This window comes from Micromys minutus (assembly GCF_963924665.1).
Source record: "Micromys minutus genome assembly, chromosome: 4".
Lineage (NCBI taxonomy): Eukaryota > Metazoa > Chordata > Mammalia > Rodentia > Muridae > Micromys > Micromys minutus.
In genome coordinates, this window is record NC_137973.1 from 61,372,917 (window position 1) to 61,445,005 (window position 72,089).

Consider the following 72,089-nt stretch of genomic DNA (forward strand, 5'->3'; position numbering starts at 1 on the left):
ATAGATTTTCATCCAGGGTGGGACACTGTGAGACAGCCATGCTGGGTATTGACCTAGTTGGGTTTCTTCCATTCCCCTCCCCTCCCCTCCCTTCCTCTCCCCTCCTGTTCCCTCCTTTTCTCTCCCCTTCCTTCCTTCCTTCCTTCCCTCCTTCCTTCCTTTTATTCTTTCTTTTTTATTTCCTTTCTGTCAACCTGACACAAGCTAGGGTTATGTCAAAAGGGAACCTCAATTGAGAAAATACTGCCTTCCATAATATTGGCCTCTAGGCAAACCTGTGAGATATTTTCTTGATGGATGATTGGTGTGGAAGTGTCAATCCCTCTGTGGGTGATGCCATGCCTAGTCAGGTGACCCTGAGATGTATAAGAATCTAAACTGAATGAACTATGAGAAGCAAGCCAAGCAACAATTTTCTGTGGTTTGCTTCAGGTCCTGCCTTTAGATTCCTGCCTTGGGTTTCTTCCATGACTTCCTTCAGTGATGGAGTATTACCCAAGGGTTCTAACATGAGGTAAACTCATTCTTTTCTGAATAACATTTTGTTACTGTGCTTAATCACATCAATGGAAACCCTAAGACGGGTATCATTGTGCAGTTCTTGTTTAGGTAGCCTTGTTCTCTTCCATAATGTTTCCACACATTAGGTATAAAGATCCTGCTATAGGTGTATCAGTTAGGAATTCACATGCTACAGTCAGCTGCTCTCTGCATGTTGCTGAGTTCATGAATTCTATTTTGTGTTCCATTTGCTGAAATAAAATCATCTGTGATAAGGAAGGAGTGCTATCCTTATCTGTAGGTATAAGACTAGGTAGTTAGAATGCAGTTAGGAATTATACTGGTTTAAAAATACGATAATGGTAGGTTCTCCTCTGGGTCTATAACTTACTCAGCTATGGATAGTTGACTAGGTTTACAGTACTAGATATGAACTCTCTCGTATTACACAGGCCTTAAATCCAATTCTAGTTGTTTAAGACAAACTTTGTTTTTCTATTGCTGCTAAATTTTAAAAGATGCTCATGGGGAATAGATTCCAAAATGAATAGTGTCATAAAGACATTTTGGGGAGACACAAACATTTTCCCCATTCTTTCTGTACATGAGTCTTGCAGCATATATGAAAATATTATCCTAGAAGCTGTATCTTTATCCTTTGGGGAAACTTTACTGGGTAAAACATGTACTAAAAATGGCTTTACTCTTTACTTTCAGAAACTGTAGGTATAGTTTAGAACCTGACTCTGGTACAAGTTAATAGCAGCATATACATGTGACTTCAAAGACTAAAACAAAGCTGTGCTGGCCCAATGTCAGTTACCATGGGCAATTATTTGCAGATTCATCATGGTTTACTAAGCCCCTGCACAGTTCACTTGCCTGCTTGATATTACATTATAGGCTCAGCACCTGTGGACATTTGCACGCACATCTTTTACAGCCAAATTTTCTGCAGGGGAGAAGAAAAAGATTCCATGGGAAAGGAACTTGGCCGTGAGGGGGCATTTGGTCATTCCACTACTCAAACCTGGTAGACATTTATTTTCTTCTTGGTAAAACCTTGTCTTTAAATGACAAATGCATTATACAGTTTGTACCATGTTACGTGCATATATTTGTGATGAGCCATGCTTTTCAAACATATTCATCATCAGTTATGAAAATCATTTGGCGGGCAATTATGCTTAAAAGCAATAACATAAACCAACAGTAAAGCATTTAAATGTATTTGAAGAATCACATATCCTCGTTCTTGGTAGAAATGCGTGAGTGTAGTTTTTGGATCTAGTTCCAAACAGGTTAAATGGTCCAAAGAGCATGTCTACCTCAAAATGAGTTTCCAAGACTACTCATGTAATGACTGATTTTAGATTCTGTTTTCCATAGAAATAGCCACAATGCCAAAGCATTCTTGAAGGAAAAGTTCCGTGACATGAAGAGGAAATGAGATAATGCCCCATAAAATACCTTGTGCCTGCCTGAAATACAACAAATACCAATAAAATTTAACTTTATTTTTATAATACGAATACACGACAAACTTGGCAGGAAGAAGGCAATTTGTGTTCCTTGGTGGAAAAAAAAAAAAAAAAAAAAAAAAAACACCAGTTGGAATAAGTTTAGAAAAAATATTTTTGAACATGTTTTGTTTTTAATGGCTGTTCAGGTACCAGGGGTAAAAAGATGTAAGTACTTGATATGTGTGCTTTAATATTTTTTTAAAATAGCATGAAAATTATAGGCAGGGACAAATAAATCATGCAAAGTGGATTCTTTGAGAACGTCACTAAGATTTTGATCCTCAGCTCTTCCCTGCACTGTTTTCCCCTCATCGTTCAGAATCCTATATGACCTGTGAAATTTTGAGCATCTTTCAGAGGGTGTTCTTTCTGCCCGTTAACTGATTTTAAGTTTCAAAGAAAACAGTGGCCACCAGGAAGTCCCCAACTCGACCTCAGTACTGTTTCTGCTGATGCAAAGACATGCTACAAATGTATCTCTGGCCCAGTCCAGCTGCAGCAAGAAGACTGAGATCTGTGACAGCCAAAGCTTCTTTGATGAAATCTGGGGCTTCTTTTAGAATAAAGATATCATTATGCAGGCTTTAAAAAGAACAGAAAGTGCATATCTGAGTGGCACCCACACTGTTGTGTGAGCAGCTGTGAAAGACAAAGTTGTACAGGGAGGCTGTAGGTCCTGGCATTAGTGCTTGATGGTATGTGAATAACTAGAGTGAATGAAGATTAAGTCCCATCTGCCTCTCACCTCCAGGGACTGTTATCATTCCATCACCTATGGTCACCGCCATAATTACCCAGTGACCTATCCTAGATACAAACTTTCTTCTTTTAATTTTAATACATTATTCTTTCTAGAGTGTACACACACACACACACACACACACACACACACACACACACACACACACGGTTCAGGCATAAACCATAATCTTCTGGTCTATATTTTACACCCGACTCCCTGGCACCATGTAGCCCTACTAACTCATTTCTCCTTCGAGAAAGTATAGCTTCAAAAGCTGGATGTTAAACATCCTATCCTGTTCCACAGGAAGGTCCACATCATGCATAATTGCTCATTTACACAAAACTTTGCACTGTAAGTATTACACAGCAGTAACTATTAACTTGCTTTTAAAATATCATACGTCATCTGTACTTCAGCCAGAACTATTGAAAATAATTGTCTCCATCATAATATAACTGATTACTTCATAGGCACAGCAAGATCTAGCCATGAGGGTGTTTGCATAACCATTTTTTTTTTGCCATAGAAAAGCCTAGGAGTCACCCAATGTCCAATAGTAGAGCATCAGCAGTCTCTTCTTCCTATGGTATATAATGAAACCTTTAAAATTTTTATTATAGAAGGCTACTTGTCACTGGAAGAATTCATTATATTTCAGGTTTAAAATGGGTTTAGAAAATGATATAAAATGCCATTTTTATAATACCAAAGATATGGATATAAAAGCAACTGAAAAGTTAAATGCTATAGAATGAACGGCAATGGTTTCCAATTATAGTGGTATTTTATATATATGTCTCTGTGTGTGTATGTGTGTGTGTATTAACAGATCATTATTATTAAAAGATATAAACCTTTTGAAGTATGCATATAATGTTTATTACTGGAGAAGGTTTTAAGAGTTTTCCTTTAAAATAAATCTACTACATGAAGTTTAGAAGGACATTCCACAGCAAATTGCAAGGATGTTTGATGCTGTAATTAAAACATATGTTTAAATAGAGAGGTGATAATATTAAACCCTTTCTCAAACACTGCTGCATACAGTCTCAAACTTACTTGCCGCACACTCAAGAATTTCATTTCTTTTCCCTAAGGCATCCATGACTTCTTCTTACCTAATATACAGAACCAAAACTGTTGTGGGATTCAGTCCTTCTAACTACACACATACTTTCTCCAAGGATCTCAAAGCTAGCTGTCTTCTTCAGGCATCTCCCAACACTGACTGCTGCCCCCTGTCATCTGAGCTTTGCCTTTGCCCTCTTCTCCATCTTGTTACACAATGTTCTTTAAGGTTCATTCCAAACTTCAGTTCTATCAAGGACTTCGTCTAGGGCTCATAGTTTAATTTCCATTGGGCTTTACAGCTCAACTGTAACCCAGGATACATGCTTCTCAGGCCTGGGCAAGAGCTTCCCATGAGTGCTGTTGTGTGGAGGTAATGTCTTTAGAAGATTAAAAGTGAACTGTTGTTACTACTGTATGTAGGTGCACTGTATATTCAGTAAGTACTCAATACACACTTTTTGATAGATTAATAATGACTTAGGTTTATTATACCATTTTAAAAAGGGGGTTTCTATTTTTACTGAGGCATGATGTCTCTATATTTTTACATGATAAATTATAGTAATGGCATATGTATATACAATGTATTGTAATCACTTCAAAATGCTAAGCACATGACTATTTGAAAATTTTCCTTTGAATTCTATTTTGTGGAATGAAATGTTACCTAATTTGGATGGAAAATAAAACCAATTGCATTCTTTACTTTTTTAGCATACTGGCTTATCTGTGCACTCCTATTTAAAAAGCAAATATTGAGGGAGAGAGAATATTGATGCTATAAATGAAACCCATAAGACACCATTTCCAAATGAGTAATTTGAAATAAAATGAGAAATGTTTCCTGGTCTTGCTGCTCATGCACCAACTTGCTTTCTAAGATTCAATTTTTATTACTCAATTGTATATACATGTGTCATGGGGAGTTGGTACAGGTACCTATGAAGGCCAGAGAGAAGTCTTCAGATCCTCTGGAAATGAAGTTCAGGCAGCTGTGAGTCACTTGACAAAAGTTTTGGGAACTAAACATGGTCCTCTGCAAGAGATGTAAGAGTTTTTCACTGCTGAGCCATCGTTCCAGCCCCTACGTATCAGCTATTAAGTAGTGGCATTTTCAAACATAGATTCTGGAAGGAAACTAGTACTAGAGATTTTATTAAGACTATTGATAATGGACAATTCAAGCACAGTGCAAAATGGTCAGGAGTATGAAGCATCTTTTTTTTCTGGGACACCACAGCTTATACATCAAAGCTTAAAAAAATTTTATCAGCATGTTTTCCAATTTGGCATTTCAAATGAAATACAATCCGCAGAAAAACTGAAGATAAAAAAAATAGAAAATAATCTCAATCTTTCTTTGTGGGAGGTTCGGTGGGCAAATAGAAATGTGGTAATCCAGCTGGATGGAGATAAGAAACCATTGTGACAAGATGAAGCAGCCACTGTGTACCAACAGTTACTGTGATGTATATGTATAAAGCTACTGAGTCTACACAAAGCTATTGTTGCAAACATTATCTCTACGTTTCAAGGACAGAGATCATATTATCAATGGTTGCAAGACCATAGAGGGTCAGAATCATGATGACATTAAGCATCCAGAGGTTGAACTCTGTCAAGGGCTCCACCATGGTGTAACACAGCTCAGTGGCAGTGGTACTTGACAATTTTTCTTCTTTGGATCTACTCTTACTAAAACTTGAGAAGCTGTGAAAGCAGAAATAAATAAGTAAATAAATTGTCATGAAAACAAGAATTGTCTTTGGGCTCCCCACCCCCAAATTTAATTACTGTCTGTAAGAGCAAATGCTAGGAGTTTTCTTGTCTGGTGTTCAGATTTTGGTAGCATATGTACAATTCTAAGAACATTCTAGAAAGACATAGCCATGAAAGAGGAAATGACAAATATCAGACAAAACAGCCTAAGCTCCTCAAAACAATGTTGTCAATTTTTTTTTTAGGGTTTTGCTAACCAGATACTGCAAAGAAGATACACAGGGCATTAGGGAATTTGACTTCTGCAGCTCTCACTAGGATCTTAGGGGACCTGGAAGGAATTCTAAATAAACAAAGTCTTCCAGCTCAACCTGACCACAAAGAGTTTACAAAGCCCTCCCCTGTGTTCTTAAGTGGGCTCTGCCACTTCACCACCAGCCTGAACTTCCATGTACACAGGGGTCCTAGATTATCAGAAACCAGATCCTACTGGGATGAGTAAACACCAATCAACTGCCCCATTAGCCTCCAGAGGACTGGGGGCTTTGTTTATAGCAAACAGAGATACAGCTAGTACCTGGAAAGCCAGAGTCTTCTGACTTTTTTAAAATGTTATTTAGAAGGCATAGGTCTACCACTGTGCAGCATTTTTTCTTTCCGGACAGTGTTCTTTCTGCTATACACACTTGAATATTAACTTTTTTTTTTTTTTTTTTTTTTTTTTGCTAAAACGAGGGAAATTGAAGATAAATATCCATGGTCTTCCTTCATGTGTTCTTTCCCAACTATTGCACATCTGCAGGTAAGGCTAAAGTGCAAAGGCAGAAAATGAAGATGCCTTCCCTCCCCCTCCTAAACTCTAATGCTAACTCTCTTAGAGGAAAGATTAGTCATGGGACTTCTTTTCCAATCCAAGGCAGAAACATCTCGATTTATTATCCATCAAGGGCTGTCCTTGAAATGCAGATGTTTCAGGCCATGGGCTCTTCTCAAGGATGCAGCTGGCCTAATTCTTTATTGCTGCCCTCAGACAATGACACATAGGAGAGCGGGGCCAAGTTCTCTATGCTGCTGTTTTGCACTGAGAATGGCTAATATATGAGGTGTGTTATGACAGCCAAGAGGAGCACTGGTGGCCCCTTGGGCAAGGTCACCAAGCTGGATTGGAACCGGCTGAAGACCTTGTAGAGTTGAGAGTTCAGCTGCTTGGTTATGATGTCATCCCCAGAGAAGTCATATTTGCTTGCAAGAGCCTATCTTTGAAAGGGCAACTAAAAAAGTCCGTTTTTGTTTCTCAAAGTGAAGGTAATAAAATTCTGGAGATTGTTGCCATTGATGAGTCTTAAATTAATTGTCCCTTTGCATTTCACTGCATATCTACCAAAAGTTACATAATATTCATTTTTTTAAAAAATAGACATTTTCATACATCTGTAGAAATGTTTGTGATCTAAATGTATTTTTATTGTGGAAATGTGTGCTCAATGTCACTTTTGGAGTAGAAAATTATGAGCTTCTCACTCAAGGACAAAGTTTATTATTGTACTCTACAGGGAGAGTAAGTTACATGTACAAGTGACTGTGACATCAAATATAAAAAAAAAATTCAGAAAATTTCAATTGTCGTCTAATGTCTGAGTGTGAAGGCCCAAACCTGCCTAAACCTGTCATTACAGTTTTCCCAATTACTACTGATGAGACAGTTCCAACTTATTACTCCACATCCAGAAAGGAAATCAGCAATGTGATACACCCCAGGGCCATCATAGAGTAGATTCTTGCTGGGGTCATTTGCCACACCTCCCTACCATTCATTGGAACTAGATTTGCTGTAGATTTAAGACTGGAACTCTTTGTAGCAGTTGAAATAAATTAAGGGGGAAAAGAAGGTCTTGGTCACATGGTCAGGAGTTCCTAACTTTCTTCATTGATGTGTTTTTAACTTCCCATATTTACCTGGCCCACCAACCTTCCATTCCTTGCAGAAGAGTCTCAGATCAATACGGTAGATAAAGATAAAGCTTAGGGTAAACGATTACTCTCTAAGCTGATGGAAATTATAATTTCAGCGTATAGCAGACACTAGAGGGTACAGTATGCTCACAAGCATAATAAATTCATCACTCATGTGCAGTGATTGATTTGTATTCTGGTTTAATTAGCCATGAAAGAGTCCATTTTCTTAAGCCTTCTTTTACTTTTCATTTTTATTTCTTTCACCACTGCCTGCTATAGACGCTAATCCTCAGCTGTCAAGTTAAGAAAATTTAGAGGGACTGTAAATAAAAACATTACCAATCATGAATGCGTTTTCATATATCAACTGGATATATCACAGATTTTATAGACAAACTGAGACCTGTAATTCGATTGTGGAAGATCCTCTTGCTGTTATAATTAACGTTCATTACAATCTGATCATTTGCAAATGTAACCTGCACAAATTGATATATTATTAACTTCCCTCCAAACAGATGTTTTAAGATAGACCCTAAACCTATAATTTTTATTTTGCTCCATTTTAAGTAATCAGGATATGACTTTAAGAGAGTTATATATTTGTAGAACTCAAAAAAGAATAAAAGTTGATCCATAAAGTGGATGAGGGTCAGGGTAGGATACACGATTGGGGATGATGGACTGACAGAAGGAACGGTTTTGTTACTAAAATAACAAACTCACAAATGCATCCAGAAAATTCACCGAGAGTGTCCATGTTTATTTTAACTAGCCACCACAAAATGGGGGCAGTGAGGACAGTGGTGCCGGCCAGCTGTTGTTTTTCTTGAGGAGGTCCCAGCTCAGTGTGCTCAGGAGCACTACCAGAGAGGACTATGCTGAGACAAATGTTCTGTCTACACGTTAAATGGCAGCTGGTTATTAAATGACTCCCAATAGAGTGAACACTTGCTATTGACAATAAGGTAATATAAGGACCATGCAGAGCAATCAAGATGGGGATGGGAATGAAAAATCTTTAATCTGAAATTACAGCTGTCAGGGTTATATTATAAAACATGAAAGTTGCATCTGCAGTTAGAATTAATGTGTCCCCAAAGCCAAGTTTCTCATAAACTGCATCTTGCAGATACATATTTTATGAATAGGCTACCAGTCTTCTATAAATCAAAGAGAGCTGTGGCCTATATTAGGGAATTAAAAAGGGGTCACCTCTCGTAGAACTGGTATTTGTTGAGCAGCACAAGTGGGTGTGGGGGAGGAGTACAGTGTGAAATGAACATCGATTTCCAAAGTCCGGCGGTGAGGTTAGAAGTGTTATCCCTGAACAATAAGGCCCCGCCAACCCTGGCACCACATACAAAGAAAGGACAGTCAGATGCACTTCCTAATAAGCTGTGAATGAGGAGAATAGGGGCCTGACATTACTGTCAGGAAAAGTATCTTTCTGGAAAACTTACCCCCTCCTCCACAATGTAAATTTTGTTCAGCAGAAGTTTCCTTTATAAAAATCTATTTTGAACTCTTGGGGAGAATCCCATTCTTGTAAAAATAGACATGGTTCAGACAAGATCATTTCATGTCAGAAATACATAGAAAGGTTTATTAATAATTCCACATAAGCACCTTATGTTCAGGCCTCAGAAGAGAGAGATCATTTTTTAAACAAGTTATTTTTTTAAGTAAACACATCTAGTACAAACAGGTCTCATACTATAAATCTCTGAGAACATGAAGCACTTAGTTTCCCAGTGGCTCAAATCCCATCTGTGTATTTGATGATGGCTCTCACTTGGAGGTCAGAAATAGCTCTCATGAGTGAGGTGCTAGCCTTCCCATTAATACATACCTCATGAGAGTAAGCTCTGAGCAGCTCTGAAGGCTTAGAAATATAAAAATGAGCCCGTTTGCAGCAACTACTTAAAATGGAGAAATGCTACAGAAATACACAGTCTAACACCTGCACAAGTTGGGTTCCCATTTCACATGATATATGTAACCTATTGTAGTAGGCAGAGTTCTCTAGTGGAACACAACCGGCTCTCTTGTTTATGAAAGGCTGGTGAGGGCAAAGAGTAGCACCAAATAGATTAAGAGTAGATGCAGATTGATAACAGTTTTTGTGGTTATTTGTCAGCAAATCAGCTCATTATATTTAATGCAAGTCTTTCTCTACTTCAAGGGTTAATGGCTACAAAACTACTGGGCAGACAAGTAGGATCTAAGAGTATAAGTACACTCACTGAAAAAGTCACTTTGCGCTTTGTGTCTGAGGTTTACTGATTCACTTTGCACTTAATCAGTAGACACCGTTGGCTATTCAAGTGTGTTAATGGCTACAGTCACAGCATTTCTTCCTACTGTTCTCACAATCATATACTGGCTGTGTCTCTTTTTCTACAGTACTCAGCCTTACTTAGGGATGGAGTAGAGAGTAGACAACAAAACCCAAGCCTGGAGTGTTATGTGCAAAGGACTTCAGAGTGTAACTAGTGGTACATGAAATTCTATATGAGACCAATTTTGAATTACAGATCAAAGCTCTAGACAATGAGAGAAATACATGGTTAGGAAATATCACACTGAATATGTTTTTCTGAATTTTCATATTTTGACATTGAAATTGAAACACTAAATTTGAGTCTACATATTTTATAGTAATAGAATGATTCAAAACTAAATTAAACTTTTCAGTTGTAATTCCTATTTGCGGTAATAAACTTTGATTTCCCCAGAAGCCCAGGGTAAGATCCTGTAGGCGGCAACCAGGACATGGCCATACTCAGCAGACTAAGGAGTTTCCTTAACCATTATGGGACCTTGAGTCAGGTTAGTGACAGATTCATGACTTCAACACAAAACACAATTTCAGCACTAGCCAGGATGAGGTGGGCCTGGAATGTTATTAAAAATTAAGGCACTCAAGTAAAGGATAAGCATGTTCAATAAGAGTCACTAATTAAATAGACTTGAACTTCAGAGGTTAAGAGAAAGAGAAATGCTAGAGAAAGAATAGAGACATGGAGAGTGTGCGTGTAGGATTCTTCGGGGAGAGTCCCAGTGAATGAGATTTGTGGAACAAGGATATGAGATTTTCAATGGGAAGTCCCAGAGAAGTGTCTTAGCCATCTATACCATTTGGGACAGTTCTCAATTTATAGCTCAAAGGGGTGCTTTAAAAACTCATTCTCTCTGCTATCTGTGTACCTGGAGCTATGGGTCCCTCCATATGTACTCTTTGATTGGTAGTTTAGCCCCTAGAAGCTCTGGAAGGTTTGGTTGGTTGATATCTGGAATCAGTGGAAGGGGAGACCCTTGGTCCTGTGGAGGCTCAATGCCACAGCATAGGGAAATGCTAGGGCAATGATGCAGGAGTGGGTAGGTGGGGAAGCACCCTCATAGAAGCAGGGGGAGGGAAAGGAGGATTGAAGAGGGGGAAGAGGAATAACATTTGAAATGTAAAATAAGATAACCAATAAAAATATAGCCAGAAACAAATTGTTATGATGCAGAACATTCAATAATTTTGGGCAAAAAACATAATGAAAAATAAATTGATAAGAGATTTAATATTTGTTTAATAAATACTTTAGCAAGAAAAAAACTCATTTTCTTCTCTCTCTCTCTCTCTCTCTCTCTCTCTCTCTCTCTCTCTCTCTCTCCCTCTCTCACTCCCTCTACCCCCTCTCTCTGCCCCCTCTCTATGCCCCTTCTCTCTGCCCCCCTCTCTCTGATAAGTAGAATTTTTCTGGGGTGCCTTGGATAGAGTTACAATCTGGTAAAGTGAAACCAGGAACCATTAGGGTTTCACAAATGGCATGTCTTTTTAATTGGGAAATAAAAAGGAAGGGCTACTTTCTGGTGAAATCTTTGGGAAACTTCCTATTTATACTTAATAAAGGAGTATATCCTGAAGCAAATGTTGCTAATTGTGTTTGAATTCTGGACTTTTTTCTGTCATGGGGCCTTTAAACAATTTCCAGGGTGACAGACTTATTTTGCTTCCTGTGTTTCTGGTTTCAGCCACCTTGACAATTCAGCTAGGACAGACTGATAGGGAAAGAAAGCAAGGGAGCGTTATGAAAATGATGTCATCAGCACAGTTCCTGTCTGAGTCCTCCAAGCATCAGAGGCTAGAATGATGACATACCACCAGATATGGACTGCAAACTCTAAGCCCTCCCTCCAAAAAATAGTATAAGAGGATGCTTTATGTCTGACCTTTGACTAATGAAAGAAAATGAGAAAAAGTGACTCAGAAGACTGGACGAGTCCCTTTGAATTCAGCTATCACCCAGAATGTGCTGATCTTGTCTGAATTTTTAACCAAACTATCCACACTCCACCCCATATGCAAATGGATGAGGAAAATAATTAAGTCACTGATATAATACTGCTTAATATTATCATATGATCAAAACATAATAAACAAAAATAAAAGCTACTCTTTGCCCTCACCAGCCTTTCATAAACAAGAGAGCCGTTGACAGTTTAGTTATCAAAGTTAAGAATATGACAACAAAATTCCATCCTTTCAAAGCTGAGAAGACTCATTTCCTTCCATACAAAGTATGATGGCAGAAATATGGTACTATAAAAATATATATCATAATTTTATCTAGTATGTATTGGAATACAATAATATAAATATTTTTATTTCAAGTTTATCATGTCATATACATTTGCTCTGAAGAAATATAAACTCAAAATTTCAGTTTCTATCAATATCAGAAATATACTTGCTCAAAATTATGTGATTAAAAACACAAATGATGGACGTAGAGATGACTCTGCCTACAGCTCAAGCATGGGAAGAGTTCATATCTCCAGCACCCAGGGAAAAGCAAGGCATGATTGTTAGAGTCAGTGGTCTAGAGTCAGTTCTAGAGTGTGATTGAAAAAGGCGGGTCTCCCGAGCTTGATGGACATCCAGTCTACCCAATCAGGGAATTTATGATCAGTGGGAAAAACCCATCTCTAAATTGTGATAGAGAATGACTGAGTAAGACAATGGATAATGCATCTGGACTCCACTGCATGGGCGCAAGTGTGTTACACACAAACACACACACACACACACACACACACACTAGCACAAATACTGCACATGTACCTGATAAACTATGAAGAAAGGTGGAAGGATGAAAAGGGAGGCATATACAAACAGACAGACAGACAGACAGACAGAGGCAGAGACAGGGACAGAGAGATGGAAACAGAGAAGACATAAATTTATTATATCATTTGTAATGCTCCAGAAATTAGACTGTCAAGCCTCATGTGAATATTTGGCACCTCCAGCATGGTGAGGTAGAAAACAGACCAAGTAGGTAAACACATGGTAGATTCAGTGATAATCTTCCTAAGATCATCAGGGAACTGACCAAAGCAAGGAGCACTTCAGGAGACCCTGAGAAAATGTCTAAGTATAAGCGCCAGTGTGTGACAGCTCTGAGCCCTTTGATTTAGCATTCAGTGGAAGGGCCAAAGAGAAGCTCCACCTTCTCTGAAGCCACACATGGCACCCCAGTTTTCCCCCAGTCTAGTCATTGTCTCTTGGTTTCCATCTCATCCTTGCCTTCCTGATGTTGACCCTAAAGCTGCAGTCCCTCTTGCCAGCTGGTCTCTATTAGAACGGAGAGTTGATTTTGGCTGACAACCTGATTGGATTGAGAGACGCCTAGCAGATTGGTGGAACACAATTCTTATTGTGTCTGCAAGGTTATTTGCAGAGAAAACAATCATGTCAGTCAGCAAACTAAGCAATAGGACTTATCCTAAATGCAAAGCATGCCATTCAATAGGCTCGGGGATGGAATAGGGAAAAACACAAGTGAGTTGCTGTCGTGGACATTCCCGCCCCTTCTTAAATAAACACACTGCTTTATCATTTTAAGTGTAACATCTGACATATTACTACTTATATGCAATGTACTGATGGCAATTTTGTGCCCATTTCCCTTCTCATTTCTTCCCATGCCCTTGGATGCTCTTCCAAATGAATCCACTTCCTACTCTTTTTCTTTCTGTGTGATGTCTTATTGAGGTAGCACAGAAACTGTGTGCTCATGGTTACACCTGCCATGTCATATGCAGAAGACAGCATCTAATAGCATGTCTTCCCTTCATCCATGATTTACAATCTTTTCCCCTTGTAATTCAGTTGATTCATAGGCTTGGTGTTCATGGTTTGGCCAGAATGACTTCACTCTCTCTTATCCAGAATCCATCTTGGTTTAGGTCCTTTTAAGACTATAAGTATTCTAAAATCTCTCTTTACAAGAAAGATTTAAAAATCAAGAATACTATTTTTTATAGACAGCTTGAATTCCTCCAAATGCCTTTGTGCTTGGATTCTGGTATAGCTAAGTGTCCTTTCATTTTTCTCTCCTTTTTGAGCTATGTTCTCCTAGCTGATTAAAAAATTTTCCTCTGTTGGTTATAAATCTAAGTCGTGATAACTCTGTCTCACATGGACTTTGAAGTATAGGATCTGCAGTGGGCTTTCCCCCTGACTAGTCCTATTCAGTCACAAGCACACGTAGTTTCCAGAGTTTGCTCAAGCAAGATCCCTTCATTTCACTGATGATCAAGAACAGAAGGCCTATTGGCCACAGGGGAAAAATTGACAGGAGTCATGTTAACCTCTGGTTCTCAACTTCTCAAAAGTGATCTGTGTGACAGGATTTCAAAGGTCTGTGCAGTCTGAGGAAGACTGGTATTCTCTGAGTATTTCCTTAAGTGGTAACAACATGTTCTATTGTGAAAGTACATCCCTTAAATGATCCTCCTTGTAAGTTCCTGTACAATTCTGCCAGTCCATCTCAAGCACACTGTCAAAGAGATGCACTGTCAATGGGTAGGTTTTTTAATCAATGCCCATAGCATCTTCTTTCTCAAACTTTATTTTTTTTAAATAAAAATGTTTGTCTCACTGGCAATTTCTATTCTTTGCAAAGGGACCATCAGACTACAGATTCCTCCCAAAACTTTCATCTTCTCCAATGGCATCAAAATAAAGGTGAGAATAAAAGGAAAGTCTAGTGTTTTGTAACACAGTAGGCTGATTAGAGTTCACAAAAATTGATAACATTTAAAAAAAATACCAACCTTCCCAAAGGAAACAGAAGTTCAGAGGAGATGGAAGTTCCAAATACTTAAACACTGTCATTGTGGATGTGTTAAAGTACCACACTGAACCAAAGGTGTGCAATTTTTGTTTCAATTTTAAAAGTTAAACAACACCATCTTTAGAATTGCCACATAGGTTGTACTAGTGTGATTCATCAACTCTTCAAGAAAAATAAATTAGTTGACATGTGACCATATATTAAAAGAGAAGACCACTAATTCATTGATTTTCAATATTCTCCCAGAAATATTTAAGTTTCAAACTCATGGCATCTTCCACCATAACTTATATCTATGTGTATTCTCAGAGCAACCATGAAATTATACTTGCATATCGGGATTTGTGGCTAACATATGGTCAGTGGCACTTAGCAGACTCTGTCATGTCCCTCTGTGCTCCCACTCTTGAAAGACACAGATAATGTTTTCCAAACTAGCAAGTTTGCAGACAATTGCTGCTCTGCAACAAGGAGTCCACCTCTGCTGCATCTGTTGCAACTAAGAAGACAGTGCAAGGCCCGCCATCCTCTGAGTAAATCCTTGGACAGAAATCTAGGTGTGGTGCACACAGTTACCACCCTTTGCCTGCCTTGGGGTGCCATTTCTGTGTGTAATCTGGAAGACAAGCAATACTTGGATTTCCTGCCCACTTATGTTGTATCCGCCAAAGACACTTGTAACCCCAAGATCATAAGTGCCATGAAGAGTCAGAAGCACACACTGACATTCACGTCAAATTTCTATAACAATGTCCTTGGTGAATATGAGGAGTATATTACCAAGCTTTTCAACTACAACAGAGTTCTTCCTCTGAATATAGGAGTGGAGGCTTGAAAGAATGCCTATAATCTTATCTGTCATTGGGGCTACACCATGAAAGGCTTCCAGGAACACAAAGCAAAAAATGTTTCTGTTCTTGGACATTTGTGGAGCCAAACACTGTCTGCAATCTCCAGTTTCACATATCCAGTTATGATGGCTTTGCTCCCTTCATTCCAGGATTTGAAACCATCCCATACAATGATCTACCTGCATTGAAGCATGCTCTTCAAGACCCAGATGTTAATGCATTCAAGGTGGCACCCATCCAGGGTAAAGCAGGTCTTACCCTTCTGGATCCAAGACACCTAACAGGAGTTCAAGAACTCTGTATCAGGTCCTGTTTATTGCTGGTGAAATGCAGACAGGATTGGCCAGAACTGGGAGATGGCTGGCTGTGGATGATGAGAATGTCAGACCTGACATCATTTTTCTTGGAAAGGCTCTTTCTGGTGTCTTCTCCAGGCTCTGCAGTGCTGTATGAAAATGAGATAGTGCTGACCAGGTGAGCATGGCTCCACGTATGGCAATCAACTAGGCTGCCAAGCTGGCATTTCATCTCTTGAGGCTCTAGAAGAGGAGAATCTTGCTAAGAATGCAGACAAGATGGGTGCTATCTTGAGAAAGGAGCTCAGGACTCTGGTGTAGTGACTGCTGTCTAGACAGAAACAGTTGCTAAATGCCATCATCATTGGAGAAACCAAAGATTGTGATTCTTAGAAGGTGCATGTGCATGACTTCCAGATAATATGCATCTAGTCAAGCCAACTCATGATGATATCGTGAGATTTGCAACTCCTCTTGTGATTAGGGAGGATGAGGACTTAGGACTCAGTGGAAATCATAAACGACCATCTTGCCCTTCTGAGAGTAGGAAGTGCTCACTGGTCTCTGGGAGCCATCTTCAGTAAGAGCTCTTGTGAAACTCTGCTTGCAAAGGGCAGATTCAAATTTTCTTTTAAAAGACATTTTTGAACACACACACACACACACACACACACACACACACACACACACACACATATATATATATATATGAGTTTTTTACCCTCTAACTCTCTTGTCCACGCTTTCCCTTCTCTCCCCATTCCCCTCCGTCTCTCTCCACATGTTCCTGGTTAGCCTCTCTCTCTCTCTCTCTCTCTCTCTCTCTCTCCCTCTCTCTCCCCTTCTACCTTTCTCTGCCTCTACTCCTCCAACTCCCCTCCCCATGCCCTAAATAAACTCTATTACATACTTAAATATATATATATATATATATATATATATATATATATATATATATATATATATATAGTAGATTAACTGGATTAATTATATAATATATAAATGTAACATGTAATGTGTAACATATAACCTATAAAATATAACATATAACATATAATATATAAATTTCAGTTGATGTATAGTAGAGTGACACCTAGGGACCTACAGGTGGCTCTGTGACAGAGGGTGAAAGTGAATGGCATCTCTTTGTTAAAGTTTCCACTCTGTGGGAACTTTCTAAGGAGAAAAAGATCCATCTGTATACAGCCTGCAAACTCAGTCCTTCAGTAATTCCTATATGTTTTTATAATTTCCTTGCTGGTGTGACTGTTTTGTATTTGGAAATTATTTATGAGACACTACATAAGAAACTTGTTTAACCTCATGCAGTTAAATCATTATAATCAATAAATGTTAAGATGATTGAGAATTAAGCATATGTAAAGTACTACTTGAAAGTAACTTTGCATTGCCCAATATATATATTGTATAGAGTCTGAGATTTTATTTCTAAATTATACTTAATGTGATTGATTGCATTTGTAAAATATTTTATTTTCAGGATTTCTTTGGATAACGCTTAATTTTCTTTTTTACCCCAACAGAATATTTTGTATTTCCATTTTAGTGACATGCAGTGTGTTATTTCACTCTTGTGATTGGCATTTCATCCCCTATTGAGATCATTGGCTGTGCTTCAGGCTTTTTCTTCTAAATAAAACTATGACTGCTTCATATATACTTGCACATGACCATACAGTTTAATGTACATGAGACTAAAACAACATCTTCCTTTGTTATTTAAGTAGTGATTTATAATAAACATACTAATACAGAATGAAAACTGTGATAACTATAAATACACAAAAATAATATTTAAGGTTGAACTGCCAAAACTTTTTATTGACAACTTTCGTAAAAAAAGAAAAAAAAAAAAAAACATGGAGAGCTCAAACTGCTGAACAGGTGAACAGGCAAGCTTTGAAGGATGGGGAGAGTACAAACTCTGTAGAGAATATCAAGAAGTTGGAACTGAAGGCACTGGATCTCCAGAGCAGAGAAAAACAGGAAGTAGAGAGCGAGAGTGGGCGGGGCACCGGCAGATACAGATGCAAGGCTTAGGACAGGAGAATGTGAGTTGTTCCTGTCCACCCAAATTACCTTCCTACAAGTTTCATTACTGAACATGGCAAATGAAACTGAAGTTTAAGTAGATAACAAGCAACATTGCCCTTGTAGATAGGTGAAATAAGTAGTCTCTAGGTAGAGGGCAATCCAAGGAAAACCATACTATGCTCTCCCAAATAGAAAACTCACAAAGAAAGATACAGTTTTATTTGCCCTAGCACCAACACCACAATAGACTAGCATGTAGAGTTCTTTTATCAAATGTGCAATGTAGCTATACATTCTATGTTGTTGAACCAGAAAAGAACACAAATACAAATATCCTAGTTAGACCCCAGAAGACAAAAGGAAAGAGGGTCCTGAACAGACAAAAGACTACTGGGGACATTCTGAACACAGATAGAGGACAGTAAACCCACTAGAAAGTTTGAGCACAGGCTACACTGTTAGGGATGGTAATTAAGTTATGTCAAGAACAGAGAGGAGGATGGAAACAGAGATGTTAACATAAAGTCTGCCCCTGCTACAGCTTACCAGGTGACAGTCCCGCATGGCAGACACTGGACATTCAATATATAGCTCCTTTAAAAAATTCCCTACAGCATCTCTAAAGGGCTCACCTCAGTTTTGTATTATCAAGGTTTCTACTGTAAATGTAATAACAAATTGTCTCTTTTGGGAACCTAAGACATGGGAGTGCTTTCTGATCACTGGAGTTTAATTTAGCACACCAGTTTATAAACTCTTTCTCAATGTGGATTTGGGTGTGTCCAATTTCTGGTTTGTATCAGACATCCAGCTTAAATGTTGAGTGGGCAGTGGGAATTTGATGGCAATGATTATTGCAATAATGTATAAATGACAGTCACAGCTAAGGCTGCAGTAAATTTGCCAATATTGAGTGTGTTCAGGGAACACACTTGGTTCCAGAGCCTATCTGTGTGGTGCTACAGAGGGAGAGGGAAACAAGCTGAGAAGAAAGGTGTATTGGAGTGAATGGGGAACAGTATCCTGGAGACTGAGTGAATTTCAGATATGCTAGTCATCATGTATGTCAAAAGCTGCCTGACTGTAAGTGAGGTAAGAACTTAGCAATGGCTGGTGATGCTTACAGCACAGAGCTTTGGTCATATTGGTGAAGTCACCACTGTACAATGGAAGGGCTGCAGCCAAAATAAATTTTAGTTAAGAGAAACAAAGAGTTCCTTTAAAAATATATGACATTATAGCATGTGCTGTCCTGTAGATAGGGATAATTTATTATAGGAAAGGAAAAAACAACCAAAGAAACAAGACCCTCCAGGTTGAAGTTGAAAATGGTGTACAATGATTGTCTCAGGTGGGCCAAAGAGAAGCCATGCTTTGTATGTGAAGAGAAGGCAGAAACCTCAACCTCATGGGCTGCCGTCAGACTGGTAGATCTGCTACAGCAGGACAGAGGAGCTGCCTTTTGAGTGTTTTGAATTTTTCCAGTGAGATAAGAAAAGAGGAAGGAGACTAAAGTTGGGAACAAGGGGAGAGAGGGAGGAAGGAAGGAAAGAAGGAAGAAGGGAAAGAAGGAAGGAAGAAAATTAGAAAGGAAGGAATGAAGGAAGGAAGGGGAAAGTATTGGAAAAGTAGAAAATGAGAGGAGAAGGAAGCTGAAGAGGGAAAAGAAACAAAGAAAGAGGAAGGAGGGAAAAGAAGAGAAAGGGGAAAGAAAGATGAAAAGGAAGGGAAGAAAAAAGAAAATATATAAAAAATGAAAAGAGCAAAAGAAGTATAAACAAGTATAAGAAGAGGAGGCAAGGAAACAGTGCCCTGAGAATGGCGGGTGTGAAGAGTAGAAATGGAGATGGCTGGACTGGACAAAGTGGGTGGGAGGCAAGTGATGTTTCATGAGACATAAGAAAGTCAAGGTCCCAATCCACGCTGTTATTAGATCCATACAGCTCTCCACAGAGCATAAATATTAAAATCATCAAGATCAATAGACAGACTTCTGTTATAGATAGAGTGAGTTCATGTGTTCTCCCTGTTATTCTGGAGTGATCACATGTGAAAATAGTGTCTTGGGGACCAGGTGAGGTTCATAGCCGGAAAGAATAGAAAGTGACTCAGTTCGGTATGGACTGGGTTGTTTCTGTACAAGAATGTTTGAAGCAGAGAGTATGTTATGAATGTCTAGAGAAATCAGTAAAACCAGGAAAGCCCCCTCCTTTCCTTTGGGAAGAATGATATGAAAGACTTTAGAGAAAAATGGTTCTAGACCAGTGAGGGCAACATAAAGATTCTGGAAACATCACTTCAGAGGGGTATAAGTCAATTACCCATCCATTAATTCATCATGATATGTTTTTAAACACTTTAAGTTGGCAATTTTTATGATGGGTCAAACAGTAAAAATAATGCAGTTATATTATTTTAAAGTACATATGAACATATGGGGCCTGGGTGATATCTCATTGGTTAAAATGACTGCCCACTCTTGCAGAGGATTCAGGGTCAGTTTCCAGAACACACATAGCAACCCATCCTCTGTGACTAGCTTCAGGAGATCTTATGCCATACACTCTTCTGGTTACTCTGTGAAACATACACTACCAGCTTATACATACATAGGTGCAAGCAAAAATACTCATACACATAAAATAAAGCAAATAAATCTTTTTAAAAAGATAGATAAGTGAAATAAACAAAATTTAAAGTCAGTAATATAAGAACTATCAAAAAGCATACAAATAGTTTTGCACTACAGTATAGATCTGTAACTCCCAACCTTCCTAATGCTGAGACCCTTTAATACAGTTTGTTGTTGCTGTTTCATAACTGGAATTTGCTACTGCTTTGAATTGTAATGTAAATATCTATTATGTAAGATATGTGATATGTGACCCCCCCCAACAAAAATTATTTGATTCCCCAATGGGTTGTGAACTACTGGTTGAGAACCTTTGTATAGATTGTCATGTCACTAATAGTGTGTGTCAACTTAGACTGAACATTTGTATAGTACCAACAGACTATAGAAGCTCAGTGACTAGAAATTGGTTTTTCACTCACATTACAAGTCTGTTCAAGTTTAGCCTAGTGTGTGTTCTAGAGGTTTTATTTCTAAGCTACAGTGTTATAGAAATCACCACAAATGGAAGCATAGGCAGTGGGGAGACACACAAGAACTCTTTAAACCCCTGTTCAGAAACATCAACACCATTTCCTTTCATTTTGTCCTTTAACCGGGAAAATCAGGCTCCAATGCTGATTATTTAAGAATTGCTTAATACGTTAAATACTTTTCAAAAGGTTCATGTTTACTTACCAGGGATCAAAGAGATGGCTGAAATATTTCAGAAGTTACATAGGTTTCCTTAAAGATCATAATGAACAAAACTCCCAGTGAGGTCAGGGGCTCTCCTGATAAGTGGACTTATTCTTGGGTTACATGAAAATGCAGTGTGCATTTGAGGTTTCTCTATTGGCTTCTTGAACTGTGCCTTTGTTTTGCAATCATCCTTTGTTGTCACTGGGTTGCCCAGCCTCCAACCCTCTTCTGGCTTATAGCAGACTCTATGGTTTAAGACCTCCTGCTTACAACTTACACACTCATTTTTGGACCCAAACATCGAGTCTTCATCTCTCTCTCTCTCTAGTTGCATGCAATCACTAATTCACATGGTTGGTAGATCCAAGTCACTACTGTTGTGTAGAAGTCTTCACAAAATAGAAAGAAAAATGGCCAATGAGTTTTTGGTAACTAGAAGTTGCAAATGTGTGGTTTAGAAGGATAGAGATGAATTTTCTTCGTTGTAATGAGATCAGAAATGAAAATTCTTCAAGTTAATCACAAAGAACAGAGCTCAGTAAAAGGTACACAGTTGTGGTAGAATTTGGGCTTAGTAAAGTTCAATAGAATTATTATCAACCACTTTTAATATATATGTGTGTATGTGTGTGCATAATTGTATATATAATCGACACATAAAGCCACATATACTTTAAATTTTATTTTATTACTATCCTAATATTTTAACTTTACACAATTATAACATACAGTGGAATGATTATAATGATAAAGTCAATACAATCAGGATTGCTCCACCTCCTCCCCTCCTCCTCCTTCCTCGGCACTTATCATTCGTGTGCATGTGTGTACAGAAATTTGAGCTCCTATCTTCTACTTCTTTAATATAAAAGAAAATAAACTCTAGTTATCCAGATGTGCTACAAAATACTAGTAATTAAGAAAACATTTATGGAGCTGAAGAGATGGTTCAGTCATTACATGCCTACCACAGAAGCACCAGGACCTGGGTTTACATTTCCTGACTCACAAAGAAGCTGTGGTCCATAGATAAGCAGATGTCTATTTAACATATCACTTGTTAGTATACCAGCCTACCTGAACTGATGTGTTCAAGGCTAGCACATGACCATGACTCAAAAAATAAGGTTGGGGGAAAGTAAGGAAGTATGACCATCCATAGACACAGATCTACAGACACACACACAAACTAAACATACACAAACTTAACTTGCCACAGTTAAAATTAAAATTAACACTGGCCTGAGTCTCATCCCCAGTCTACTGACAAATTTAAGCATCCCATCAGGTAAGAATTATACACATTGATCTTATGGAAGCAATGCTTGATCTTCATAAAAAGTGGAAACTGAACCAATACTGATTTGGGCACTTTTCTTGTGTTCGTTCTGCTATTACTGACCCTTTGCTAATCACAATGGTGAACAATGACCTCTGCACATTGTAGGGTTGGGATAAGAGTCCATGGCATTAGGCTTTGGATGGTCTGGGTGCTTTGTGACTCAGAGGGAGTCTCAAGAATAAGAGAGAGAGGTTTCTCAAATTTCTTCCTTGGCTCCCAGATACAATTGGCTGTACCTAGACGTTAGAGTAATTACGAAAGCTGTGTTTGAGGGTCTAACTCTGGCTAAGTAAAGTTTGGGAAGCTGATCTTAAGCCACTGATATTTTTGAATTTTAGGTTTTCTATTGTTTGTTGTTTTGATTATTTGAGTTTTTATTTTTATTTTTACAAAACTATTTCTTATTTATACCTTTCTGTTCAAAGACAGTAAATATTTGCTCCTACCTAATATATGAGAGCTATTTTACATACTCTTTTCCAACTTCCCATAGAATACCCTCCAGGAATGAGCATTTCAGGGTAGCTGGTGGGTATTTTATTTTCTGTTATTTTCTTTTCAAATGGGTCTAGATAGCTTTAACACTGGCTGGTAATAGCAGTTCCTGAGATCAGCTGTCTAGGGATACAAGTTTCTATGGAAGAATATTTCAAAATGGCCCTGTACACTGGACTTTAGTATGATTGTTCAATGTCTCATGTAGAAATGCCTTCAGAACACAATCCGTGATCTAAACTTGCCTTCTCTGTTCATAGTATAAGGCCTCAGATGGAATGGAAAAGGAATAATTGTTCTTATGAATTAAAGATGATGCTAACAATATGTTTCTTCCCAAGACTAATAAACAGGAAAAGGCAAGTGATTAGGATGTGACCTTAATTATTACTCGATTCACTTCAGACTGCCACCAAAAAAATAAAAACCCACAAAAGAACTGTCATTACAGGCCTCTTTTAATGTCAACCTTCTTTTTATTTTTAATTACCCAGGTTTTTTAATAAGTGTCTAAGTTTATTCAACTTAAAGATGACATCATAAGAGTGATGGCATGCTTTTACCATATAATAATAATAAATATAGTAAGATTAAAAGAAACCTTCCAGTCTTGGGCTATTGTTTTACATCATTAGTAAATGTTCAAAAACCACAGAATAGACCAGTATTTATAAATGAAAAGGCAATTTAGGATTAAAATAAAGATCATCATGTAGGAACTCTGTGGTTCTGCACAGATTGAAATAATTTTCAAGCTGACCAAATATTCATTACTGCCCACTCCTAGTAGAGGCACACTATGTACTCAATTCTGTATGTTTGGACAGACAACTGCTTTCTTCGTGATCACTTTCTGGTTAAGCAGTAGAACCACAAAACAAAATGTCCGTAGTGTAATTTTCTGTACTATACTTAGTTTACTAATCTACACCAATATTCAAGTACAGTTCATAAAAAGGTTAAAATAATAAAAGGATAAACATCTCAAAGCACTTGTTTGTATCAATATTTCTGCTCTTATTTCATGTGGTTTAATTACAGTTTCTTGCTGTTAGAAGGAATGTCCTGTGGGCACAATGGTCGTGGTAGTTTGGATGTAGAAGACAAAGAGTAAAGACTTGACTTGCATTTTATCCTGGTTCAGTGATGGCTAAAGATCACATATTCTGAAATGGCTGTGTAATTTTGATGCTTGGTTCTACCCATAGTAGATTTGTGACTTAAAGAAGAAACTTGATTGTTCAAGGCCTCTTTTTAGTTCCCTATGAAAATGAGAGCAATGCCAGTATCTACCTGCTTTGGTTGCCATAGGCATAAATTTTTTAGTGAATATCATGTTTTTATCAATAGAAGGTTCATAGTTAGTATATGCATGGGTTTTCTTAATTGTTGGCTCTTCCTATTTGATGTACCCACATCTTAGTATGCAAAAAAAAAAAATCACAGACTGAAAGTATATCAAAAGAAAATTCCATAATATTTCAAAAACTAATTATTGAATTTGCCACATGCCAAACAATAATCCATTTGCATATATGTATGTAAGCACCTGCCTCTCAGCATTTCAGGTTTTTATAGCTCTGGTCTTATGCATATTTCTCCCCACTCACTTTCCTTACTAGGTAATTAGTTCTACATTGATTACATCTGTATTTACCAAGTATGAACTATCCTTCTGATTTATTCTCATATATAAATTAATATATTATTATGTATACACATATATGCATATACTGTGGCAATCCTTTGGATAATGATTACATGCTTTTAGATATTATATTGTTTTGGGAGATTCCTTTGAATAGGTTACATGCAAATACCATGCCATTTTATAGAAGAAATTTGAGTCTTCTTTGGTTTGAGTACCAGGGAGTCTTATACTTCTAAAAACATAATAGATACAAAAACATTTAAGTCTTCACTAACTTAAACTAGTAGTTACTGACATATGTCTTATTTTTGTACATAAGGAATTTATCTTTAATCCTTATTTGGGAAAAATGACTCAATTATTATTGGTATGGGTTTATATGTTTAAAGCTGTTTATCCATGCTTTCTCATCTTTAAGATGAAATAAATTTCTTCCTCTATGAGTTGTGGCAAGAATTGGAAGGTATAAGTCAAGTCAAATGATGACAAAGTCCATGGATCATAGAAAGCATTCAACACCCTCCAGCAATTTTCAGTAGTGAATATTATCTTCTCAGTTGTCCTGTAAAAGAGCTATATCAAATTCTCCAGGTACTTATTGTTGTGAATTTTACAATTATTCCCTTCTCCTATTACACATGAAAAGAATTATAAACTAGTAAGGACCATACTAGTGTGCAGAATACTAAATACACATGAAAGAAGCTCTCTCCAGCATCAGCTGCCTCTAAATCATATGTCTGTCTTTTGTCACACTGTGTCTTAGACCCCCATGCTCCAGTCTGCTACCTTGTGAAAACAGTGTTGGAAATAGGTAGGAAAAATCAAAGTGACATTATCCAGACTCATATGAGCACTCCCCATCAGGTGGTGCTTGCTTATGACTCCCTCTATTACATCAGTTTGTCCTATCCTTATCGGAGAGTAAGGAAAAAAAAACAACACTGACAATGGGAAACAGCCTGGTGCTATCTGTAGCAACAGTACCCAAGAAAAACCAATTTCTGTAAAACCATAGAATGGTATAGTCCATTTTAAAAGATAGAACCATAGCAGCATGGGTCCAGATGCATACATATAGGTTTAATTGTCCAAGTTTAGTAGCATATGGTAATTGTACAAAAATCTGATTTCTTGTAGTTTTTTTTTCCTTTTACTTTTTTTAACCTTTTTTATTGGATATTTTATGAATTTACATTTCCAATGTTATCCCCTTTCCAAGTTTCCCCTCTGGAACCTTTTATCCCATCTCCTCTTCCCCTGCTTTAATACAAGTGCTCCTCCTCCCACTTTCACATCTACACTGAGGAATGGAGCCTCCATAGTATTTTAATATGTGTGAACAACATACTTGGATCCTATATATTTCCTGCCACCCTTTATGGTCTCTTTTCCCTTGTAACTGTTCTCTTCCCTCCCACCCAGTATTCTTTTTACTTCCATGTTTTGTTTTGTTTTTCTCTGTTTTAGAATCTAGATTCCATACATGAGGGGAAAATATGAGATACTTCTTTACTTTTAGTTCTGATTTCACCCATGATTGGATGAAGAATAAAGATGCTGTTTGGATGTGATTTTCACTCTTCATATTCCCCAATCTCTTGTCTTTGGCTCATCTGACCTTAAAGTCAGGCTAGTGAAGTCATGAACCTTAAAGAAGAACCCACAATCACTACTTTACCAAACCAGCATCATCCCTAACTGCATTCTAAGTATTTTTTATTATACCACAGATAAGTGTAGTTGTCACCCTTTGTTTTTCCTTGTGATTCCTTGGAAATGCCCTCTTTGCAACAGACATCATTACAAAAAAATTGTTAAGCTTAGATCCAATTGATATATCTATCTATAAGACAAGTAATAGAGCAGAATCTAAGAGCCAAAGCTGGAAGTTTGCTCTGAGTTTGTGTGTTCTAGGAATCTTAGAAGTGACACCAATGATGTCTCACCAATAAGACTTCCTAAACAGGAACTGAACAAGGGCAGCAACAGTAGGCATACTTACATGAAATGGGCAGGAGTAGCTCAGGAGGTTACACCCGTGGAGGATGGAGCACAGGCAACTGTGGAATATTGCAAGTTGGAAAAAGTTGATTATGAAATATCAAATGATCAGCCCTGAAAAAATGTACATACCAGTAATGTTATACAAACTTATCAAATTGTATTTAGGGACAGAACACACACACAAACTGTTGATCAAAGAAAAAAGACTATGAATTTGAGAGAGAGCAAAAAGGAATATATGATCAGCTTTGGAGGGTGGAAAGGAAAGAAATTAATTGTACAATTATAATCTCAGAAATAAAATATATTTCAAATTAAACTGTTGACATTCTCTGTGGGATCAACCCCAGGAGGTAAAAAATGTCTATTTTATGGTTCATTGTGAATAGAGGCTCATGGTACTCCATCTCTGAGATAAGCTCTGTCTAGGAGAGGAATCAGTTAGAAAAAAAAACAATAAAAGGAATCGTCTGCCTCATTTTTAAGATCAAAGCTCAACTCACTATGACATACAAAAGCATAAAGATCCATATTCTGTATTGCATAAGTCAAATCCTTCCTCAAGGGAGACATGGGGCCTTGTTTTCTCTCACATAAAAATTCTATTTTCTCTCTTTCTTTCTGCTAGTTTTATTAATAAAAACAAACACCTTTACTTTCATATCTTCTCATCTTATTAGGCAAGAAGGGTGTAAAATTTTATTGGGTGTTAACTAATCTGGCTTGTTGTCTTAAGTAAATTGTACTTTTACAACTCATCTATGGCCTATTTTAAAAAGAGGGGCTACTTTCCAGTAACACATACAAAAACTGACTAGAAGTCAGAGCATATGCCCTGTACCCAGTAAAAGCCACCAAACTTTCACATACAAATAACATGCAAGCCTGGTGTTTCAGATACGTGAAGAGGGTGTTGATTCCCCTGGTACGAGTCTTACACACAGTGATGAGCTGCCTGATGTGGGTGCTTAGAACAGAATGTGAGGGCTGAAGAGATAGAGCGAAGGTTAAGGGCACAGACTACCTGCTTCCCCCAGAAGACCTATGTTCGGTTCCCAGCAGGGATTACGCATGCATGTGTTATTCCAGTTTCAGAAGAACCTATCTGGGCAACTGCATATATCTGATGTACATGTACATAAATAAAAAGTTTAAGTACATATTTTAAAAGATATTGTAAAACTTCCATTTAAGATTCTTACCAAAAAGGCCTAGGTAAAATGCTGCCTTGTGACAAACTATATTATTTTGACTTATTTAATAGATGTCCCTAAGTTCAATGTCTCAAAAGTTATTTTCATAAAAATTATGGATATATATATATATATATATATATATATGCATACCTAAATAAAATATGACAACAAAAATGTTACTTTGTGACTATAATACATTGTGTTTATATATGCTATAATGTGTAACATTACTAAAACTAACCCTTATTATGAAAATTAAGCTATGTATTAGCTGCTATTACTACTTCAAGTTTGTAGTTTCTAAACTCTTCTGCACCAGAAGAAAAAGACTTTCCTCAAGATCTGTAGTAAATTTTCTCCAGTGAATCTAGATTAAAAAGCAAGAATTCCAAATCTTCATAAATACACTAAGTGATTCTAAGACATAAATTTTTCAAATGTCCCTTTAAGGAACTATCCTAGAGAGTTTTGTAAGGTTTTAAAAACCATAACGAATGTTCAAGAATGAAGATAATTGTTATTTTAAAGTCACTACGTTGGGTTATTCTTTAAACGATTCAGGCATATCTTCACAAAAACAAATTTTTAAACATTATAGAAATTGAAATATATAACCCCCCTCAAAGAACTGAACTTTGTGGATCCTTGTGTAATGATAAAATATTTGCTTCATCTGGGCATAAAGGTGTACCCTTTAATCCTAAAACTCAGGAGACGGAGGAAGGGAGACCCATGAGTTTGAGACTAGCCTGGTCTGCAGAGAGAGATTCAGTACAGTCAGAGCTACATAGCAAAACTCCATCTCAAAAAAAAAAAAAAAAAAAAAAAAAAAGATGCTTCATTACATTCTAATCTCCTGACATGGAGTTTTTAATTTTGTTACTTGATATTGAGGTTGAGAATGCTCTATTTCTAGTAGATATACTTTGTAAACTCAAACAAAGCAAAATGCCATCTCCATGAAGCCCATCCAAACTACTTGGTGTTCCTTGAGATGAGTTTCAGAGGCTGATCTGTAGGGATGGGACACTGAGTGAAGTAACAGAAGGAGGTAAAGGTTTAAGGTCTCTTCTTTCTTCTAATGTTGCCTTTGTACAACTCCCCCCTCTGTAATGAATGCTTTATGGAAATCCCTGTAGAACAGAGATTAGGGAGACATCCTGGGTCTGCTTCGGTACTGAAAGTTGATCTAAGGGACAAGCCATCATCGCAGATGAAAATATAGAAACCAAGTTTCAGAATCCTGTGTATAAGGCAGATACTTGTAACGTCGTCAGGATAGCTTTGTTGTGTTCTAGACATTTTCTCCAAGCAAGCAGGGAAAGTGTTAAAAGCTTATATCTAGTTTCACTGTGATCAAAATGAATCTTATGAAATCCTCATTGTTCCAATTAAATTTGAGAAAAATATCTCATGAAACTAAATTACCAAGAAAATCAATTACCAATAAACCATCGTCCTATTTGCATTATAGTTTGCCCTTTAAATAATCAAATGTTCTTCCACAAGCTTTAGCTTATTTCCCCAAAAACGTTGACATGGCATTTTGTCTCATATTTGGAAGCTATTTTTTGCTGTTAATTTGCATTAAGCAAACAACAAAAAGACAAGAAAATCAAAGGCAGTACCCCTATATGGTCCTCCCACACATCCTCAGCTGTGTGAGCAAACAGTTAAAACATGCAAATCCAGTTTGGAGGAAATTCGACATCTCTATTATAGATGAAAGGTAAACAAAGCAGATGAAGGATTAGTGCAATTCCAAATTTAAGATATTGCTCTCAGTGACTTATAATAAAGTGGTGTTGCATACGGTGGCATGTTTTAGATGACATTTCAATTGTACGAGCAATTTGCATTCTATCTGACATTAAATAACGTTCTTGGTATTATGAATTCCAGCAGCATCCCCATCTCCACAGCATAAAGATATGAACTATGAGGCACATCTTAATGAAGGGAGTAAGTTTTCCTGTCAATCTGCAATGTGAGACAAGGCAGTACCTGGGCTAAAACGCCAGCAACATTATTGTGAGTTGCCCACTCCTGCCATAGTACAAATCTTCAGTTAAGGCATTCTTCTTATTAAATAAAGATCTATAACTGAACACATGTATCTGTAATATCACTACAATCCAAAGAAAATTAAAAGACAGATTATGTCCAGGATATTACATGCACCACCACAGAGCACTGCTAGAATGTGGTATGCTCTTGTTGCTAAGATACCTGGCTAATGCCACGGAAACAAGCCCCTCTCGCTAATCTAGTACAATCCATGCATGCTTCCACATATTTTGGCAGGAAAAAGTAGGAGCCCACTGACAATGGTTTGGGATATTACTAGCCAGTGTTCCTGAATTTATACATTTTTTATTTCTTCCTGGTAAGCTTCAACAATCTTAGTGAAATAAGAAATGTAACACTCTGTTAATGGCATTTGGTTGCTTTATGCCATTTAAAACAAGTAAGATTACCTTTTATCCTTCTGCATAGTCAACAAACGTTGTTTAAAAAGGTAATTATTTAAGTGCTTTTGGTTGCAAAATTGTGGGGCTCCCCAAAATGATTCCCCTTAATCTTTGCGATTTCTATTGTTATGTGCACATAAATGACTAACTGCATTTTCTCTCTTTATTGCTTTTCTCAAGGAGAGTGAGATACGCTACTTTCCCTGGGTGTGCACTGCTGAATAAGAAATCAGGATACTAAAATGAGATACCTTCATCAGAAATTCCTTACAAGCCTAGGATACATGGAGCTGGTTTGTAAGAATGTGTCCAAAGAATTTTTGTTTAAGCATTTAAGAAAAATATATACATATGAGGAAAAAGAAAACTAGCAATAATAGACAATAATACACAAAATTCTAAAACTGAAAAGGAAATGACTAGTTTGAGGTTAGCCCTTGTGTGAACTGTAAATATGTTCTCCTCCTTGACAGTCTTTCTTCCTGGTTTTTTATAAACAAATGTGCCTGTGATAAAAGCAAATTAAGCAATTATTTCCTACTAAAATACAAGCAAATATTTTTTTCTTTAGTGTACTCCTTCTCCTGGGTGCAATATGGTTTCCAGTTCCATGGAGCTCAAGTTATGATAACAATAACTTTTGCAAATGTTCATAGCTGTCAAGTATTATTCTCTAAAATGTCAAGGGATGTGATAAAAAGTAAACCAGAAAAATTATTCGAAAGTAATTGGTTGAAGTCAACAAGGCGAGGGAAGGTCAAACATTAGTCCTTACCCATAAACCATGAATGAACTGGAGAAAAATCAGAACTGAATTGATTTCTCTTAAGGAGGAAATAACTGTGTGCTGCATAGGTGGACCCACAAGAAAGTGGATGTTCTTATATGCACTGGTAAGCAATGCACAGTGTGCATCTCAAAGGTGCCGACTGATCTAAGAAAGAGCCCCTTTCTTATGAGAACTGATAATCTTCCTTTGATGATAATAAAGCCGTGTTAGCGAGATTTGCATCATGTATACTCTTCCCATTTCTAGTCTGTGGTTTTACAAGGTCATTTCAGAGGGTGATTTGACCATGAACTCTGGGGGCTTCCTATGTTTAGAATTCCATTCTTCCTGTTATGACAATAGCTCGTCATGAGGTGCCTTTATTAGTGCTAAAAACAAACATTGTAACTGTCGCTATGTCCCAAGGAAAGCTTGTAGAGATAGACACTGCTTACTATTTTGTTCATATGCTTTCAATATTTGGACTCCCCTTGAGACACTGTTGCAAATGAGAATTATTTCTAAATGACTGCCTAGGAGCCATATACATGGGTGTCGGCATTATAAAACCAAAGATTGTTCACGAGAAAGAAGAAATAAATCAATAACAGGTGTGAGTATCTCAGAAAATATTACTTCAACATAAATTGTCCCTGTAAGAGGGACAGAAAAATGTTTTTACAAACCTTTTACTCTTTTCAATTCTCACTGGAATCCCATGTCAGAAGAGAAAATGTCTGTTTGCTTAGAATAAAGTGTCTTAGCCACCTACGTGGGCCTTCCAGTAATGGCCAGGCAAGGTGCCGATCAATATCCATCTTCTTCATTCCTGAAGTAATAACTTTCAATAGGAAAATCTATTTACTTTTACTTACCTTTATTTTATTTCATTTTGCTTTAAAGAAGTTCATTCCAGGGGGAGGGTTTACCTTGCAAACAGCAGTTAACAAACTGATGGTTTAACTGAGAACTCCAGGTCAGGGACGGTGTTACCACCTCTATACCGGTGTGCTAGTGCTCAGAAACATGTTTCTGGGGACTCTCCATCGCTGGTCTCACAACTGCCACTAGACACCTTTCAAGGCCCACAGCTTCTTTGTGTGTGAGGTACAGCAGCGAGGCTGTTCAGGGCTGAGGCTAGGAATTTGCATTCCTCTATGAATGACTTTGCTGCTTTCTGAAGGCACACACATCCTGTAGGAAATGGTGAGCAAAGGATAACAAACTCTCAGAGACAGTGTCACAGATACTCTAAAGCCATCGCTGGGAAGAACTGTGCCTTCTCTGCCCAGATACCGATACCAAGGGAGCCTCCAATAGAAATTATCCCTATATTGTTATTAACGGGCTTTACTACACTTTAAAATGAAGCACTTGCGAGGTATAAGCACTATCACAAAACCTTTCCAGCTCCTGGGGGCTTTTCTGTTTCCTTGCCTCTTCTAATCTCTCTATTACTTTCTGCTTTATGATTGGGAAGTTTGGTGTTACTGTTGATCTAGACTTGACTTAAACCTCTGACTTCTGGTTTCCTAAATGCATTTTGCTTGATTTTAAAAAATTTTTTTGATAGTCGTTTCATTATTTTTTTAACAGACTCTCATTTCCCTCTCTCATAACCCTGCAGATGATCTTTTTCCAAGGGGAAGAAATTTGTGATTTCAAATATCTGACATTCAATAAGTTCTATAACAATTTTTGTCAGTGAATCGGTTCAATGATTTTTATGTATGCTTTTATTTTGAAATTGTAACTAAGAGCTACTATATGGTCATGTACATAAATTTTATAATGGTCATAATTAATGTCATGAAGTATTTTATCAAAATATAGTATATAAATTTAATTTTCCTACTTCAACAAGAAATTTGAATTTTCACATTTAGACACATAGAGTGATTTTAGACTATAAATATTAGAGAACCATTTTATGCTAGAAAGATTGTCTAAAATATTCATATTAATATCAGCAACTTAAAGTTTTAAATAACAAGAAAGAACCAAATAGCAATCTGAAACCATTACGCTCACTGGGAATTTTTAAGTTAAGAATTAGTAATTAATTTTAAATGAAAGGGAGAAAATCAGACTCTTTCTGAATTCTGGTTCATGAATAAATCTCAGAACACTCACAGTGTGTATTTGTTACTAAGGAAGGAGATCACTGGAATTAAACCCCCACTTAAATTAACTCCAAGAGGGGAGATAAATTAGAAGCAGTACTCTCCCTAGAATTTGTATGAAAACATATATTAACGTAGATGTAATATAGCAAGAGAATTAATTGCAAACAAAGTAAAAATATACAGAAGGATGGGCCTGTATTAGACTTCCGTATGCTCATAACCGTGCATCCATTAACAAGACGATATCAACAGTGAAGGTGCCACATGCTTTCCTTGTTTGGAGCCAGCCTTCAGCATGGAGGATCAGAGGTTTTTGTCTCCTTTTGACATGTATTTATTTATTTATATAGTTATTTATTTTTACAAGAAATCAACCATCAGCTTTCCATTGGCCAATGTGGCTATGGGTGTGTTTATATGTGTGCCCATTCCAGGAAAAAGATTGAGAAAGCTCTGTGTATTGTTAGAACACAAAAGGCAGATAGTCTCATTAACTAGGAATCCTAAGAAATCCAAAGAAAGGCTATTGACAGTTTTATAATAATATAATAAAATAATTTCCCTTGTTAAAAGAAAGACACCAGGAGATTAGGGGAAATATTCAGGGTCTTAAAGGTTTTAGAAATCCTTCTGTTGCTGGTGTTGATCTCAGCTATGATAATTGTTATGCAGTGGCTTGTACCTGCGGAGTACTTTATTGTAGAATCACATCTACCCTTTCATGTTCGATGGATTGTGATTAGACCACACATACTATCGTCCTCAGAAACAATCATGCTGTTAAGAAAAACATAATAAATAATAAATATTTCACTTTAGGCATGAATTTTAAAGAAATCATTGTATAGGACTAATTCTACAAGCAAGAATAGGTATTTTTCTTTTTTGTAAACAGAGGCAAATATTAGGTAAGGAAAGTCATAGAACGGAAGGCAAAATACATTTAAAATCTCAAATTTAGATTCGAGCAAGTGATGTGGCTCACCCCCCACCCTTCTTCAAATCTCACTTCAGAACAGGATTGCACTGTGTTCACCGCGTTTCCACGGAAAAAGCAAACGAGAAGAACCAACGTAAAATGAGCAGTATGTTTTTATATAGTTATAATAGTTGCAGACCCTTTAAAATCCGTTCCCCTTTCTTTGCCTCTTAAAATCCCAGTTATTAAAATCTTGAATACTGTCATAATGAGGGAAAGACAGCCTTGTGTTCTCACATGAACTATGCTTTAACTCAGTTGTCCTTCCTTCCTGGGCAGAGCTGCAGGTACACAGATATGAGCAGTGTGTTGCTCTAAGGAGGCATAAAGAAGAGAAGGAGAAACAGAAGAGCTAGCAGAGGCCAGCAGGACTACACACATTCACCATGAGCCCATCCAGAAAGTCGCAGGCTTGCTTAGAGAAAATAATATTAAGATGTTCTTAGTAAGGAATTCTTCGGAAAAACTAAAGGTTGTCATATTTGCCTAACTGGTACAAAGTAAAACACACTATTATGCTAGCAATAATGGTGGTGGCTAGAAAGGCAAAGAGAGGGAGAAATGGGGAGACAGAGGGAGAGAGAGAAAAAGAGGGGGGTTCTAGTAACAGAAGTGTAATATTTTTGTAAAAATATAGTCATTGAAAACAAATATTTAAAAGCATCTAGTAAGTAAAAATGATTATAAATCCCAGAACGGTTAGAAGGAGCTCAGTTAAGTGTGCCCTACATGTTTTGTAACTTAAATGTATGTGCATTTGTGTGTGTGGAAACTATACAACCATCTAAGGAGATGTGTGTAATTACAGACAAATAATAACACTGTAATCCCACTGGATTACTGTTGTGATTTCTTTCTCAAGTCTGAACTTCCTTACATTGTAAAGAGGCATAGTGAATGCTAAAGCAACCATGTTTTAGATCCTAACACAGAGTACGATCATGATTAGGCGTCTTGATCAGTGGCTGGAGCTCCCGGTGACAGTCATTTGAACATATGCAATCGTGATGCAATTCATTGTTTTGTTTTGTTTTACAGGCCAGTTTTTCTTTCCCTTCTTTATAGAAGCCTCAGACCTGAGTGCTCTCAAACGTGCACACAAGTGAATGGGACTGGCTTAGAAACACTCTTCTATTCTTTTTCAATAACTGATTATTGCTTTGACGCTGAAATGGTAGAATTTCAACAACAGAGTTGTTACTCTTCACAGAGTGGCCATGCGCATGCCTCTCTCTCTCTCTTTCCTTTTCAATCTAACATGGTTTAGCAGTAGAAAACCCTAAATATTATCTGCATTGATGTCTCTCTAAATCACAAATTTCTGTCATTTAGTGCTTAAGAGTGGTCTAGACATATTTATAGAAGATTTTGTGTACGTGTGTGTGTGTGTGTGTGTGTGTGTGTGTGTGTGTGTGTGCACTCGCGCTGACATGCAAAGACATATGCTCAGACAGGGGGAACATCAAGGATCTGAATTTTAAAAATTCATTTGTATCTATGACATAAACAAAACTGTGCGGCTTGAACGCATAGCAACAGAAAGAAATCATTTCAGACAAGTCAGCCAGGAAGCCAATGATGGGTGAACAGTACCAGACTGGCCACATCAGTTCTCCTGCTCACATGCAGGAGCTTGAGAAACGCTGGTGGACACAGGCCTTTCTTCGAAGAGGTTTCACACATGCATTTTTAATCAGGATTATATTTCACCGAGATCTGTCACTGCTCACAAGTGCAGTCGGCAGCTCCTTCTTGAAATGTATCAGCTCTAGGTCTGAGCCCTGTGAACTGGTTTTTCTTTGTACAAATCTGGACACGGGGTGCTGTTTTTCTTACAAGGAAAAAAAAATCCCTTACAATTGCGTGGCACGCCCACCGTTTTTATTTCAAACATACAACTGTGTTTATCTGGAACCTTCTTCAGTGTCACTTTCGACCTAGTTAATAGTCTAGATATTTGCCTTTAATGTGTTTGCTTTTTCTAAATTTGATGACTTACATAAATTTTGGTTTGTGTTTAAACCTACACTTTTCTCCGATTCCTAACCAACCCTATCACTAATCTCTCTCTTACAATAATTGATACTATGTAATAAGCCAAATACCATGAAACTGTCTCCTGGACATCCTAACCCAGTATACACCAAACATTCCGTATAGAATGTCACCATCCTATAAAGCTATGTTTTTACCTATACACATAGGAAGCATCAAATATAAATGTGTAAATGTAAATGAATAACTGAAATGTATTTCTGTCTGTGTGTCTCCGCCACTGCTTAACCAAACTGATGTGTGAACCAACAAAATCATTAAATGCTGTGGCCTCTGACAAAATGAACGTGTCCTTAGAAAGTATATGTTTTGCATTAAATAATCTAGTTCAGAATGACTGTATTTGAAACATTAAGGTTATTTATAACAACATCAATTCACTCTCAGATGCTCAACGTGACATAAAAATCAGATCTTTAGGTTTGTATGTGACAGGTCTGATATCTAACAAATGCCAAATCTTTATTAAAACAAACAAAAACAAACAACAAAACAAAAAATCCAAACACACATTACACATCTAGTTATGTCTAATCCTGGTTACAAAATTTACTTCAAAGCCGAGTTTGGGGGAAAGATGTTTCAGTTGTAAGAAATAAAATAAACTCTAAATAAAGTCACTGCAAATCTGAAACCGGAAGATAACAGCACATTCCACAGAACTCCACAGACAGCAACGACACAGGAACAGTCTCTCTGAGTAACTGTATCTATCTCTGGCAAGCAACTGGCCATAAAAGAAGCGAATAAAAGGCCATTTGAAATCGGATAGTGCTGAAAAGACCACAGCTGATTTTTTATATTGTCTGACAGTCAAGAACAAAGACTTTCAGACAGAGATTTTTAGACACTCCTTGTGATATCCGACTTGCCCAAAGTTTATGCAAAATATTACCCAAAGTGAAAGACCTCAGAATAAAACTCAGCATATTAAACCATTTGGTGCTTGCCTTGTGTTCCTGTGATTGGTTCATTTTTCTCCATTGTCATCATAAACACTACATTTTCACATCTGTCCAAGCATTTAGAAATCTGGAGCTTATATCTACAAAACTGTAATAAACAGAGCAGCCCAGGCTACTGTGTAATATTCTTTTTAGAAACATTATATTTTTTTCACGTTAACTGTTAACTTTGTTTTTCAGTTGGCCACTGTGAGAAAGTTTGGAGAATAAACTTCAAAATCTATCGAATCTAATTAGTGCACAAAAGAGCAGTGACTCATTTTGTTTTTTAGAAGCTTAAAAGATAAAATGGCTTTTGAGATTCAGAGTTGTCTAGTTTAAGTACAAGGGAAAAGAGGGTGTTAAAAAATCATATATTTTTTTATCCAATGCTTTAGCATTTAGTTAACAAGGAATAAATGGCTTTAAGGTTGCTTAGCCAGCAACCCCAGACAGCACATTTATAGTCCCCAAATGGTCTCATGTTTCCAAAGAGAATTTTTTTTTACAGAGCATTAGTTTAAAATATTTTTTTCTATTTAGTAAAATCTCCTTGTGTCATTTTTTAAAATCATTTAAAAAATTGATTTCCTTCATCAAATACTAACATTTAAGATGCAAAAACAATGTGGTGGTAGTGAATTCCTTTGAAACTTAACATTAAAAAGCCGTTTTTCAAGTGGCTATGTGGTATTAGCCAAAGATGATCAATTACAATTTCACATTCCTCTCCAATAGTTTATAGAGTCATGAGCTAATGGCACCTATATTTATATGTTTAAAAGTACAAATCTAATCTTTCTGGATCCTATTGCAATCTGAGACATTCATCTCTGTGCATTTATCACCAGTGCTTTGCTTTGAGTGGGACAATTTTTTTGAAAGGAAGACTAAGTATGGTTGATTGATCCCCTGCCCATTTTACTGGGATAAAGAAAGCAACAGGCAAACCATGTGAGCAAATCTGTATCTGAATCTTTCTTTTACAATGTGGTGTGCCCAATCTCTGATCCGCATTTCTCCAGCTGTGAAATAGGACCCTCCTCGGCCTTGCTTACCCTGCCTCACACAACCGTGAGGGTGACGAAGCTGTTTCATGTTCCGTGTTTCTGGGGAACTGGCCCCCATACCTAACATTTTCTTATCTGAAAAGAATGGGCTCGAGATCCTTGCCAGATCTCCGTGCTTCCTTTGTTTTCATTGCATGATGTGGCATCAGAAAAATGTCTTAATATTTATTAATCTTTCTATCCACTGTCTTCCTTTAACTAGAATGTAAGAGCATTAAAGATGGTAACTTTTCATCTCTACTTACACAAACCTAACATAAAATTTGCTTCAGTATTTGCTGCTGGTTTAATTACACACATAAAGCTATGCCTTGTGGGGCTTGGGAAGATGCTTAATGAAATGATTGTTGTCCAGGTCTGAGGGATAGACCTTAGAGCCTCAGCACATGGGTAAGGAAATCAAGAGTGGTGGAGCTCATCTGGGATTGTAGTGTTTCTGAGATGGATACTAGATGATGCCTGGCATACATTGGACAGCCAGTCCAGCAAAATCTTTAGGGTTTATTAAGAGACTCTGTCTCATAATAAATACAGGCATACAACGGACTTAGAAAATTGCCCAATATCTACTTGTGGCCTCTATACATACACACCAGAAAAAATGCATATTTAAATAAATACATGAAAATGAAGAATCTGCTGCCTTCCCTCAGAATTATCTGAGCTTCATGTGCAATGTATCTGTCCCACATGGGTGACCTGACCATTTCATTCAATGCAAATGACTCAACCAAAGCTTCCACGCACATAAGAACTTTCCATTGACAAAGAGCCTTTGCATTGGCTTCCTGACATTTTATCATTGCCAGGTATAGAAGGCCATCATCTTCTCTGTATATGTAAGACAAAAATGATATTACTAATCACATCAAAGACCAAGTGATCCATTGTCTCTCAGGCCCTTTTCATCTGGTTTGCCCCATTTTTTCGGCAACTATCCCTTCTTCTGTCACATCATGATTCCTTCCCCATTTTATTGGATCATTCCTACCAGCATTTGAACCTTTTGGAATATTGCTTAATTAAATACGAAGACTCTCTTGATTCTTCATGGAGTCACAGCAACTGCATTTCTCTATTGCAACTCTCCAAGATCTTCTGTGTATGCACTGTTTCTCATGTTATTTAAACCTACTTTATCTGAGCTTTCAGACTCACCATCCCACAGAAACTTGCTCATGGAGTTCTGCAATAATGCTCACCATTACTAAATCTAACAGCATCCACATTTTGGTCTTAATCTAACTTTTGCCTTAGCAGCATTTAACCACTAATCACGTTCAACCTTTTATAGTCATTTTCTCAGTTCGGACTAGGGATACACAACTGTAATCCTAGCACTTGGGAGGAAACATCAAAGAATCACAGGAGAAGGCCAGTCTGAGCTACATAAAAAATTCAAGAACAACCTATGCCACACAGTGAGATATTGTCTCTCTAGAAAGGAAAGAGTTAAAATCTGTAAGGAGAGAGGGAAGGAATAAGAAAGGGCTAAGCTGTCTGGGTACCACAAGGAATACTTTCTCAGCTCCCAAGACCAAGAAAGCAATGCTACCACAATCTTTTTATTCTCTAACTGCTGGGACTGGGCTCAGTTCTTTGACTTCTCTCATCTCTATCGCCTGATGGTCTGTTGCAACTCTTAGCTTTCCTTATTTACCTATCTGATCCCATATTTCCCTGAACATGAGAACCACAAGTCTCAGGCTGAATGTCTGATAGGCATCTCAAGCTTAAAGCCACAGAAGTTAAACTGATTCTACCAGCCTTGATTTCTTTTGCATCCCAGTGCAGGACACCTAGGTTCTGATAATTATCCTAGAAAATAATTATCAGAACTAAAGCAGACACCCAACCCAGGAAAGATGTTTGACTCCCTTACTTCCTGCCTAGCTTGTACCTAAGCCAGGAGATAAGTCCAAGCTTTGTCTTCACATTGTAACCAGAATTCAGTCATGTCTCCTAACAGCTACCACTCAACATGCTCACTGGCTCTTGCCAGATCCACAGCTCTCCAATCTAACCTCTAGACTCTGGTCTTGTTTCCCTATGGTCTGAGTCATATTTAGGACTCAAATAAAACTATTCCATCTCTCTTATAGAACTGATAGTTTGCCAGTGAAGTTCAAAATAAACCTTGAAAACCCAAAATCCTTTGTCATCTGTCCCACTCCATCACTCTCCTCAGATTATTATATATCCCCTTCATCTATCCTCTTTCCTGTGCTCACTTCAACCTTGCTAATCTCACTCTTAAATCAGTTTGCACATCATTCTTGCTTCTGTACAGAACACTACAGATATTCTTTGTGTATGCTCTCTCTAGCCACACTAACTTGCCCCATAAGTCATCAACTAATTATTTTATGAGACAAGAATAAAAATCCCATGAGGGTAAGATGTTCTCTGCCTTTTACAAGAGTATGTTCCTGTCAGTGAACAGAGTATCCAACAGAATGAGGTCTCTGAAAGAAAGGAAGAAAAGAAGGAAGGAGGGAGGGAAGGAGGAAGGGAAGAAAAAGGGGAAAGGAGAAAGAGAAAGGAACAGGAAGGAAGAACGGAGGGAAGGAAGAAAAAAGGAAGGGGGAAATAAAATAAGAAAGAAATTTAATTGATGTGGAAGATGTTTTTCCTCTCATCTATATACTTCTACATGTAATTCTAAGATGGAAAGTATACACATCATTGCCTATAAATTAGATGGCTTGAATAAGATTAGAATAGCTATTTTTCCCATTCTTCTTCAGTATTTTTGATGCCCCTACCACCTTTCCAGGAATATATTTTCATTATGTGTCAGTAGTTTTGTCCACACCTTTAATATTTAATTAGACTTAATATAGCATTATCAGATCCAGTTTCCTCAAAAAAAAAAAAAAAAAACACATGCATACACACACACACACATACACACACACACACACACACACACACACACACACACACACACACAGGTATGCACACAGCAAGCCTTAGCAGAGGCTCTAATAAAAAAGACCGTAGCTGTGATTTCTTGTGTCCTTGCTTTCTCTCTTTTTCATTTCTGAGTTCTCAAGAGCTGGGCAAGGGAGAAAACTCATTTTCGTGTTAATAGGCTTTCCTCTGCCTATTCTGTCCGGCACTGCCGTGCAATGCTGCCAGTTCCAAGAAGTCCCTTCTGCCCGTTTCTTGGGAGAAAAATTTTCAGACTTTCTTTTCAAGGATATTTGCATTGAGTTTTCCTAGTTCGGTAGTTCAGAGAAGCAATTGTGATATTAAAAGCCTACAGTCCAAGGTGATGGCTTACTCATGTTATTTTTGGAGACAGACCATCAACTAGGGTAAAATAGATGAGTAGGTAAATAGACAGATAGATAGATAGACGATAGATAGATAGATAGATAGATAGATAGATAGATAGATAGATAGATAGATAGATACACCACCATGGAACACAGCAAATTGTGAAGGGCAATCAAATTTGGGTTTTTAATAGTATCTGCGTGTTCTACCTTGGGTCACTTCCAGTCAGATTTAGTTTATAAACATTATTCTCCCCTGTGAATAGTTCAGGCCAGATAAATATGTACTTGCCTTTAAAAAAAAGTGCCTGTTACTTGTATAACTTGTCTTTATGGACATTCACTGGCCTATATTGCACTCTTTTGTGAAGCTTCTTTTCTAATTAAAAAGTATATGTCAGAGATAAAAGACCTCTACTCAGTTCAATTTCTTACAGCATCTTTAGGACCATAGATATCTTTTATGCATGCAAATGCATGCAGAGGTGTGTGTGTATGTGTGTGTGTGTGTGTGTATGTATGTATGTGTGTGTGTGTATGTGTGTGTGTGTGTGTGTGTGTGTGTGTGTGTGTGTGTGTGTTCATCTAGACAACAAACACAGATTAAGTTTCTTCCTGATTCATAGGATAGTTACTATTATAGTAGGCCACAAAGCTCTGGGAAGCAATCATCAGAAACAACTGACTCTATTTCTTTAGATTTAGCTCTGCAGGGTTTATACTCCAGTGAGTGATTTAAACAAAGAGCTAATTCGATGTGGTGAAAAGGTCAAAAGTAAGTAGCTGCCAGGAACAAGTGAGAGGGACCAATGTAAGAGAACAGAAATGGAGGTGGATTGCAGGGTGAGTGGATAGGCTGCAGCCACCAAAGTGAAAAGAGAATGGGATTCTAGGGGTAAGACAGTGCATTCCAGAAAGGCCTAGGTGAGAGAGGAAGTTAGGGTCACACAAAGAACTGAAAGGAATGCAGTAACAGGTCAAAGTCACAGATGGGAAAGGAAACGTCTGCCACTTTAGTAAGAAAGAAGTATTTCAAAACATAGGAAATATCCCAACAGAGAAAGGGTGGTAGTAAGGCAGACAACGATCCACACTGGATTTAGCTCAAAATGATGGTTGATAGCTGGATAAACAGTTCTGATGGGTTAGTCTTGAAATCAAGTTAGGGTGGGCTGTGCAAACCGGGTAAGAATGGAGAGGTGAAACAGTAATGTAGATAGTGGTGGTGTGCTTGTCGTCAGTGTTGTTGATGTTGCTGCTGCTGTTGTATTAAAGAGAAGAGGAGGCTGATGAACTGAATTCTAAAAATTGACATGAAGCTTGGGTGTGGCAGCAATCTGAGGGGAAGGAGCTGATAAAAGATTTATATTCCAGAATATGGTGATGATCACCAAGTCAAAGACATTTAGGGGATGTGAACAAGAGAATTTGAACACTGGTAGGGCAAAGGAAGGGTTTAACATGCATCCTCCAGATTAAGGAGAGAGATTGGGGGGAGAGAGGATGGGCACACATAAGTGTGAGGATAGTAGTAAGTTTAAAAACATATTTACTATATAATCACTACTTTAATCCCTTCACTCTCACTCTCTGGAAAAGAGACTGTATTCTTTTCTAAAGCTGACACTGGATAGAGCTACATCATTCTCTATGCATCCTCTACTTAAATTATAAGAAGCAGCAGGGACCATGGCTCTAGCAGGGGTCCAAGCAAAGTAAAAAAAAAAAAAAACAAAAACAAAAAAAAAAAACAAAAAACAAAAAACAAAAACAAAACAAAACAAAAAAAATCATCACCATCACCTATAGAGGCCTCAAATATCATTAACAAAAAACTGTAGTATGTTCAAGTGAGAGCTAGGAAGACCTTGCTATTCAAATTTTCCTAGACAGGAATTCACAAGCATCAAAGAGTCTGTGTTAAACAGGCCCTTTGCTTCAGCAGACGCATAGAAAGTTATAAAAGCAGCACAGGGCTGTTTGGCTGGGTTCAGCCCCATTTCTTAGTCCTTAAAACACATGAGGCAAATAGAGAACTTGTTAACACAAGGAATTCTGAACCCGACTCCCAGGCTTCCCAACTGAAGCAGTTCTGTGAAAGATACCAACAATTTTCACGGGTCTCCTCCATCTCAAGTAATTTTGGTGCAGATAGCTCTTGCTCTTGAACAATCTGATATCAAAGAACAGGAAAGAAGGGAAGAGGCCAGGCTAATTCCCCTCACTGCTGAGCCCCTTTTTCTTAGGGTAGCTTCAGTTCTGTTGTAAAGAGGAGCTGGCAAGGCAGAGCAAAGAAGAAAGAGAAAGAAGGACAAGCTACTCTAGGGAGATGAGTGAAGAAGTCCTCGTTGTGCAGGTCTGAGGCCATGAGCGCAGATCCTTAGCACTCATATAAAATGCTGGAAATGGTTATACACACAGGCGTATGGAGCTAGAGTCAAAAAGCTCACTGGTCAGCTAGTCACGCCAATTGGTGAGCGCCAGATTGAATAAGAGATACTGTCTTAAGATAGAAAGTGTTGAACAATCGGGAAAGAAACCTGGTCACCAATGTCTGGCCCCTGCAGGTGCACTTGGGAGTGAATAAACCCACTTAGACGTATATACCATGCATATACTCACAGACAATGGAGAATAAAAACTCACCTGCAAGAAGATTTTCTTTTGTATGTCTACTTCTTTGTTCCCCTCATAGATACTGTCAGCCACACTCATGGAACTGGTTTCATATCTGTTCATGAGAAAGGAGCCCATTTTAACCCATCAAAATGCTTCCTCATGGGCTGCAGTGATGAGAATGATGAAGTGTGCAGAAGACAGGAGTGGAGGGGGTGTGGGGTGAGCAGCGGCTGATGGATGCTCTCAAACTCTGCACTTGAGCTCACCATCAATCTCCACACTTCTAAGTTTTCCACATCTAAGTCCCCTTTGTGTACAAATATGCTCACCCTGAAACACCTCTTTCTTAACTGGTCTTTCAAAGGCCTGGATTTTGTAGAGAAGCTAGTTAACATCATGCCATGAGTTAACCACCTTTGTGACTTCTCATTTTTCTTATGATGTAGTATTTCTGAGATGCGGTTTGCCTCCTGCTTATTATACATGGTGTGTCTATTCCTCATACCAGACCTGCCAAATCAGAAGTTTGGCAAGCTTTTCAGCTCACTTGGAAGCTAAATTTAAGAATAGCTGACATGATGTTTGATAGTCTAAGATGGTAAAGAAATTCCTCTCTTGGGCTCATGGATGACCTTTAGTCAACCAAGTCACTTACCTGCCTCACATACCTAATTTGACCAAACAAACTTCTAATTTTTGGTTTCCAAAATATGTTTGTTTCTAAGTTTATTTTCTTTCTCTTTAAACATTTGTCTTTCTTCTTAACTTCCCTTTTTAGGTATCTCTCCTGGGTGATGTCTTTAAAATTCCTATCTCCAGCAACTCTATTGTTCTGACCCTGTAATTCTAATATCCTATTTGTTCATGAAACTTTTGACTACTCTAATATTCTTTGGAAACCAAAGTTACCATGGTAGCAATGAGTCAGTGTCTCCCTGTGGCCTTAGGAAGTAGTTCTGTGCTTTATTGACCCATGAAGGAATGTTTCATGTCTCCTTGCTGTACATAAACTTGCTCTAAATGCCTGCAGGCTCATTATCTCTTAAAGATCGAGTAATTTCTAAGAAATCTTGATTCTTGGGATTTGCAACCTTACTACATTGAATATGTCTGACTCTGGAAATCATTTTGGTCAAAATATTAATGTTCAAATCTATGGCTCACAGTCCTTCAGAGTTTCTTATCTGCTTGGCACATTCTATACAGACCAAACTACCATGGTAGAAGAGAAGTACCCTTGTGGCCTGGCCTGTAGTAAGTGCTGTAGCTTACACTCCCACAATTTCAAGGCAGAATATTGACTGCCTTTTGCCTTTGTGAAACCCAGAATGGAATGCATAGTTCCTCCTATAATTATCCAAGGACCGTAGCCATTCCTTCTAATGCCATTTAGAGCCCAATCTTATGCTTTGTACATATAATTCTAGCATTTACTCAGAAGTCGAAGAAAGTTTTTATTCATTAGAAAACAGCTTTGGCTGCTATACAGTGAGTTCCATGCCAACCTTGACTATCACGTTAGACTGTGCCTCAACAAACATACAAGTCTAAATTCACACACACACACACACTCACACACACAAACAAGACTTCAACCAATAATTGATTCTAACCCATTTCTTTCAAATAGTAACTTAGGACCCATGGTAGTAAAGAGTTCTCTGACAGCCATTTATTCACTCACTCCAAACTTATATAACATTCAGATGCTTCATTTAAATAAGATTCAGTCTTGAACTGGAACATCTCACTTCCTGAATGATTAGCAATATGCTATCAACAGGCTGTTCTCAAAGGCTGAACATATTAGATGACACATTTAACCCCAGCACTAAGGACACAGAGGCAAGTGTATCTCCATGAGTTCAAGGCCAGATTAGGCTAGATGGGATGGTGAATCTTGGACAGCCAGAGCTTTGTGAAAAATTCCCTTATCAAAAGAAAATAGGCTCTTTTTTTCCCCTTGCAAACACTTATTCAAGTGAATGACTCTTGTCTAGGAAACAGTACCAACATTCTGTCCAGGTAGAATCTAAACTGAGAATATTTGTATTTTTTTCCTTCTTTCTCTGTATTTAAAAACACTGGTCTGAAGAAAGTTAAATTCACTATACTTCATCTATAAAAAGAACTATAAAATATTTATATTACTGTCCCTTGCAAGAATTTAAGCATATACACAAAGTCATCAACTATATACTTTTGGAGAAAGACCTGGTTTCCCTGTGTACCATTGGCTTGACTGGAACTCATAAAAATCTGTCTGCCTCTGCCTCTGCCTCTGCCTCTGCCTCTGCCTCTGCCTCTGCCTCTGCCTCTGCCTCTGCCTCTGCCTCTGCCTCTGCCTCTGCCTCTGCCTCTGCCTCTGCCTCTGCCTCTGCCTCTGCCTCTGCCTCTGCCTCTGCCTCTGCCTCTGCCTCTGCCTCTGCCTAGTGCTGGCATTAAAGGTGCACACCATGATACATAGCCAGAATAATATTCTTATACATTAAAAATGTATTGAGATAAAGACTCAAATATTTGTGAAAAATCCTTTGGTGATACCAATAGAACAAAACCAAGAATCTTCTTAGAATATTTTTTATATACTGGGATGGCTGAATGGTGACGTACATTCTAGATTGTTGTGAAAGTATATCACTCCTGTTTGCTATATGTGGGTCTGGCCCATTTACAAACAAAGCCAGGCGATCTCAAAGAGCTCCTTGTAAGACAGCAATTATAAGAAATCATTAAATTGCCAAAGAATACAGAAATTCTTTTCCTCTCCTGTCTTATAAGAACAAGTAGCTAGAAAATTAAACTTAGAGTCAAGTCAGAACCTTCTTTAAGTCAACAAGCAAGGAATAGGAGTGTGTTCTTAGCCAAGAAAGCATAGACCACCACTGCCTCTGTGGAAGCATGTTTTGCCCTGCCAAGAGGGAACATCTTTCTGTTCCCAAATCTCACACTTAATTTTATTCCCATATTTTTCCCATTATTATCAATAACCAGTTCATCATCTCATCAAAAACCATTATTAATACCTGAGCTTGTGTGGTATACAAAGTGCTCCAAGCATCCAGATTAAACATGCAATTATACAAATGCCCTTTAGTGCCCATTGGCCAGCATGGAATCTGTATGAGGGAGAAGAACAGTGAGCCAGAGTTACACACTTCAAAACACAAATTCCTCATCTGAGTTAAGAAAGACGAGGCTTAATGAAAATAAGCAGTGCTTTAAGTAAGAGATTTAGAGCCTACATGCAGCTCAGGACAAGTTGTGACTTCTGCAGCACACAGGAATTCCATCAAAAATGGCTGTTCCTCTCACCCACCAACTCCAAATTCTTAGACATCCTCATTGGCATGCATTGCAAAAATACTTTTTCAGAATTGCTCTCTAAGTTAAAAAAAAAAAAGCTGACATTTCTTCCAGCAAAAGAACAAAAATTCTATGTTAAGTTCTCTTTATCATATACAATTTTATGTTACTGATAAATTCTGTGGAATAATAGCTTAAAACAGTGCGAAGACAGCCTTTGATCCTGAATACAAATCAACAAGTTGGTGGCCTAGAGTGATGGCTGGTGGTTATAAGAACTGACTGATCTTCAGGTAGATTCCAGTTCAGTTGTTGGGGCTCATTTCAGCTCACTACCACCTGTAGCTCTAGTCCCAGGGAATATAAAATCTTCTTTTTACCTCCAAAGGGTTCCTATGTGCAAATGGTACACATTTATACACATAAAAATAAAACATTTTCAGTTAACAAACTAGAGCTGCGATACAACTCAGTAGTAGAGCACTTAGCTAGTATGTGTAAGACACCGGTTTTGATTCCCCACATATGCACACACACACACACACACACACACACACACACACACACATACACATACAGAGGTATACACACATACACACATACAAAATAAAAACATTAAAAAATTACTAACCACAGTTATGAAAGTTTGACAAAAATTAAGAAACTGCAAAACAAGCAATAGCTTTTAAACGAGATGTCACAAGTCAATGTGCCTCATCTCTGACCTTGACAAGACTGTCCCCTCCATAAATAAGTGACAATGCATGGAAGAGTGAACCTACCAAATAACTGCGGAATGTTCAATTTTTACTGAACAACTAGCTTTATGTTGCAAAACCAAACCTTTTTGCATCTGGGGTATTTTCTGGTGCCTGTTTTTATCACCCACCAATTCCAAATTGTTAGATTTCTCCTTATCACCAGATGTCTGACAATGGAGAAAGCAAAAGACAGCAAGAAAAGATGACGCCATCCCAGCAAACAAGGTTTATAGTTAAACTTTCATTATCCTGCATAGGTTAAAGGTCAGTGTTCGTTTGCATACATGTGACAGGCTGAGCATGCTCAGTGGAGTCACCTTATTCTAGAGAACACAAGATTTCTCCTCTTCACTTTCAGAACCCTGACTTCTGCTCGTAAACACCAGTGTCCTGGGAAGCATGAGGGGAGGGGGAGGATCAAGGCTGATACTATGGAACTCAATTTTTGTGTGTGTGTGATTAACAGAGACATAAAGGATAAAAACTCCTACTGTTACGTAGTACCTCATTATTCTAAAGCTTTTCTAATTGGTTATTTTATTTATGTATATTTCAAATGTTATCCCCTTTCCCAGTTTTCCCTGTGCAAACCCCCTATTCCATCCTCCCTCTCCCTCTGCCTCTGTGAAGGTGCTCCTCCACCCACTCACCCACTCCTGCCTATGCTGGGGCATCAAACCTCCACAGGACCAAGGGCCTCTCCTTCCATTGATGCCAGATAAGGCCATCCTCTGCTACATATGCAGCTGGAGCCATGGGTCCCTCCATGTGTACTTTTTGGTTGCTTTAAACTACTGCCTTCAAGCTTCTGTCTTGTCATTTTACCCATCATTTCTTAACTTAGAATCTAATTTGTCCATGTATTCTCTTTATAGGACCCTCACCTTTTCCTTAGAACTTTCTAAGAACTCACAAAAGTTTCTGAAATAGTCAGAGATTAGAAGAGAAGACATGAAAGAGGGTCTAAAAGAGATTGGCAGGGCAGCGCAAAGAACTCAGAGGATGACTGGGGTTAGGGGATGGGTACTGATGTCAGGTCCCTGCCCCATCCTTCCTCTTTTTTCATCTCCACTCTCATAGACACTGAATAGTCCCCTAGGAAAAGTGCCTCTCTTGGTGCTTACTCATTGAATAGTTATGGGTTCCATAAAGACATTTTAATCCTCTTGTCACAACTTCCCTGTAGTCTCTTGTTTTCCCCAGACAGTTTATAGGATCTAGGATTAACGTACGACAGAAAGCACATATTTATCTTTCAGAGTCCAGTTTATTTTGCTTGGTATGAAAATCTCTAATTACACCCAGTTTCCAGAATAATAGCATAGTTTCATATTTTTATGGTTAAACGATACTTCATTACACAATATGGCACATTTTCTTCAACCATTCTCCTAAAAAACACCCAGGCTGCTTGGATATCTTGACTGTTGTAAATGACGATACAATAAACATAGCTTTGAGGTTATTTGTGGTGTAGGGTGGATCAACAGTAGCATTGGATAAGACGTGGGTTCCACTGAGATTTTCGTGCAAAGTACAAAACCTTTCAACTAGAACCTTTCAACTCCGTGGCTGCCCAGGCTGACACCCGGCTCCCTTCTGGATGAGTGAGCTTCCAAAACCATGTATAGTCCCAGATAGCAAGCATCTCTTCCTTGCATCAGGAAAGGAGGAAAAAACAGCTTAAAAACTTAATGTCAACAACACTAGGACTGCCGCTGTCAACTAGAAAACTGAAATGAACTCTCATGTGCCTATTTCTCATCCTGGTGATCACCAGAGTTAAGTTTCTGCTCCCCAGTCCCGACCTTTACCTAATCATGCTTACAGTGCTGATGCCTAAAAAGCCAGAGCATGTGAAATCCAAGCCTTGCTATTCCTCAGGATCTTCTCTTAGTGCTAGAACCTGTGCGGAGCTGTGTTCTTTTCTACCCTGACATGTGTCCCTAATGAAATGCGGAGCACGCTCAGTGGAGTCACTTTTCAGAAACCTGGAGTTTCTGCAAACAGCCACGGTGCTCTGGTGGGCATGCACAACCAGAAACACTAAGATAAGATGCTCTGCGAATATGTAAGTCCAGACAGAAAATATTTTCTAAGACAGTGTGCTCGGTCCTCATCTATAGCAAAAGTAGGAAAGCCTACAAAGAAACCAGTTTTGTGTTCTCCACCTAACATTAAGGATTATGTCAGAGGGAGGCAGAGACAATGCAGAGCAAAAAAAAAAAAAAAAAAAAAAAAAAAAAAAAAAAAAAAAAAAGAATGTCAACCTGGGCCATAGGGGATCCTGTCTCATAAAATATCAGTGATAAATAATCCCACTGAAACTTGATTGGGTAGAAAACAATTGCATTCACTATAAAGGAAGTTAAAACACACTGGGTATGTGCTAAAGTATGCTAGAAATGTCTTTATTTATCGCATTGTTTTGATGTTTTGGAATTTAGAGTCCAGTAGTTGAACATGTAAAGAACCCATCACACAAAAATCATATATTTTGAGCAAATTGTCCACAGTGGTACTTCACAAGCGTCCACAGATTATAAATCACCTGGAATCAGTGAAGTGTGGATTGCACTCTAATTGCTTTGAGTGAGGCCTGGGATTCTATGTGCCTAACAAATTTACACGTGATATTATTAAAATGAAGAAAAAACTAAAACAAAGCCACAATATGATTACACTCTAGTATCCCTTCGGGATGAATGCCCCAAAGAAGTCTTTTGAAAGTCTCAGTTGCAGGAGACCTTACTCTTAACCCCAGGAAATGGGTCGTTTTAAACACTATGTGTTATACATTTTACTTCCCTCTTTGTCATGGCCACAAAAAAGCTCAAAATCAAATCACTTTCTTAGCAGAGGAACTATTTGGGATTATGTATTATGCCCCATTCATTAACTAGTGTTATTTTTCTTTCCTTATAAATTAACACCTATACATATCATTTAATTGTTATATAAATATTTTGTAAACTATTCAACATTCTCTGTGATGGCGCTTTGTTTACCACTGTGTTGAAGGAGTTTGCAGGCTGGAACATACCAAGTGAAATGGCTGGAAAGATTGTGTACAGTCACAGAGAGCAGAGGGAGTTTTAATTCTACATGAGAGCCATTGCTTTATTACTGCTCTGTCATGAATATTCACTGCTACAAAGATTTCACTACTGCTTCATATCTAGCATAGACTCAGCATTGGGCATGGTGCTTTGTTTCATTTTCTTATATATCTTCCTACCTGATGGCTTTGTGAGGTTATACTGTCATCAGACTTTTCTAAGACCCAGCAGTATGACATACATAGCATCAGGGAATGAAATTGTTTTTACCCAATCAAGTTTCAGTGGGATTATTTATCATTGATATTTAATGGGGTGAGAGTTTAAAAAACGAAGCTTGTATGGCTGAGATGAAGACTCATAGAGAGCAAAGGCAGAACCAAATCTCTGGAATCTTGACTACAAAAGTAGCCACCGTGCCTTCTTGGTATTCCTGAGGTAGAATCTATGTCCATAGGTGTTCACCAATCAAGATGCTATGACAATGAATCAAGGCTAGTAGGTATATGAGTAAAAGTTAAATTTATATAAATATAAATGTATGTATTAAAACATTTGTATTAAACATGTATATATGTATCTACACAAATATATTTATATATACTGTGATATAAACAATATATTATAATTGCAGATATTATACATAATAAATATATATTATTTTTACACATAATATTAAAAGATTGTTTATGGGCCTGAGACAACAAGCACCAATACACATGAGAGGTGCGGTGAGTTGAAGAAAGTAGCTATTTCACAAACTAGGAAACAAGGCAAAGAAGCAAAACAAAGGGAAAGAAAGATAGCTGAACGATTATTAATGGAAAGAAAGGAAGGGGAGAGCTGGAGAAAATTTCACACTAGAAGAGTACTGGGGACTCTCAAATCCAAGGTGAATCTTGGGACTGGGGGTTGCTTTGGTGAAGTCAAGTTGAAGGAACTCAAGCAAAGAGATGAACTTTGTCCCCCAAGATGACAATAGAAGATGTCCTCCAATATAACAATAGGAGATGAGGTGCAGAGAAAGGACAAGTCACTAGCCTGTTTCCATAGTGACCACTAGAAATTGAAAAAGAGGAGGGGAGATAAAAAGTCACCAAGATGTACATAGACTGAAGGAACTAATTCTATTAATTCTACTATCGGGCTATAACAACTTAATGCTTCAAGGCATCTAGAAACATCTCAAGGCTCCCATTTATACTCATGGTAAATACTTGAGGATGTAGAAATGTTAATTGTTATGTTTGGTCAGTATATTGCTGTTTTGTCTAAGTATCATATTATTATACCCTTTAATCTATATAAACATTGTATCAATTTTTCAACATTAAAAAGTTTTAAAAGAATTCTGAGCATGTTGCTACATTTTAACTAGAAACGTTTGAGAGAGGACAGAGGTCTCTGTGAACCTGCCTTGGGCCATGTTCCCCATCATCCTCCCTCCCTACTGTTGTCTAATTCCAAGACAGCAACTAGGCTATTTACATCACATTATCTTCTATGTGTCCTTTACCTAACAATAGGCAATGTCTTAGACCTTTTAACTTTATGAAGTATCATGCTCTTTTTCCTTACATAAAACACACTTTCACCTACATCTAGTTGTCTAAGAGTTTTCCCTGTTGCTGAGAGCACCCCAGTTTATTCATGTTAAGTTTTTTGAAGATTCTGCTTCATGATGCATGATCACTGACAAATCCTAAAGACATGTCCTGTTTTCCTATTGTAGCAGGTGCTACAATAAGTATCTAAGTGTTTCCTTTATCTTCTAATCACATGTCTGATCTCTGATATTTTGTGAAATGTGTCTGAGACTGTTTCATTTACTAGAATGTCAAATACACTCTAAAGAGCTTGCACCAAATTACACACACACAAAGAGCGCACAGGAGCATCTAGCACTGTGTCCATATCCATACTTGGAACTAATTCGTGCTAACCCAGCATGTGTGAAATCATATTTTATTGTTTCATATTCTGCATTTCATAGCTGGGCATATTCAGTCTGGGTTTAACCTGCCCTCTGGGTGGTTTTTGTGTCCTTTGATTATTTTTAAAAGTTACTTATGTGCATTTTGCATGAGTTCATGTGTCCTATTTGTGTGCAGGAGACTGACAAAAGCTAGAAGCAAGCATCAGATGCCCTGGAACTAACATGATAGGTGTTGGGAGAGACCTTAAGTGGGTGTGGGGAATTGAACTCAAGTTCTCTATGAGAGCAGTATGTACCCTTAACTTGTGGGTCATATTGCTAACCTCTTCTTGGCCTATGTTTATATTCAGTTATGAATGTTTTCCATTTCAATATTTAGAAATTCTTTATATGCTAACAATCAATCATTAGCACTCATACATCTCAACATCTCATAGTATTTTAATTTACTTTTTTCTATTTCTTGAGATACCAAACTTTTACATCTAAATATAATAAAATGCATTAACATTTTCCAGCATGATACTTGTTTTTTAATCATAAGAAATATACTTATTCCCAGACATTCCATTTTCCTCCATGTTTTCACTTGAAGAATTAATCTTAATTTTACATTAAGATAATTAGTTTTTCTAAAATTCTCTAAGTGTTTTCTCCATGCAGCTGTGGTTTGGGAGCACTTGATTATTTCCTCACAGATCCTGGGTTGGGTCTGTTTATTGAGGAGTTCTCTGTCCCGAGTGTCTGGGGTGGGCTGCGTGTCTACCCTATTTCAGTGGCATTTCATTTTGATTACGTATTAATGGGTACCCATGTTCCTTATCATCTCTAGAAAGAGTTCAGGTTATTCTCTGTCCTTTTCTCTCCCAGAGAAATTTCAGGAGCAGTTTATAATCCTCCACAATCCTTTACTGGAATTTTAAATCAAATTGTATCTGTAGAGTTCCTGAACTGATATTCTCTCATCTCCTTCTCCCAACTTTCCCATAAGACAATTGAGTTACTATTCCAGCTTAGAGATAGAAATCTAAGAACTGGGTAGGAAATTGCACCAAACCATTAGGAAGGGCCAAAATAGAAACTCAGACTACAAAATGGTAGTGATCTTTGTGTTTACAGTCTCCATCTTTTTCCCCCTCTCCCATCAACTGAACTACCCAGTCCATGGTTGGTGGAACAGGCACACATGCACACACACACACACACACACACACACACACACACACACATGCACACACTTAGTCCTTAGGTAATTTTTATCACAGAGAAGAGAAAAAAAAAGTGCACGGTGATTGAAAGAAAAAGAAAAGACACTAGTATTTTCTTTACCTGAACTCACATAGCTGTTCATTTGGTTGGTTGGTTGGTTTTGCTAGTTCTTGCCTCTGGTTCCTTTAACTTGACAGTCTTTTATTTACACAAAGTGGGATTTTAAAGAAAAAGGTTCGAGAAATGGTGGGGCTGGCTTCTCTGCCCTTGCTGTGTGTTTAACTTGTGTGGGGCTTTGTGATAACAGCACACAATTCTTCACGTTGACTCTGCTACTGTTCGTGGAAAATAGGCTTAGAAATATTTGAAGAATTTCCGCTACAGAAGCAGTTTCATAAAACAGATAAAGAAAAATGAATATTCATTTCTCAGCAGAGGTTGACCAAGAAATGAGAAACAAAAACAGCGTGCTAGTTTAAGTATTTTACTTAACTGAAATATCTTCTGGTCACAATTTGAATTGTATTTCATAAAGATTGCTTAAAGGCTGTGTTCAAATTCTGCCTTTTTTTAAACTTAATATTTCCTTTTTTAGTAAAATATACTCCCTTGACAAACATTATTTTAATTTAAACAAAGTGTCTATTAATAAATATGAAGTCTGATAGTAAAGTTACTAACCAAACCATGAAGCATAGCTGTAGAAGAAATTAAAATCCCATTGACTTTACAAAAAAAGTTTTGTAAATTAATGCTATATAATGTAATGCCTCATGACATCAAAAGGTATTTTAATTAATTTGAATTTTCTAACATTGAATTTTTGCTGCCATTTAAATAATATGATTGTTTCTCGAAATAGAAAACAAATCCTGCAAATTCATGATTATCCTGATAAAGAAAATCCTTTGTCATTTGAAAGTTAGGTAGACATTATACTGTGTGAAAGTGTGTCAGTAGGAAGAACAGAGGACTCAGGCGTCCCCTGTCTGCCCACTTCCATCACCAAACAGAACCTTAGGCTCTGTAAGTGGGAACATTTCCAAGAGACAACCCAAAAACTTCATTCTCCTAAACATTTCCCGTAGTCCATAGTTACTGGTACCTCAGTGAAGAAAAAGAAAGGGAGACAGGAAAGCAGGCAGACAGCTGGATTAGACTGCACTGTGTATATTAGTGATGGGTAGACTTCAAAAGACTTAGAGGTTCATTTTGGACAGGTGCCCAGGGATTCTCTGGCTTACCCAAAAAACCTTCCATAACTTCTGATTTTAAAATTGAGCTGGAATTCTTTTGAGACCAGACTTGAGGTCTTCAGTCATATTCCATACTGATGCTCATTCGAATAAGTGTAGGCTAAGAAATTCTAAACTTTCTGATCTCTGTAAAAATGAAGCCCTTATTTTAAGTAGATACTGTAAAAGAAAAATGTATGCTTTTAAAAGTAAAACAATAAATGATTTTTTTTCATTTTCTGAGAGAGATGTTTATCTGATATTTGAGTCCAGTTTTATATGATTTTGCAATAAAGCTTTGAGAAGGTTTTAGAGACAGGTAAAATCTTTATTCTATTCAACTCCCTCATGAGGATTGGTGATATCAAGTCCTCAGCTCATGTGAAGCCTTAACCACTGGTGTCCAGGAAGTGGGAGCCTAAGAGAGAGGTGCTCAAAGTGACTATTTTATACAGACTCATATAGCCGTGAGAAAGCCCATTTAAAACAGTGACAGGAGATGTGCCTGTCACTCTGAATCCATAGATGTCAAAACGAATAGAGTCAACCATTCCAATTCTATGAACATTCTTTGGTCCTAATCATATATCTAATAGAATGCCTCTCAAATATCTTTGAAAGATGTGTTATAAGCAACAAGGACTACTATGATAAAAGCATACTTATATAAGAGAATGAAACAATAATTTTGAAAGCAAAAAAGACAACTTCTGCTGCTAGTTCCTCACACCTAAATAAACCACTCCAGTGTTTGTTAGTGTGATTGTTAGTAAGGTCTGGTTTCACTCTTTCCTAGAAAAAAGAAAGGAATGAAATATGAGCTGAGGAAGATTTAATGAAATATATCACAGTCCTTTCTTTGAACACAACATGAAAAGGTCATGATTGCATGAATTTACTTAAAAGTATATAGAGTTCAATGTCAATATCACACCACAGGCAACCCAGTAAACAACCTCTCAAGGTACTGGGTTTGTTTCTCTATAGATAACAATAACAACTCCATCAGAATTAAGTCAGCTACAACTGGACATAATCTCCCTGTTTATTATCATTCAATGTTCCATCGCAAAGTTTTCATCACTAAGTGCTAGAGAACAGCGAGCTTAGTAACAGTCCGAAGTTTCTCCAGCTCTGAAAGGCTGTTGTCATAATGCCTTATGCCACTGTACATCATACTTGAAAACGTATCATTCTTTCCAAAATAGCAGTAGCTCACTTAGATCTTTGCGCTCTACTCTAATAAAAATGGAAAAATTAGGAACAGTTGTTCTATGTCAATCGCTTGCTGAAAGCAGATCCCTGGCAGATATGAAATCTGCAATAAGACTGTCTCCCCACAGTTCTGTCTTAAGAGTTTTCTAAAGCAGACCTCATTTGATATTTCAACCCCTTCTAACCAAGACAGCGTTTGTAACTTGAACTATTTTGTATCATTTTGCCCACGTTTTTTTTTAAACCTTCTCCAATTGTTCTCCTTGTTCTTAACTTGATTTCAACCTCTTTAAATAATACAATAAACATTATAAAATGAAGGCAGTATCTGTAGTATCTACTAATTGCATTCATTTGGTTAATATGAGCAAAAAGAGGCAAATGAGTAACACTCAGAAATTCACTTTATATTTAACACATTCACACTTTTATCCCCACAATTTCCAGCTCTGTTCAGATGTAGCTAGAAAAAGGACAAATGGGAGCTTGTTGTTCCTCCTAACTTAGCTTTGAAGACTGTGTCTAAGAAATAATGTTAAGAAGTAAAAAGCAAACAGAGAGAGAAAAGCTATAAATTGTTCTCTAAGTTATGAAAAAAGCCTGTGGTTATAGATCTAGGATATTTATAGGTTAAGTAACCATTGCTGGAATATTCAGTATTTACCTCACAAGTTTTTCTTGAACAAATATAACTGAAGTGTTTGTGCATATTAAGATTTAAAAAAGTAAAGAAAATATGACAGTGTTCTTACCATAGGAAATAAGCCATGCTCGTCAGGAACCAGGAATGCTCTCATTTTTAAAAACAGACAATCCTGATGTTAGCCCGTGCCTGCCCAAATACATGAATATTGCCTTATCTGCTGACACACTTGGCAAAAACTAGTTCATGTGTTTTCTCAAAATGAAGACATAAAAGAGTTCTTGAAGACTTTGTTAGATGAGTTACAAAGAAATAAACAATTATGAGCTCATGTCTTTACCCCCAAATTCCACAATGAAGATACGCCATAGTCTGGTATTTCCTTTGACTAGCAAGAACCATCATGTGCCCCATCAGAAAGCATCTTTGAGAATTTTTTTCTCCTAAGACAGACAGCCGTACAGAAATAACCAGCAGAGTATATCCAAACCATGCATTCACATTTATTTTATTGAATAACTTCCAAAAGTCACACAGACCACATTCTTCCTGAAGTACAGAGGCACATAAACTGCTTTGGAAATTGTGTATTGACAAGCTCATCACTTCTTACCTCTATATATTTAAATTAAGACTTCGATAAATAAACCAGTAAATGCATTTATTATTAAAAAGAAATTTCTTTAAAAATTCAAATCTTAACTTATTAAAAAATATAATAAAAGACTTTTTGTACTTTAATATGCAAGAATTAGACTGCCTGACCTCTGTTTTAATGACTTAATTAGCTGTACTAAAGCCCAGCTGGGCCTCTGCTGACAACATAGCTAGATATTTCAATCAAGCAGTGCTATGGAGAACAAGTAGGAAATGCTACCTTGTCGCCACACAGTCCCAAACCATAGTGCATGCTGGTAATGCTAAATTTGATCAGTATGCCTCATATTTCAATTAGTCGTGGTCTGAATACTTAAAACTGTGTAATGTGTATGAATTCCTGATATCAGATACAGAGCCACAGGCTCCCACAGTCAGAAGTCATTGAGTTTGCTTTTATTAGCAGCCAATTAATGGCAAAAAATCTGCATCACTTTTAAAATTTATAACGTCCCTTCCAGCTGCATCTACCACTCCCACTCTACTGTACACAACCAGATCCGTCTCAGGGTCCAGAGTCAAACAGCTGCAAACTGTATTCTGTCCACAGAAGGGAAAAATCCTTTCATACAGAAGCTTTTCAGCCGCTTAGAAGTTCTTTTCAAAGCTCAGCAGCACCAGGCACTTTGCGACAATGAGCGATTTAATACGGAGAGAAAGAAATCTACACCAAGGTAACCTCTTGGGATGTGCTAGGTTTTCAAACGAAGTGAAACCCTACCACCCCCATACCGCAGAAGGGCGAGCAAAGCCACTTCTCCTGACCAAGGCTAAGAAAATATAAACATATAAAATCTGACCCTTACACAAAGTTAACCCTTGAAGTCTATGTAGTCATTAAACAAAGTAGTATTACACAACTTTAATAGTACATAAAATTTTGGTATTCAAATTTGTATGTTCAGACCTTAGATTCTTGCCTAATAAAACACTGTGAGGATCACAGTCTCCATCATAGAGAAGTTTATTGCATACCTCAAGACCTCTAGACATTATTGTTAGGAACCAGACTCTTTCTGACATATGCTAAGACAGAAAATTTCGATGTGACCAGGTTTAGCAACAAAGCATAATTGTTTCATAAATTGACAATTCTTTGCTTTCAAAGCTGTGAGAAGCACTTTTAAGCTTTATGGTATTAAACACCGTATGTGACCTGATACCTATTTTATTATAAAGTATGAAGTATTTTGTTATAGATAATTCAAGTTGTTATTTTAGAAAAAAAAAATGAATTTCTTCATTTGGTTTTCTAGAAGTTAGCAAAGTTTTAAATGTATATTAAATTCACCCTTCCAAACATTTTTTATTCTTTTTTATAACATGGGGACTAATGTAGTTTACCTTTTTAAAAAATGTGTAAAATAAACCCTAATGCGTGACAATAGAAATGCTGTATTAAGATAACACAAGAAGATGCCATGGTTGTTTGAAAACAATAAAATCCTATTTTACAAATTTCAACTGTTAATAGCCAACATTCTTTCTAACTGCTTAAACAGTGCAGTAAGACTTGTAATACCACTGTGAAATCAGAAGCTCGCACTTCAAAGGTATTGTATCTGTTACAAATTTAATCTTCTCTGCTTTGTCACAACTGATTTCATCCCAGCAACTTGGAGATGTGACATGACAACATTCTTGTCCTAGACAACCTGAACCAGGCTGTTAAATACCTGCCTGGTGCCCAAGAATGATTACAATAATATTGACTATGGAATCTCCAACAACTGTCCAAAAATGTGCAATTAGTCTGTTCCAGTTAATAGAAGGAGGAAAGGATGCTTCGCTATGTTCACAAATTGTAGGCATTTTAATGACAGGCAGAGATCTGTGCTCCATATTAGTTACCAAACCGAACTGTGTTCATTGCCTTTAAACAGTGCTCTTCTTGTAATACTTTAAATGAATGCATTTCACAATTATATACTGCATGCTAATACAGATTTGCATCTCAAGTACATTTTTCCTACATGAGGAAATAATTCTTTCATTAAGTACTACATTTCTCAGAAAACCTATGCTCACTTTTCCCCCCCATCTAAACACAGTGGTTTTCGTGTTTGAAATGGCAATTTCAGTTAGGTAGCTGGATGCATGTGTTCACTGCTGCTTACCAGCTCCACGCAACACACTGAAGGCAGGAGGAGCAGAGACGCTGAGAGGAACAGCTAAGCGTGTCTGTGTTCATGAGCTGCTCTGCCAAGAAGCTAATGGAGCAGGGCACTGGAATCTCCCTGCACACCAAAGCTTAATTATTACTAACCATGGGGTTAAAATCAACTCAGTCATGATGAAAACTGTTAACTGTCAAGGACATTATGCCTAGTCATGATTGCATGGGCTTGGTCATTAGATGCCATGTGTGGATGTGTGAGCGTCTTGCAAGCACCATGTCCTGTGAAGATATTGTATTAAAAAAGATGGACAGGACAGCTTTGTATTCAAAATCTTTTATATTTGTGAATCCAGTGCCCTGCTACTGGATCAGATTAGCTACACCATCTACCTACATCTTTTAAATAATGCTAGAAAGCATTTCTCCATGAATATTTCATTGCCTGGTTCCATGGGTTAAATCTGCGAACCAAGAAAAATAAATGCATTGACAATTAAGGCTGTTACATTTTTGTAGAAAGCACCAAGAATGCTGGTGTTCCAGCCAAAGACCGCCGTTCTATATTCGGTAAAGACCACTGCTAAGATGTAGGTGCTAACCAGGAACCCTATGATCTGTCTGCAACTAATGTAACAGCCTAAATTAATGCCACAGAATAGCATCAGAAATTATGCAGTTTTGTTCACAGTAATTCTGTTCATAAAAATATCAACTCAAAGATAAAAAAACACAGTTTGCTGGCAAATTAGAAAGAAAACAGAATATACTGATGATAAATCTTCTCTGTTCTAAGGGATGACCTACGTTTTACCGTATATTTTAATTTCTTTAATAGGCAATGCTCAATGAATTGACTACAAATTATGCATGATGTTTAAACATATTCTTTAACCGGCGTGATTTTGACACCATTGAAGGTATATTAAGTTGTCCATATGCAATTCACACTTGTGACTTTTCTCTGCCATTCATGAATTATGCAGTCATACCTAACTCATGGAAATGAAGGAGCATGGACTGCCCACTGACATGCATTGTCTCTCTCTGTGTCCTTGGGCACACATTTCCACAGTTCATTATTCACAGACGCAACTATGCAAGTGCAAAGGCACACATATGATGTGGAAATAGTCACGTGTGCATCACAATTAGCAATAACACACACACACACACACATACAAACACACACATATGCAAAGTAAGCAAATCTGTTAGAGGATGGCTCTATTGCTTTTTATGAGTAACAAGTGGTAAAACTGCAGACATAACAGATTCAAGCAATAGAGGGATTTCTTCACCTGAAACTTGACAACCCAGAAGTTGTGCCCTTCCTCTTTGAGAGTTTTTAGTTTTTTTCCTTTTAACAATTAAAAAGATTCCTTGTTCATATTCATTAAAAATCTTACCAAAAAAGACCATGTTTTAAATGCTGCACATGTGTTTCTAATTGTTCCTTTTCTCCATGTATGTTAAGACGTGACGATAATTCACTCCTGGAAGAGGGGACTGTTCGAAGACAATCTTTAGGATAAATGATCACTTCTTTGCTTTTGACTGAGAACAGGTGTGGAAGAAACAAAACTTTGATATTTTCTTCATTAACTGCTGCACTCGGGAGATTTTTCCCCTGGAGTCTGACAGTCTAGTGCTGGTGGAAAATATTTCTTGAGAAGGTCTTCCAGTTTTAGGCCAGATAATACCACTGAGTTAGTCATGAGCAAGAATTTGTAATGTAGCAAACCATTGGGCTTCCTTCTTATTAACATCATTTGTACGATAAACAAAATTGGACCCATGAAAATCATTCTTTCTAATTGTATATAATGAATTTTATCAGACATTCTGGTTTTAATTTGTTTGTAATAAAGATCCTTAAAGATGTCACTTCAGGCAATAAAAATGGGATTTAATGACATACAAAATACTTTTATAGCATAGATTCTCATTTGATTGCAGATTACCAAATTTTCATTTTTAGAATTTCCTTTAAAAGTTAATACTACAAGATAACATATCCAATGTAAGGAAGATCTACCTAAAACTAATTGGAGCATTTAACAGAAAACTTAGTACAGTATAATTACCTATTCTCTGTTAAATAATACTTAAAATTTAAACTGAAACAATGTGGCATTCATAAAGATATTTTGTTGGAGGCACATTCTGAAGATGAGTTACACACTTCATGTTACAAACTATACAATACTTTGCTGAAAAAATCACACCTTTTTCTCATGGCTTTATGATTCTTTTTTTTTTTATTTTTTTTGCAGAAAAATTTTAAAAAGCTATCATTTTGTATCTCCATATTAAAAAAGGTTTATACAACTACATGAAACATTATTAAATATTTTAAGTTGGTTTTGTTATATCGTAAATGTCTGTGTATTTCTCAGTTTACAAGTAAATTTCATGAGTCCCAAATTTTTATAGAGATTAATAAAATGTAAGCATTCTGCATATCTTAATTACACACAGTATTACTAAAACACTGAAAGCCAGAACAAGATCAATTTCAAAATTAAAAATAACAGTAAAAATAAACAGGTGGGATTAGCCTATATTTTAAGTTGCATTATATAGAAAATATATAGAAGAAACTTTTCAAAAGATTTGGTTTTGACAAAAATAAAACAGAAATAAAATGTGTTGATCCCCAGTGTTTTTATGCCTTGAAGTTTTGATTCGCCAAAATCTTTTTGCCCAGTCAACAGACACACCCAACAACAGTTCAGGATAAATACATTTTCATTGCTATACAATAGGTTCACATCATAAATGAGGTGTGACCAGTAGAAGGCACTCTTACAATAAATATATACACACAGCAGTTCATCTGCCAAGTGGGTGGAAATTCTGATAAGAATTTTACAAACTGTCCACAGCACAAGGACGCCCTGCAGAGACATCAAAGTACAAATTTGTCCCATAAATGTGAAGAAAAGCTCATTATAAGTCCTTTTGTGTCATTTTTATTTGGGGCTCAGCCCATTTGCAATTTTATTTCCCTCATTTTTAACTTCCTTAGTTCACAGAAAGAATCATGTGGTCACACTTACCATTTTCACTACTGCATTTAAAGGACGTTGCTCTCTTGAGAAATGACTCAGGCCGTTGGGGAGTTAGTGATTCGCACAGGCTGCTTCAAAACAAGCATCTAGTTTCATTCTTATTAACCTTTCGAGGTTTGATCATAATTTGCTAGCACATGCAGGATGGTCTTTTTAATGGAGCTGCTGGGACGGATGAAAATGCCTCTAATTAAATCTCTGTCAAACGCATGGCTAACGATGTTGTTTAGTTTGTGTTCATATACAAAATCTCTTGAATGCCTCTCCAAGTTTACAAAATCCATGTTAAAGGAGCCAGCACGGGGGAAAAAAAAGAAAGAAATGTTACGGCGTATGTTTGGATCTTTGTATTTCAGTCCTGACTACTTTATCTGAATTAGATTTAGAGCTTTGTTATGTGTGATCGTTATGATAATATGATCACAGAAGGCATGGAGACAGGAAGACTCAAATCCCTGTGAAAATCCCTTTCCCTATTTTCTACAGCTGCCACGGCGCTTTAATATCTGCCGGAATGATGAAGAAGAACAGGCCGAACTCCAGTTTTAATAAAAATTTTAACAGGTCTACATATAGTTATGAAAAATGTTATTTGCAATGCCAATTTTTAATAAAATTTTCTTAAACCAAAGAAAAAATCCTCAAGGGGAAGCTGCTCTGAATGTGTTTTTCATATGTACTATTTAAGGCTCTTTAAAGGTTAGGGAAGTGGGTACTAAAGTAAGTTCGGCTCCACACAACACAAACCGGGAGGCACTTGCACTCCTGCATTTTAATCAAATAAATAAGCTAAGCTTTCATTTTGTATATTGGATCAAAAACAAATATTATCACATTGCCATAGTCAATTTCATTATTAGCACTGAAAATTCATATCGTTAAAGAACAGTTTTAAAACAAGCCAAGGCTCAGCTGCTACATGCTAAAGTCTCTGTGATGTATGGACTCTCAATGAAGAAACAGATAATAGTTTTTTTTTTTTTTTTTTCAAGAAATTGAAATTTGGCTTCTGAGAGGGTTTCCTTGAACTTGAGAAAACATGGGAAATTGAGAACTTTTATTTTCCCAAATAAATTAAGGACAAGGGTTGGTATGTGTATGAAATAAAATTTGATTGAACCTATGAACTTTAGAACTTCTGAAGAGTCTGTATAAAGTGAACCACACCAAATAGAGCACCCCTGTACAGCAGTTCTTGAGACTCTATAACACTGGGCATTGTGATATACAAAGGCGTAAGCCCGAACCCCAAAGTGTCTATCATTACAGAAAACAGATGTGAGATATGACCAGGAGACCAGAAACAAACTAATGTACCAGTTTAACATGGACCAGATGGAAAAATAGGAAAACTTCATAACTTCCAGTGTGTAAATTCAAACAAGGGGCTGAGTTTTAATCTGTGGATATCATTATGACCAGTAAACTGTGCTCAGGTCGGGCACTGGTTGGCTAGCAGCGCCGGCCTTCTTGTCATCTCTGAAAGCAATGCTCTTCTGCCTGCGACATTCACCAGGTGAAACATGCTAACACCTATTAAAAGACTTTGACAGACTTTTAGGATTCACACTAGCTTGCACTATACCTGGAGTCAGAGGGGCACGCAGAGTTAAATGCCAGGTCTTTGTTTTGTCATATGTAAGTATTCACTTTGGGGACTATAAAATTTAGCATGAATTGAAATGAAGACAGTGGAGTATGAACAGGTCATCGCTGTTGAGAGCTTGAGGTATGGACGGATCATCACTGTGGAGAGCTTGAGGTATGGATGGGTAAGTGCTGCTGAGAGCTTGAGGTATGGAGCCCTCCTGTCAGGTCCTTTGCTCCTTTCAGGAGGATTTGGCAGGTGTTGCTTCAAGCTACATTTTACAGTCTTACTGATAACAATCTTTCCAATGACTTTGCAATTCTAGTGGCAATTCAGGAGTGCTCCCTAACTAGTTTACTTAGGTCTCCTGCATGTATAGTTAAAGGACACCTCTTAATAGTATAGAGAAATCAATGACCTTAGTAGAGGATTGAGGAAAATTAGTAGAATGAATGAAAAAGCCATTTACAGACTTTGCACTCCTGATCTCTGCATTGGGACTTTAGTAGATTATCACCAATCAAATGTTATCGGGATTTTTTAGACACACTGAGTAAGTTATACAAACAAAATGAATTTCTGAAACCATGGAAAGTACAAGCACTTATTAATATGACTTATAAATGTACCAAAAATGGGAAGAATCCATCACAAAAAGACTGTATCAGCATTAAGAATGCCTTAATCTTTTTTACCTTTGGGAATCTTCATGTCATTCAAGACTGGTCATCAGATTTGTAATCAGAGTATGAGTTTTCAAAATATCAATCAAGTCCAAGATGCTGACGTAAACAGAACTCAAGGAATCTTGCCATTTAAACTGCTATAAGACTCAATAAATTAACTGGGAATTACATCCCAGCAGCGTAGAGATGAAAAAACACCACATTCCAATTGCTCTAAACAACCTGAACTAAAATATTCTGTCCTTGCCGGTTGCCCAAGGGTGATCACAATAAGCTCTACAATGTCCGTTTCAATGGAAGAAATCTTCACCTTTAAAAATGCATATAGCTGGGCTGCCTTGTCTGGCCTCTATGGGAGAAGAAGCACTTAGGCTCAAAGAGACTTGAAGTGCCAGGATGGGGGGGATATGCAGGGGGCTCCATCTGCTCAGAGGAGAAGGGGAGGGGTGAGAGGAAAGGATTGTGGGAGGGGTTGGACGAGAGGGTGAGTAACCGAGATCTACAGTAAATAATAAAAAATAAAACTAAATTTAAAAAAATAGTAAATGGAAAAACAAAAATGCATGTTCAATGTTTTTATGGAAGTTCTAGTGAAGGAAACACAAGAGTAACCATGGTGCTGTATTGGAAGACATCTCTACACAACAGTTACTGTTCTCAAACAAACAAACCTAGTTTTGTCAAATCAAGTGAGATGCTGAGTTATGTTTCAGCGAATTAAACAAACTTCGTTCTCATAAAGCAAGAACTTGTATCTACAAGCAATGTTCCCCAATTTCCCCACCCTAAAATACTGTTGAAATACAGTAAAGAAAGTTAGCTTTAATTGGAACCAATATACAATCAATATGCTACTTTTCTGACATGTATAACTTAATATTTTAACTAAATCCTACCCTTTACCTGCAAGCTTTTCCCTTCCAGTGTTTCACAGGTAAATTTGTGGTTCAATTTCACACAGTGCTTAGATAAGATAATTTGTGTATGAACACGTTTTATAAATATTTTATGTGTTAATTTTGATCTTTTATATGTTTTATATACATACCTCAAAATATTTACAAAGGCACAATTTGATAAAAATATTATAATTACATAAAAATTTAGGTTGCTAGTTTAAATATCAGGGAGGAAGATAAAATAATAAATATCTAAAATTATCTCACTGCTTGGTAATTTTACTTCCCTTTGGTCTCTATTCAAGCTATAACCTGACTGGTGATGTTTTTCTCTTCTAAACTGATGGTGGAATAAATTACACTAAATCCAAGCTTCTACACTGCTTCTATATGATATTCTTGTAAATAAGCACAGTTGTATAAATATGATGGAGAGAAATAATTCCTCAAATAATATTTCCCCCCCACTCAGAGGTAAGGATCCTGACCCATTTGCCAGAGGCTCTACGACAAATTATTATGAGTGAAGGAACTGCTGTGAATTGTACATATCAGTCAGGAACTAGGGTTGATCTTTGTTGTTTTACCTTGCTTGCCTCTCATTGAACTTGATATCTGTGGTCATAGTTCCTTCTAACTTCACCATTAAGTATTCTCTTCTTTGCTTTTATAAACGTGGTTTTTAAAATAATCTTTAGACTTTTCTTCAGGATTTTCAAATACCAAGGGTGGCCTAGAGGTGGAATTTCTGGTTTCTTATGCCAAATCACAGCACTGCCCAGCCTGAGAGACGCATGAAAAGTAGATACACTGGGAAGTGATTATTCATGTCACAAAATAATTCTCAGATGGTGTCACATAAATAAGAAGCACTCTGGTTCAGTGTTTGCTTATAGGTCCCTAGATGCTAGACAAAGAAGCTGTAGGAACAGAGGAACATAGAGCTTAAGAGATGAAAGACATAGCCAACTGGAGACCAATCAAAGCTGAAGGAAACAAAGCAAGCACAGAGTTAGCTTGTAACTTCTAGACAGACAAAGAGGGAGTCACAGCCCAGTATATATATCAAATTCTCTCTCTCTCTCTCTCTCTCTCTCTCTCTCTCTCTCTCTCTCTCTCTCTCTCTCTCTCAAGAAACAACTTTAACATATAGCAAAATATTCAACAAGCTAGCTAGATTAATAAATTTATTTTACAGATTTTATAGGATTCACACATTTATTTAAATGTGTGTGCTGTTTTAAAAAACATCTATGTATAAAATGTATGTATATCCACATGTATAAGATCTCTTTTAAAGTTGCATAGTACAGTAAGCTGTTGCCCTAAACCTAATGTGTGTACACAAATTAAGTGTATTCTCAACACAGAAAAATTGTCACATATCTACTGTGTATAAGGCATTTGCAAGTGTGTAATTTTTGTTGGTTTTTAATAAATGTTTTTAATTTGTCATTATAAGATAAAATATACACTGGCATGTTTTCTTTTATCCTATGTTTAGAGATTTTCTTTCATAAAATGCTAATATACAATGGACAATTTCCAAAATAACATCTGTGCCTTGCAAGACAACATAATATAACAGACCTGAGCCTCAATGTTAAGGCTATAAATGTAATATATAAGGCTCTGTAGATACAGATTCCACACATTCACTAACTTTGAAGGAAGTTAATATTCTTTCTCTCACTTCAGAACTTTGGAAGAAAATAAAATGGGCATAGCATAAAGGTAAAAGCATCTTTAAAAACATAAATACAGGTTATTTTGAGACGGTATCTCAGATGTTCTAGGCTTTTCCTGGAACTCATTATGTAATAAAGAATAACCTTGAGCTTCTGATCTCCTGTCTCCACCTTCCAAGTGCTGCCACTATAGGCACAAGCCACTGTATCTAATTGAATGCATTGCTAGAGACTGAACACAGTGAGCTGTGCCCAGCAAACACTCTACGAACTAAGCCCTATCCACTGCCCACAGTTCACCTTAAATACCCATTTGCTCAAAACAAGTGAGAACCCTTCCTATAATAATCACCAATGACAGCTGAATTTCAAAGTTTAGGTTCTCTTGGTCTTCAATATAAGAAGGTAATTCTTAAAGTCCAATAGTGGTTGCAGATCCATTTGTGCGGCTCAACTCATCTGTTCATAATGCTACACTTCTCAGCCTGCCCAGTACTGGGAGAGGACATTGAGCCAAAAAAAAACCCATCTTATATTTTCACCTATGTGATAAATATTCATGCTTTAAATGGTATCCGACTAACAAGCTTAGAAATGTTGTTAACTGTCTAAAACGGTTTCCAAAACTTTTAGTGTTCTATATTTACAACAAACTTTGATCTTAGTACCCTACACATTATACAGGGCTCTAAAACCAATATGGGTCAACCAGAATAGAGAGAAGTGTTAATGAACCATTAATTTTAAAGTACTTAAATCAATTTTCCATCAACATTTTAGACAGGAGTTTACATTGCTATGGTATTGTTTAAAAGGGAAATCACACAATGGAGAAGAGAGCTGCCCTTTCTTTCAAGTGAGAAACAAGACTTTTTATACATTGCTTTAAAGCCAAAGCCATGGGACTTCATCCAAAGTCAGAAGGAAAGGTTAAAGAATAAAGCAAAATTGTTCAGAATAGAGAAAAGTATAAAGGGGAGGGAAAAAAAGCAGGCTTCTTTTTACAGCTAAACTATTTGAGAAGGGGAAAGGGGTGGATTTAGCAGTAACCACTAAGTCAAAATACAGAGCAATGCAAGAACACATGCTGTAAAGGTGGTGTGCTTCAAAGATGGAAGTCAATGCACAGCATGCTAAACTCTTCAGTCTTTCTGGGATAGCTATTCCAATTCAACATCCCATCACAATCAGGGCTACCCATTGAACAACAGTGAGTGTCACTAACTTCACAATAGAGACTCTGTACAGAATGGCCAGTAAGGTACAACTTATAACACACAGGCAGTACTAAAATCTTCAAGTTTTAAGCTTAATTTTATTTTGTCTTTTTAATAATTCTACACTTTAGGTATGTGAATTATATACAGTTGTATATAGCCTCTGGGTTTGTGTCTCATCTTCTTGCTTAGGCACACATGGGTAGGATATTAACAGGTCTTCAGTATTTGAGACATGTTTATATTGAGACAATGACTATAATTTTTAATGTTTTGAGTATGCCCTGGCAGTCATATAGTCATTTGAAACACAGGTAACTAGTTTATATTATGGATTATATTTCATATGAGACAATAGCAAGCAGTTCACTGGCTCATATAAAAATAACATAATGCATATTAAGGGACACAATGTGTTCATTTAATTTTCTTTCATTATCTGCCTTAAAATTTTGCAGTGACTGCTTTTCACTATATGATATTGTAGAATGCCTATGATTAACACTCAAAATATTAGATCTATGGAAAGCTTTGTCTTTAGAAATGTTTTGAATTGTCTGACCTGGTGTCTGTACCTGGAAACACTCCTATTACAAAGCTCCTGTCAACATGACCTTCCACCAGACTGTCTAGTCTGGGATAACCTGTGTCAGCTCTAAGCTAGAAGAAATAAATAAATTGTTACTCACTGGTATTACTAGGAAATAAATACACAAATGAACAACTCTAAAGTTATTATTAATTTACTTCATATATTAATAACATGATTAAATAATAGTACTGATAAATATCAACTGATCCCATTTAAAGAGATGATTTAAAATAGATTTTTAAAAGTTGACTACTCCCCAAAGTTTTAGAAGTTGAATTATGCATGGTTGAAAATATGTTTCGATTATGCAATGGGTATTTAAACAATACTCGTAGGAAGTTAGAAAATAAAATATTTTCACATTCATTTTAAAGTCCTTAAATTTATTTTTTAAACCAGTATTTTTCAGTAGCATTCTTTCGAATATCCCTCCTGTATTACTCTGTTCATTAAATTTCACTCTACGAGGTGAACAATATTTGTTCCCCAGACTTCTTCTATAGGTCAGTAGCTGAAGACTGACATCAGAAGGTGAGAATATGCCCTTCCTGACGGAGCTCTAGACCTGTGTTGAGTCACCTCACAGCCATTGCATTCAGCTCTAATCTAGGTTTTGCCACATTACAGGTACTTCCCTGCATTGGGGGCACACGCAGAAACAAAGCAAAACAAACAACTAAAGTCAAGACATTAAATGACAACTACAGTCAGCAACTGTCATGTTTTCTTATACTAACTGATATTTGGGTCCTGAAACACTCATTTATTCAGAAGAAACAAAAGGAAAACACATCTTTCAACCAAAGTATTGAACTCCAGATAAATGTTGTTACTCTAAGAAAAAGAACGGGGTAGCTATTTCATTCACTTTTGATTGTTAGGATATCATTAGGAGGATTGTAATTCTCTATCTGATAACAAAATTTCACCATTCAAAAATGTTTCAATAAATTGCTATTAGGTTTGATGACTAAAATCACTAGTTTTTAACCCACTTGATGAAGCTTATGCTTTCAGACCTACAAATGTGTTAGAGGAATTTATATAATATTATAATTTAATTTTGCTAATAATATTCTCTTTATTCCAATACATGCAATATCTTAATGAAATCGGTTTGGTGGATATTTTGAATATCTAGCTTTGGCAATATCAGATACACAATTAAAGTAATTATTTGGCATCATAGAAAATGTCCTTAACGAACATTAAGGACACACTAATACCAACTGACTCAACATCTGAATAGAATGCTGGAAAAGAGTGTTATGTTTCATTTAAGTGTTGTGAAACTCTCTGTCATTCTGTGTAAATACTTACAATCTCTTATCTGAGGAATCATTCCAAAAAGTGAAGCAACTGTAGAAATGGTTGGTGAGCAAGCCAAGTCAGGACCAAATAGGAGAAACCACAGTATTTAGAGCCACCAAGTGTGGTGATGGTAAATCATGTCTTGTACTTTTCTGTGTACAAAGATGTGGAAAGCCGTAACTACAACAAGCCCTGTAACACTATCTGTGAACAGGAGGAAGCATCATTCCAACTGAAACAGAATTAAGATATGAACACTTGCAATATGATTAACAGATAGGTAGATGGATTAGATAACTCAATTTGATAGCCAGAAGGACTGATACTGGGATGGGTAAATAAATGGGAGGGTGGATGTATAGAAGGTGGGTTGAGAAAGGATAGACAGATAACACATATTTAGACATCCCTAAAGCACTTTCCAGTATCTTCCCTTTTCTCTTACCATAAAAACTCCAGATCCTTCATCATGCCTTCCTCCCAAGAGTTTATGAATTAAAGTGAAAAAACTGGGCCAAGAGAGATATCTAATCATGGAATAATACAGAACCTCAGAGAACAGAGACTATATTTTTACAAGATGCCTCACTGAAATCTCAGTAAAGAGGAAGGCTGCATCTATCATGAGTATTTGGCCAACAGAACCTCATTTGTCAAGTAGGTCTTACAGGAATCTTCATACATGGACCTTATTCCATTGCCTACTCAAAAGAATAATAATGTACTGAT

At 37.2% G+C, this 72,089-nt stretch overlaps 1 pseudogene across 1 annotated transcript; it reads left to right on the top strand.

The window, feature by feature from the left end:
- Positions 1-15,070: 15,070 nt before the first annotated feature.
- On the top strand, positions 15,071-58,867 carry LOC308420113 (ornithine aminotransferase, mitochondrial-like; annotated as a pseudogene). Its single transcript has 4 exons — positions 15,071-16,375; positions 44,245-44,387; positions 44,947-45,008; positions 58,651-58,867. The product of its transcript is annotated as an ornithine aminotransferase, mitochondrial-like (transcript).
- The last annotated feature ends 13,222 nt before the right edge of the window (positions 58,868-72,089 follow it).